The sequence below is a fragment of the Peromyscus leucopus genome, chromosome 3, assembly GCF_004664715.2.
Source record: "Peromyscus leucopus breed LL Stock chromosome 3, UCI_PerLeu_2.1, whole genome shotgun sequence".
Lineage (NCBI taxonomy): Eukaryota > Metazoa > Chordata > Mammalia > Rodentia > Cricetidae > Peromyscus > Peromyscus leucopus.
The window spans coordinates 140,873,978-140,946,066 of record NC_051065.1 but is presented as its reverse complement, the minus strand read 5'-3'; the positions used below and the strand labels follow the sequence as shown (position 1 = coordinate 140,946,066).

At 38.8% G+C, this 72,089-nt stretch overlaps 2 protein-coding genes across 4 annotated transcripts in view; one reads left to right on the top strand and one right to left on the bottom strand.

Moving 5' to 3' along the window:
- The window catches only part of LOC114685855 (T-cell surface glycoprotein YE1/48-like), a 24,600-nt gene extending 6,683 nt beyond the window's left edge, over positions 1-17,917 (bottom strand). The window contains exons 1-7 of one of the 2 annotated variants that reach the window (XM_037204067.1): positions 17,738-17,917; positions 15,357-15,523; positions 13,234-13,293; positions 12,121-12,342; positions 10,038-10,180; positions 8,235-8,338; positions 5,625-5,696 (exon numbers count right to left, since the gene is read on the bottom strand). In XM_037204067.1, coding sequence (XP_037059962.1) covers positions 5,633-5,696; positions 8,235-8,338; positions 10,038-10,180; positions 12,121-12,342; positions 13,234-13,293; positions 15,357-15,471 — 708 coding nt within the window. In that variant the 5' untranslated portion in view covers positions 15,472-15,523; positions 17,738-17,917 and the 3' untranslated portion in view covers positions 5,625-5,632. The remainder of the gene's footprint in view (positions 1-5,624; positions 5,697-8,234; positions 8,339-10,037; positions 10,181-12,120; positions 12,343-13,233; positions 13,294-15,356; positions 15,524-17,737) is intronic. The other variant, XM_037204066.1, reaches the window with a different exon arrangement.
- Positions 17,918-39,748: 21,831 nt separating this feature from the next.
- On the top strand, positions 39,749-63,254 carry LOC114685856 (killer cell lectin-like receptor 2). Of its 2 annotated transcripts, none has more exons than XM_037204060.1 (7): positions 39,749-39,866; positions 41,507-41,670; positions 43,293-43,382; positions 44,866-45,090; positions 47,700-47,848; positions 49,373-49,476; positions 62,921-63,254. In XM_037204060.1, exons 2-7 carry the CDS (start codon positions 41,559-41,561, stop codon positions 63,078-63,080), a joined length of 840 nt encoding a protein of 279 aa, XP_037059955.1. In that variant the 5' UTR covers positions 39,749-39,866; positions 41,507-41,558; the 3' UTR covers positions 63,081-63,254. The 2 variants fall into 2 exon arrangements, with proteins under 2 accessions (XP_037059955.1, XP_037059956.1); XM_037204061.1 differs by lacking the exon at positions 39,749-39,866 and adding an exon at positions 39,883-40,159.
- Positions 63,255-72,089: the final 8,835 nt, after the last annotated feature.

Here is a 72,089-nt window from a genome sequence, read left to right as displayed (position 1 = left end):
CCATATGCTGTGAATATATGTTGTTCCCATTGGATGATAAATCAATAGTCAGGCAGAATACAGCTAGGCTAGAAATACAAACTGAATACAGGGAGAAAGGAGGGTAGAGCTGAAGCAGATGCCAGCCAGCCACTGGAGGAGCAAGATGTGCTAGAACACACGAAATAGTAAATATTTGCCATGAGACACGTGGCGAAATATAGATCAATAGAAATAGGTTAATTTAAGTTGTAAGAGCTAGTTAAAAATAAGCCTGAGCAATAGGCCAAACAGTTTGTAATTAATATTAAGCCTCTGACTAGTTATTCAGGAACAGGCAGGCAGGAGAAAGATGTCCATCTACAGTAACCACATTGTAATTTTTATATTGCCTGGAAGATTTTGTTGGGGTATATAAGCTGTAGAGGAAATATAAAATCATAGAATACAGAACAGAGAACCCAGAATAAAGAAAAAAGAAGATGAAAACTATCAAGAGAGTGTGTGAATGTCTTTCTCTTTACCCCTCAGATTAAAAAAAAAAAGTTGAATTTTGCCTACTCTGTGGATTTCTTTGAATATCTACACTGCTGGAAGTTGAACCCCAGGTAGTGGTAGATGTATATATCACAGAGGAATGCATCTTACTGGCCTGCTACCCCAAATTTGCTTAGCCTACATTCTTATAGTCCCCAAGACTACCAGCCTAGCAGTGATATCACCTTCAATGGCCTGGGACCTCCCATATCAGTCACTTATTAAGAAAATGACATACAGGTTTGCCTACAACCAGATGTTTGTTATTGAGGCACTTTTATCACTTGAGGTTCCCTCTTCTCAGAGGAATCTAGCTTTTGTCAACTTGACATAAAACTAATTTGAAGAATGGTGCTTGCAAAGGTATACAAATTTGTGAAAACTCATTTATCATGACTTACAGTGGGTGCATTTTATCACATGCGCACTCTAACTTCAAGGCTTGATTTTTTTAAAATATAATTGTCAACAGATTGAACGAAAGAAAGAGAGAAGGAAAGAAACAAAGAAAGAAAAAAGTTAGGAAGAAAGAAGAAATGAAGGAGGAAAGGAAAGAAGGAAGGAATGAAGAAAGGAAAGGAAAAGAAAGAATGAAATAAAGAGAGAAAGAAAGAAAGAAAGAAAGAAAGAAAGAAAGAAAGAAAGAAAGAAAGAAAGAAAGAAAGAAAGAAAGAAAGAAAGAAAAAAAGGAAGAAAACAATCACCAGTCAAATCATTTCAGAACTAAGGACATTACACGTGAATGCACTGCATGATACTGAATACAAAGAAATATCAACAGTGACATGATCCAGAAAACTGACAAAGGTGACTAATAAGACTATGGATTATTGATTAAAACATATTAATAAATCATCGACGTTTATTTAGTTTAATTGTTTCAGTATGATGTAAAAGAATTTGCTTGTCCTTACAAAATATTTGTGGATGGCTTATTATTATTATTATTGTTATTATTATTATTATTATTATTGTTGTTGTTATTATTATCAATACCATTATTGCTATTGGCTTCATGAGACAGAATCTTACTCTGTAGCACACAATGACCTCAAACATACTATGTAGCCTAAGGCCACCCTCAAACTCATTTACCTATGAGATTATAAGTCTTAACCAAACCAAACTAGTGGGAACTCATGAGCTATGGACCCATAACTGTGGAGCCTCTATGAGACTGGACTAGGCCCTCTGCATAGGCAAGACAGTTGTATAACTTGATCTGCTTAAGAGGCCCCCTGGCAGTGGGATCAGGATCCATCCCTAGGGCATAAGTGGGTTTTTGGAGCCCACTCCCTATGGTGAGAGAGCTTACACAGCCTTGGACCAGGGGAACAGGCTTGGACCTGCCTCAACTGAGTGTATCAGGCTCTGCTGACTCTCCATGGGAGGCCTTGCCTTGGATGACCTGGGAATGGGGGTTGAAATGGGGGGAAAACAGGGGTGGGAGAAGGGAGGGGAGGAGATATGTGGTTGGTATGAAAAATGAATAGAAATTTCTTAATAAAAAAGAAAAGAAAAGATGATTATAAGTTTTGAACTTTCACATTCATCTGGCCTCACTGAATATTACTGTATCTACAGTTTCAACTCATCATCAAATGAATCAAAGAGAGAGAGAGAATGAGAATACATATGAATTGTGGAAGTTTGTATGAGTGTCTTAAATTAGTCTGGAAATTATTCACTAAGTCTGAAATTATTATTATTATTTTTTTGGTTTTTTTTGAGACAGGGTTTCTCTGTGTAGCTTTGTGCCTTGCCTGGAACTCGCTTTGGAGACCAGGCTGGCCTCGAACTCACAGAGATCCTCCTGGCTTTGCCTCCCGAGTGAAATTATTTTTTGCAGCAAATAAATGCATTCTAAAGATGATAAATTCTTCTACATATAAAAAGTGTCAACCAGTAGCTAATCAACTAACAAACAAACAAAAATCCACAACTGCACCCTAGTGCTTAACTGTGCTGTCAACGCCATGGATGTTGGAACGGTTTCTTCTAGTGATGAAGAAATATGTGTGTTATTTTTTAGAGTTCTGTATTAAGTTCCATGTGTCATTCAGGTAAAAAAGAGAGTGATTCCTTAGGGCCCTGGACCAAAGGCATCCATTCTACAGACACAAGCTGCTGTGTTGTGCAAGGAAGGAAAATGGCTTCTGCTCTGTTAAGTCAGATTTCAGAAGAATGTTTCTTCCCTTTCCAGCTCATCACCCTATTTGCACAGCAGACTGAGACCTGTGGTTAAAACATTTGGTTGTTACGTAGTCACAAATCACCACAGGAAACCAACAAAGATGACCACATTCCATTTTTAACTTTCCTATGCACTGCACACTGAATGAGATAATTTATCCACTTTCTGTTCTCAGATACAGGAGTGAGTTCTAACACAGTCATCATCATCTACACCTGTTGAACTGACACATGCACTGTCTCCTGTCTTACGTGGTGATCCCATTACTGTCAAATCACTATTAAGTGAAAAATATAATGGGAAATTATTTAAATTCAAACCTTATATTGATTCAGACCAAAGTATCCAAAACAAGATTTATTTACCAAAATGTACAGAATATGGCATTAATCATAAGAATATCAATAAAAGATTTCCATTTCTCTAAATGCATACAGTTTGTCTTGGGCCAATGACATGGCTCAGTGGGTGAAGGCCATTGGCACCAGACCAGGCAACCAGAGTTCAGACCTCAAATCTCACACAATAGGAGAGAAGTGATGCTTTCAACGCTCCTCTCACTGTACCTGTGCTGTGACCTGTGTGTCACAGTACATGTGAATACATGCACAAAAATAAATGGAATAAAATGAAAAATAAAAATGGTCTTTTGATCACAACTCAGGTTCTTATCTACTTCACACTGTTAACTTTTTTTTGTGAGCAAGTTAAATTAATTTTGAGTATTTCCATGGAACAATTTTACACTAAAATGTTTTCCTCTGATATTTTTTTTTACAATAAGACAGTTTAAAAAGAAGAAATAAATGCATGTGGCATACAGGACAAGGTCTTATATGCACACATTTTGAGAAGAAAGAGACATTTGTAGAATAGTCATAGAAGAGCGTTATTAAATGTTGTTTTGGTTGATTTTTCTCTTTCCTCCCCCTCCTCAGAGCTATTGGGACTTCCTTGAAACATGGTGATCATCTGACTTCCCTGTGTGCAACACAACTACCATCTCTGATGGATGATGAATACTAAATCCTCAACTAACTTCCTGTGAAAGATAATTCAAAATGTTAAATAAAAACTAGAACACAATACCGGGAGGTGGGGGCACATGCCTTTAATCCCAGCCCTTGGGCGGCAGAGGCAGGTGGATCTCGGTGAGTTCAAGGCCAACCTGGTTTACAGAGAGAGTTCCAGGACAGCCAAGACTACACAGAGAAACCCTATTGAAAAATCCAAAGGGAAAAAAAAAAAAAAGAAAGATGATACATGACTGTAACCTAGCACTGGGGAGGCTGATTTAGAGGACTATAAACCAGAATAGAGTGGCTATGGAGCAAGACCCTGATCAACTAAAACTGAATTCAGTTCATTTATGAACAGGCAGAAAGTAGATTCCTATACAGTCTGAGGCTTCAGTAAATCTAAGACTCCCAAAACATCATTAAACATGACAGCCAATCTTTCTACCCATAGGCAGGGTAAAATAATTAGTGACTCTTCAGAAAATGATCATTCAAACACCAAATAATGAATCCAGGTGTATAAGGATTTCAAGGCCAGTTAGGGAAATACAGTGAGTTTGACCCAAACTAGCCTAATGAGACTCTTTGTCAAAGAATACCAGACAGAGAATGAAATCCACCCAACTCCATGGGACTAAAACGGCAAAGGAATAAAACTTTAACAAAAGATCGCCTTCATTTAACATTGAATTTAAGCCTGGTAGAAATAGCGGATTTAGATTTACAATAGGAAGATAAATGAAGCTAAGTGGCCCATGGATCATATAAAAAACAGGTAAGGTACAGCAGGAATGATTATATCCATTAGTCAGCCATAAGATATGATTATGGTACAATCAGTAAAACATGTGTGTTGAACATGGGCAAAGAGGAAAAGACACGGGATACAGTAACTATTCACAAGATACACATGGAGCACATATTCTGCATCATGAGCTCTTGACTTTCCCTCCATGGTGATGCCTTCCTGGACTTCTACCAAGAAACACAAGCTTACAGTTTCTCACTAGGTTCATTAGAAGCTGACATTATAAGCAGATGTACAAGCTTCTGTGTCTTCCCACTGGAGAAAATACTTGTGGTGGCCACAGAAACCTTCTGACCACTGGACTTCCTGACAGAAGCCTCATGTTTAGGTCCAGTAGTCATACCATAATCAGGGAACAGTTCTGTAACATAGACAAGGTCTACAAAGATCACTTAATCTGGATGCAGACATGCTTTCACTGCTAGAACCTGACTCTAAATATTACCACATGCTCATATCACTCTGTTTGGTGCTGTAAGATACAAACAAATTCATTAACTCTGTGGTCTTCACAATGGCAAACACCAAAAATTCTAGTGCTTGGGAGGTAGATGCAAAGGAGCAGAGCTAGCCTGTATGAAATGATACTTCCTTTAGAAAAAAACAAATTAATAACAATAGTGATAATCTGTATGATTTGTACATATTAATACATTATGTAAGGTCTTCTGTCATCTGGACACCTCTGTGACAGTCCAGCTACCTCTGTGACAGTCGAGCCATCTCTGTGACAGCCTACTTGAGAATTCCCTTGGATAAAAGAGAAATTTATCTTTCTGCAGATTTGGAACCTAACTGTCCACACTGGCAGGACCACGTTTAAATAGAAGTGAGCCAGACCTGCCATGTTCTCAGGCACCAAATGAAAGGTTCCTGAGAAAGTTACCACTGTTGATGCCTCAGATAGTTTTTATATCGGCTGAAGAAGAAATTCACAGAATACCACAAAGAAAATGTCATAATGAACAAAATCCAGCAGGAACAGTACATTAAGCCCACAAAAGTACAGACAATAGGATTACCAACTAACACATGTAAAATAAGTACGGTTGATACTTTTAATGGAATAAAAGATAGTCACACCTACCTGTAGTCTCAGCACTTGAGAGATGGAAATACAAGGATCAAGAGTACAAGACCAGCCTGGGGACACAAATCTCTTTCAAAACAACAACAAAACAATAAAAATTAAATTTATTTTTAAATAATTATAAAAGTCAACTTGAAATGTAACTAGCTAAAAAAGTTTTTAAAGGACAAACACAGAATTATTAGGGGATTTTTTTAAAATTTGTATTTCTAAAAAAATCAATAATCAGGAAAAATGATGAATATGTGATATGAAGGCAGAAAAGGGGTTCTGAGGATTAAAGGATAAAGTTGGATGAGTACTGGAAAATAATGGACAGGAGAGAATAAAGGAAGGATCAACCAAAACTAAGGATGTATAAAAGGCCTATGGAGACCCACTAGCTGACCTACACAAAACAGACTCTTTGTGTGTGTGTGTATGTGGTTTGGGAACTTTTGTGTGTTGCTTTTTTCTTTATTTTAGGCAATTTTTGTCTTGCTGGATTTTTTTTTTAGTTTGATTTTATTTTCCTTTTTTGTTTTGGGGGGAGAGAGAGAAAAATAACACAAATATGAGTGCATAGGAAGGGAGGAGGGGAGGAACTGGGTATTAAGGAGGAGAGGAAAACCTGATCAAAATATATTCTATGGAAACATAATTTAAAAATATCAAAATATAATTTAAAAAAGAGTTAGATCCACAGAAAATATTAGCTATTAAGTGAAAATCAAAGTGCAAGGCAAAGGATACCTCCAAAGGAATTACTGGTCAGTGAGGCCACAGATGCCTCCCAACAACCTGGCTGCTGCTGTGCCCTTGGTTTTCCACCATAACTACATGGAAACACCCTATTTCTGAAGACACCACACATTTGGTGTCAGAACACAGAGAAATCAATCTCAAACCAATGAGGAAATATCTTCCCTTAGGCTATCTTTCAATTGGTCAGAAGGTCCTGTGCAGGTTACTAGGGGAGTGCCTTAGCTACGGTTTTTACTGCTGTGAAAAGACACTATGACCTCAGCAACTCTTGTAGAGAAAACATCTAATTGGGGTGCCTCCCTTACAGTTTCAGAGCTTCAGTCCATTATCATCATGGTGGGGAACATGGCAGTGTGCAGGCAGACTTGGTGCTGGCTACCTCTTGGTATGCAGGCTACAGGAATTCTGCTGACACACTCAGCGGTCTCCATAGCATAGGAAACCTCAAAGCCCACTCCCACAGTGACATGTTTCTTCTAGTACACTCCCACAGTGACATATTTCCTCCAATAAGACCTCACCCACTCCAACAAAGCCACACCTACTAATAGTTCCACTCCCTATGAGACTATGTGGGCCAATTACATTCACAGTTCCAAAGGGAGAAAAGATTTGAATGGTCTTACTCAGCACTGGACCCAGCATGCCACAATACTGACCTACTGGGCAATATGTCATGTTTGATATTCTCATCCAAATCAAAAGCCCACAATTGCAGAGGTCATGGGCTCTAGTATGGAACCTACTACTATCATTTTGCAAAGTGGTCACATGATCAAGTTTCATTTTTAATATTTATGTTTATGGCCCGGACCTGCATTGCTCCCAACCTCCATCAGAGAAGTTTCTTTGGCAGTGGTCAGTGGTCATTGCAGAGAAGCAGAACTGGTCAAAGTGCTTAGGAGAAGAGAGTACGTGCTCAGCCATACAGGGGTCGTCTTCATAAACCTCTTTCCCCAAAAACTACCACTACCATGCAGGAAATAGGAAGGAAGAGGAAACAGAAAGGATGTAAGAACCAGAGAAGGAAAAAGTACTGTGAAAAGCATGTTCTGGACATGACAAAATTCCTGCACAGATGAGGAGGCATATACTACCACGTAAGGAAGGACTATTGTTAGGTGATGGCAGCTGGAAAAGGGAGATTCACTCTTTTGGGGGGGGGGTGGCCACCGGTATGTATCCTTGCTCCAGTGGATGCCCTACCATGCACCTAGGGACAGCAGCAAATAAGGAAACAAGAGTTAGAGAGGCACATGTTAAACAGAAGCAGAGGAAGCTTGGGGGTTTAGGGAAGGATATGATCATATTTTATTTTATGTTTATGAGATATATTCAAGAAAAAGGAATATTTTAATAAAGATAATCAATGAATAGTTTTCTACCAGAGTATAAATTAACATAAAACTTGGAGTCTACAATATGACATCTTGAAATGGAAGGTAGATATACATATATACATATAGATATGCAAAAATATTCTTATATTTATAAATAAGAAGCAATTTATATAAATTAACTCCTGAAACAAATGAAATGAATGTTTCAAATATTCATACTTATACTACCTATCAGGATGATCTAGTCACTTTCAAATGATCTTAAGCTGTTGATTTGCTTGTGTTCTCTGCATCTTAGAACACACAATCCTTAGCTGTGTTCATTATTTCATCACTAGCAGTCAGTTTCTAAACTGTTCCTCTTCCCTGTCTAATGCTTGCTCAAACACTGTCTGATGCATCTTATCCTTAGCTGTTAGTTCCATTGACAAAGAGAAAAGCATTGTGAAATGAGAGAAAAGCCTTTGCACACAATCCTCCCAATTCTGCACCAAGTTAGAGTGTGAGAACTTGGGAAACTCACAGTTTAGATGGGCCACCGTCACTCCATTGCCATTTCCTTGTTCTTGTGTCATATGATAACCCAATCCAATAACTGTTTGGCTTAATTTGGAGCTGAAGGAACTTCTGTAAGAGAAAAAAAAAAGAACTCATCTGATGATAAAATTTCCCTGTGGCTGGTAAAAAAAGAACATAACAGGTCCCTGCTATCCTTTCCTTCAGTGCTTCCTTCCCTCCAAGATCTTTTTTTTTTTTTTTTGGTTTTTCGAGACAGGGTTTCTCTGTGTAGCTTTGCGCCTTTCCTGGGACTCACTTGGTAGCCCAGGCTGGCCTCGAACTCACAGAGATCCGCCTGCCTCTGCCTCCCGAGTGCTGGGATTAAAGGCATGTGCCACCACCGCCCGGCCCAAGCTCATTTTTAAAGTGATTTCCCACGAGTAGCTCATTTATGTCAAAACCAATGTCAGTTATGTAAGTTATTTAAAACCTCAGGTGTCTAGGGATACTAGGTTCATGAAATGATTTATGTCTTTACACCAAGTCTCACTATATAACCAAGGTTGACCCTGAATTCACAATATTACTGCTGTGACTCCTATAAACCAGCACACTGCATACATGGCTCATTAAATAATATCTGACACTCTATGAAATTATTCAAATGTGCATTCCCAAAGACCACAGAGGCATGTGGGAAGTGTTCATATGGTAAGTAACACACTGTCTTAATAGCAAATTCATTAAGATGAAAAGTACTGTGTGAAAAGCTGTGCATTAAGTTCCATGCTCCAGAGAGGAAGCCATTCTGAAGTTCAGACCTGGAAGTGACAGAAATTGAGGAGGAAAGGGACAGATATTTGGAAAACCTTAATGCCTTACATGAGACATGCCAGTGGCATGATGTCTACTTAAATTTTTGAACATATCTTAAAATATGGGTTTAAATTTAATTATAAATTTAATTATGATTAATATATCAAATGGCAAATCACATTATTTGACATTAAAAATTATTTGTTGTAATTTTTATACATGTATTAAATTGGTGTACAAATTTTGTAAAATGTTCTAAATGACAAAGTTTTCAAGCTGATCCTGCAAGCATTTCTCTAGAAAAATATTGTCTTCATATTGGAAGAGATTTTGTTAGGAATAATTTAAATAGAAAATGTCCACATCTTGGCACCTTTTTTTCATTTAATTACTCATTTCTAAAAATAGACATCTTTAAAAAAAACAAAAAAATAGTATGAAGTAAAGTTTATGGAGAGTTTCGCTGACAATCACATTGGAGCTACCTGGTAAAACTACTTGGTTCCATGGTTCTCATATAATTTCCATTTTGAAACTTGCCCCAGATGTGAGTTACTTTCTCTATTGTCATCCAATTACTCATCTCAGGCATTCTTACATGTGGGTTCCAAAGAGCAAGCCCTAGACCAAGATGTCACTGGGTGTAGCTATGGAGATACATAACTGTCACTCACAGGATGTACTGTACCAAAGGTTTAGCTTATTTTGGGAAAACATGCTCCTCTGAGGGACTCTCTTGCAGACTCCTGAGAAAGAGAGGAGATTACAAAGACATGGCTGTTTCTTTAATGAGTCTTCTCATAACAGACCCTGTGTCCTGACACTAAGCCAGGAGCAGGAAGGAGTAGCCTAGGATACTCTTACTGCAGTTTTTGCTCACATTACAGGCAAACCATGTATAACACTTAGAGGTCTCTCTTTCAATAGACCTGCCTGGGCTCAGTATCTCACTATCCAAGGGTTAGAGACAGAGTCTAAGAGAAGAAATTGACATGTTAATAGTCTACTGTACCAGTTCATCATCATCATCTATCTTCAAAAGGGATAAGCTGCAGTCCCGGCAGGTCTTTGCACATCCACTCCAGCGTTTATTGTCCATGATGAAATAATAACATTTTATGCCACAGCAGAACCAGTGTCCTTCAACACGTTTGCCTATAACAGAGAAGGTAGGTGGTGAAAATTCTTAATTTCTAATATTCTGTTATTAGATCACTGTTTTAATTAAACATCAATAACTAAGTAAAATTTTAGAGCTCTAAGAAATTTAAATTCCAGAATGTTAAGAGACCCCTTTACACCCATGGGTGTTTTTTATAGCAGTAGATATATAGAAACAAATGATGTGTCCACTGTGGATAAATCAGTAGAAAAAATGGGGCACATGCATACAAAGAAATACTATTTATCCTTTAAATTGGGCTGGGCAAGAAGACTTATGCCTATAACCTGAGCACTACACAGAGTGAGACAGGAGGATCACCACCAGTTTGAGGCCAGCCTAGGCTAAGTAGTGACTTCCATGTCAACCTTGGCTATAAAGTAGATTCTAAGACAGCCTGGGCTACAGATTGAAACCATGTCTCACACCTAAACACCTTAAAAGAGAGATGCTCAACCAAATGACGTACATGGATGAACTAGAGGATGGAGTGCAAAGTGAAAAAGTCAGGCCCAGGAGCATAGTTTATGGCTCAACTCAGATGAGGTTTTAACACAGCCCAACTCTAAGAAGGAGAGGCTTGTGAGAGCTGGAGTATGGGGAACAAACACTTGCTGCACAGAGGCAGTTACAAGGATGACTGAATTCTAGACCTGCAGTAATGCACTGTGGTCCCAGTTCATCCTTACATACTGTGCACTTAAGGTTGTGCTGTGGTCCGTGTTAGATGTTCTTGCCTTAAGAGCAATAAGAGACACATGAGAGAGCTTTTGAAGGTGTTAGTCTACTCTCCTGATTATGTCGATGCCTTCAGTGATATGCCCACATACCCAAACATGTCAAGTTAAATACATTAAAATGTGTGCTATTTGTGTAGCAATAATACCTCAATATGATTATTTTGTTTAGTGAAGGACTGAGGATGGCCATGCTCTAATATCAAACTTTATCTACAACCTTTGTTTTCCTGTGAAGAGGTATCATTGTGTAGCTCAGGCTACCCTGGAATTTGCTGAACTGTCCAGATTGTCATTAAAATTATAATCCTCTTGTCTCAGCCTCCTAAGGACAGGGACTACAGCAATATGTTACTATTAACAGCAGATAAAGTTATTTTTAAAAATGCGATATAATATTTTTCATGGGTCTGAAATATTTCAAAAATTTTTGGCACTTTTTTCTATCATATTTTATAACATAGCAATTTGAAAGATATTATTATTCCTTACATAGTAATGATTTTTAATCCCTACCATGGTGTAGCGAGATCATATGCAAAAGCTCTTCGTAAACTCTAAATTCTGAAAGTAATATTTAATAATGAATGATAAACTGGGTCAATTAAAGTTAACCAGTCACAATACAAGGTAAGAAAGATTCCTTGTAAAGCTTGATATTTTCATCTTTCTGGCCTCATTCACTATGTCACTGACAGTTACACAAGTGTGGACACCGTTTTGAAGTTCCATAATGTGCTGCAGTGAGCTTCACTGTGGTCACAAACAGGCCAACTCTCTCATACCAAGGCAGAAGGAAAATGCACACACACACACACACACACATACACACACACACACACAATCATTTTATGACTGCATCCATATAAATTCTCTGAGTCCATTTCAGCCTGTCAGCAGCAAAGCTGGAGATTCAACCTTGCCCACGGAAAAAAAGAACCTGAATTGTGAGCTATGCTGACTTACAATTACATCCTCTTAGAGCAGTAGAAGCCAGAACAGCCACTGAGTTTCTAGAGGCTATAAGATTCTCCAAATTCAAACACGGATATCTGGAGTTCCATGCCCCTCCATGAGATAACAAAACCCCAAGCCATTAACTCCAAGCATTTTAAGCTGCTAATTGGACTTCAAATCTTCTGGGGAGGAAACATTAGAGAATAAAGCATTTTTTTTATTCAAGATCCTCTCCTTACCTCTGTGCTGTTTGGAATCTAAAACAAATTTACTTTCCTGGTAGCATCTGTTCAGTGTTCTGTTGAGTGTGTCCAGATCATGTTTGAGGGCATTGTAATCTATAGACTTTTTTTTCAACATTTCTTCCATTAAGTAGTTGTCATTTTGCATGGTGTTGTTCTCTTGATGGGGATTTTTTAGAGTTCTCTGCAATTTATATATTTCTTGACTACACTGAAAAACTAAAATTAGTAACATATATAACTCAAAAATGCTCATAAAGAGTAAATATTTAATTTAAAAGTAGAGAAAAAGCTTTATATTAACAACTAACACAGATCATTACTTTAATTGCTATTTTGGCACTTAAAAAGTAACACTTCAATTAACTCACTATAAGAATTAAAACATTAAATTCTCTCTATTGGCAACTTCAGTGTAAAGTCTATGATATAGTTAAATGATATTTTGATGGAAACACCATATGATCTGATTAATTCATTGTTTTCAAAGCACAACACTAACAAATAAATACTTAAGTAAAATATTCAGAAAAACCTAACACAACATGAAAATCTGAACCAAGAAACATGAAATAACAGTACAGTTAACATTGGAGAATATGAACTACCCAAAGGAGGAAGATAATAATATGCAGACATGCAGCTGTGTTACAGCCCAGTGGTTTTCTGTAAGGATGTTTATTAAAGATAAAACTGAAGCTCCAGAACTATTTCTGTGTACAGATTCAGTCTTTCCACTTAATCATGTCCTCAATATGAGCTGGGGATAAATCCACAAAATGACATAATTCATTTTGTACAGCTGTTTCTTACAGCATGTATATGTCAGATTCATAATCACCTGAGCTCCAAAAACCGGAATATCAACAACATATCTATTATCAGATGGAACATGATCATGAGTAAGACAGAAATAGACAGTCAAAGGCAGCCCCAGTCACTGTAATGTCCAAGAGTTCAAGGGTCCAGGGGGAAACACAAAACTTAGAAATTACAGCCCACCCGGAATGTCACCTGGTGACAGACAAAATAATGGACAAATATGATCTTTGTGGCATAACTAGTGTCTATTGGCATTATCTAGGCAAATAATGTATTTGAATTACTCACTGTATATCAGCCAAATTGAGATTGCCATCATCAGAAGTAAGCAGAGGATCCCGAGACCCACTGCAACGAAATGTGAGGAGATTGAGCATTCCTAAAGATATCAAAATCATCACCAGGAACATCCCATGGTCCACCACCACCCATAACCTGGGGTATCATATGAAACAAAGGGATGATACCTCTAATGTTTCAAATAAACTTCCAGAATACAAACCAATTCCTACACCTAAGGCTTGGGGAACATCTCTGAAGAGAAGAAAAGATTGTAGAATACATAGACTCAGGACATCTGCAAGACAGGGAAGCTGAACGCAGGCAATCTCAAGAATCTCATAGCCTAAGCAAGATACACCCAAACCACAACACCAGAGGACATGCCAATATGGACATGGAAAATCTCCACATGACCTGACTCCTAGATGAAGAACTATAGGCAACTGATGGCAGGTGAGAGAGAAAAAAAATCTCTCCTAAGAATGAGCCCATAAGTGAATATCTAATACCAAGTGGTCAGTTCTAAAACATACTCATGTGAACAACACTAAATGGAATCACAGATTGCATATATACACACATACAAACATGTAACTAATAATGAAATAGAGAGGAAACAACACAAATCATACATTAAAGTAGGAGGGTTAAGAGGTACTGGAAGGGTAACAGAGTTAAGGGGGAACAGAATAGGATAATAATGGATTTAAAATTATATACAATACAAAAGTCTTAATAAAGTCCATTATTTTATATAATTAATAAAGTATAATAAATTGTAAAATGAAAACTTTATGTTTTAGATTTCTGGATGACATACACCCATCTGTTTATAGCCTATGTATGGAAGCAGTTCTTTAGGACTTCACAAAATTTCTGCCCATTCAGCCTTGAACTCTCAGCCTCACAGATAGCTGAAATAACAGTCTTGAGATGCCTCATCCAGGTTCACTGAGTTTCAAAAGTTCATCTTACAAAGCACTGAAGGGATAAGCAAGATGCAGATAGGAAACTCCAAATTGCAATTAGCAGCCCACCAAGAGATCTCAATTCAGCATGAGGAGGAAGGAAAGATCAAGCAATGGGCTTGAGAGACTGGGAGCCACTAGGAATATTCTGAACTCTATAAGGCTCCATCCTTGAAGACTTCCTAGGAGTCAGCTCTTTTCTTGTCCATCAATTCTGTTTTTCTCAGGAAAATAAGATATTTATCCTTGTGCATTTGAGGTCTTGAGTTCTAGAGTACCACATCTGATTATCACCATACTAATGTAGCAAAAGTGTTCAGTTTAGAGTTTAAATGTGACAATATTTGAAGGGCAAGAGAAGTAGAGAGCAAAAAATTTCCATTCCCCTCTGACCTGGCTGTTGTTGCTGATGGTTGGCATTGAAGTTTGAAGAAATACTTGGAATATCCTATTTTAGTAAGAGCTTCTTTTTTTGTTTGCTTGTTTTTTGTTTTTCTTTCTTTCGTTTGGTTTTTCGAGATAGGGTGTTTCTATGTAGTTTTGGTACCTGTCCTGGATCTCCCTCTGTAGACCAGGCTGGCCTGGAACTCACAGAGATCTGCCTAACTCTGCTGGGATTAAAAGTGTGCTCCACTGATGCATGGTCGAGAGCTTTGTTTTTAACACATACTTTGCATGTTTTTAACATTTTATTCCATTAGAAAATTCAGTGTTTCTTCAGACTATGGCTTCTTCTTTCTAAAGGCCAGATATTTTAAACCATATTTTGTTAAAAATAACTGAAACCTGATGGTTTCTCAAATTTATACAAAAAGTATTCAAGTCAGGCAAGGTGGCTCACAACTGTAATCCTATAACTTGAGAGGATGTGCTAGAGGAATCAAGGATTCTCGATTTGCTACATAACACGGTCAGGACTGGTCCTGGCTACTGGAGACCCTGGCTCAAACAAACAACAACAATAATAATAAAAAACTAACACACAGCAAAAGGATAAACAAATTAAATTGTTGATTTTTCCTGTCTCAAAGGTTATTTTTAAAAAAGGTTTTAAGCCTTTACTTCTCACTGTGATCACCTATTACCAGCTGACCATCAATAGTAAAGCTAGGACCATCTTCAATGACTGGTGTGTACAGCAAGTCGGAGGAGAGCATTCACCTTTGTGGCCAACCTCTCTGGAACCTTGAGTCTCATTAGGCTTGATTGGATTCTGTGACTCTGAAGAAGACTCAAAAGCTCTTGAGTTCAAATAAATCACCTCCTGATTGCTCATCTTGACAGGAAGCAATGAAGGTTTGAATTAAAACCTTGTCATGGGATGATGTCTAGGTAAAGAAAAAATTAAAATGTCCAAGTTTAGAACATTCTAGAATTTGATGCTGGGGCAGGGTAGAAGTTTATTAACTTCTTTAAAGATCTGAATTCTTTAAAGAGGGTGGATGATGGCTGACTTCCACAAGATGTAAAAATCCTTTTTTTTTTCCATTTTCATGTATGTGTACTTTTATTTCTTTTTTTCTTTATTAAGAAATTTTCTACTCACTGTAGCAAGAATCTTAAAGAATCTTATCAATAAAATCAAACCCGGAGCCAAGTATTGGGGTGAAATGCTGGAAGATCAGAGAGACAGAACAAGCCACAACTACCTCACCTCACCGGATGCTCAGCTGGTTTTGTTTCCTCAGACTGGAGGCCTCTGAGTCCTCATCCAGAATGTCTCAGCTGAATTGCTGCTCAAAAGCCTGAATGCTTAACCAGCCAAATCCTTCTAGTTTCTGGTCCTCACGCCTTATATACCTTTCTGCTTTCTGCCATCACTCCCTGGGATTAAAGTCACCATGCTTGTCTGTATCCTTGAACGAATGGATTTCTGCCTCTGGAATGCTAGGATTAAAGGCATGTGCTACCACTGCCTATCCTCATGTTTAATATTGTGGCTGCTCTGTCTCTCACCCCAGATAAGTTTATTAGGGTGCACAATATTTTGGGAAACACAATACCACCACAACTCACTCCACATACTATCCAAAGATCCCCCCTCCTCCTTCCTCCCATCCCCAGCCCTCTTTCCCAAGCTACCTGGCATCCCCACCTCCCCCAAATCTAGGTCTCCCATGGGGAGTCAGCAGAGCCCAGTACACCAAGATCATGATGGGAGGATGTTCAGAGATGACTGGCCATACTAGTGGAAGCCCATGAACTGTGGACTGGTGGCTGTGGAGCCCCCATGGGACTGGACTAGGCCATCTGGATACAGAAGATGGTTGTTTGGCTTGAACTCTTTGGGGGCCACCCAGGCAGGGGGATCAGAATTTGTCCTTGGTCTATGGGCAGACTGCCTAGGCTCAGTGAAAAACCGTTTTAACTAGTGGTCACAGCAATGATTGTTGGGATGTATGGGAAACCGCCTTGAATTGTCAAATAAAGGACTGGGTAGTGACATGCTTCACAAAACTGTTGCCACCTAAGTAACTGACATAATTTAAAACTATTATTAACATACCAAAAATTAAAAGCTTGGTTAAAACCAAGTCTCTTTGCTTTTAAAGCTTTTGTAAATGTGATACACGCATGAATATAAAATGATCTTGTCATTTTTTGACCACATTTACAAAGTGTATGCCAGAAACAATGTCCAAAGGATTATATGAAAGGAATACTACAGGAAATTAAAATTTCAGGGTCTAGATGTGATAATAAAAGTCTCCTGAGTAAAAACCAAAACACCTGTATTCATAATCACAAATGATCCCATGGACATGAACATTCCACAAGGAACAGTATAGTGCATGATCTTACTCTTGGACCCTATATAAAAGTAAAATTTTTCTACAGTGGTACATGTCTTTTTTTCCCCCTGCACTTGGGAGTCAGAGGCAGGAGGATCTCTAAGGCCAGAACATCTAGATATTGATTTTCCAAATAACCAGGACTACAGAAAGGGATTTTGTCTCAAAATTTAGAACGAATGAAAATTTGTCAGTAGGCATCATAAATACTCAAATTATTCATTCTTAGGGTAACAATGAACCCACAAATTATTAAATCATAACTACTTATGATTTACTTTGCTTCTTCCATTAAATATTATTTGAAGGGACAACCAATAAATACGTAATATTAAAAAAACTTGATGTACTCAATTCATTTCTAGTATATCTTAACACATCATAATTAATGAAAATTTCAAAATTCATTTACAATTTCCCCAATTCTCTAAAAATAAAATGGTTTCCTATTATAAAATTGTACATCATGCATAAAAAACTATGCAAACCACTTGAACTAATTACAAAGTAAAGAATTCTACTAGTCACTCTTTAGAACACAGACAACAAAAATTGTAGCACAATAAGAGAAAATACCTTTCCTGAAGTTAACTCCAATGGTCACAGAACAACTTAAAACAGTTCTAATATGACCAACTGTATTTCCTATGTATGTGACTGTCGTGCAGGCCATTTTAACTGAATGGCATTTCTCTCAAATAAGTAAGATTATATGGTAGAGATATCTGAAGGAATCAAAGTAGCTGTTACCTATTCCCCAGTCAGGTGGTGATGCAGGTGGAGGGAACTGAGGATGAAGAACAAATTGTCCTTTGCAGCTCTGTATCCCCTCAGAGGCTCCAAATAAAACACGGAAGAGTGAGTCTTCTGCATGGTACTTCAGCTCTTAAAGTTCTGCCCCTTTGCTTTACCAAAGTGAGAAGAGGAAATTGTATGTTGAGAGCTGATACTGAAAGATAGGAAATGTGAGCTATGCATTCCTGCATATGAAATGATCCCACTTCACACGCAGCAGAATCATGTCTGTAATCAGTATTTGATGACTCAAAGGATGAAGGAAAATACATTTTGAGAAAACCCTGCCAGGATCTTCAGCTAAAATGTAATCTAATTAGAAGAAGCCATTGGTTAGAAGAGATGACTGGAACAGCTCTGTATAAGAGGAGGGTGTATGGAACAAATGGGATGACGAAGTTCTTCAGTTCCAAATTTTAATAAGTTTCAGAAATTTGTCTTACATTACTATTTCAGAGGAAATACTACTTTTTGTTTTTGAATTGTGTCTATTGAAAGTAAATGTATATTAGGAATGCTGTAAGACAATAATATTTCCATAACTGAAAACTGATGGTTTCTCAAATTTATATAAAAGTATTCAAGGCAGGCAAGGTGGCTCACAACTGCAATCCTAGAACTTGAGAGGCTGAGATAGGAGAATCAAGGATTCTTGGTCACCTTTTGCTACATGACAAAGTCAGGACTGGTCCTGGCTACTTGAGACCCTGGCTCAAACAAACAAAAAACAATCAATAACAACAATTTAAAAAATAATGCAAAGCAAGACAAAAAGCATGTTGTATAACTAGTAGTGGCCTGAAACTCACAATGTAGCCCAGGCTGGACTCAAACTCACTGTTCTTCTGCCGCATCCTCCTTAGTTCTGTGTTACTATGTTACAGATACACATTACTGAAACAATTTTCACTGTGTGTATGTGTGTGTGTGTGTGTGTGTGTGTGTGATGTTTATGATGCATATGATGGCTTTAACATGGCTTATATAAACAAAAACTTACATGCAGCAAGGCATGGCAACACACTGCTGCAATCCCAGGAAGCAGAGGCAGGAGAATACTCAGAAGTTCAAGGACAGCTTGGTATACTGCATTTTGAGTTCCAGGCCACCAAAAGCTATTAAGTGAGACCTTGTCTATAAAACACTCTTCCTCTCTGACAGCAGGTGTCAAAAAAGCAAGTCCGTCCATCCCGTTCATTGTTCCACATGTGCCTATCTGCACTATCCTCTTTCACTTTGTGTCATGAGTTGGCAAATGTTAGGCTTCACCCCAAATGATGACACCTGACCATGAGATTTCCAACCTTAAGAAATCTGAACCCAAACAAGCCTCTTTTTGTTATAAGTTACTCAGCTTATTGCTCTGTTATATCAACTAAAATGAACCAGCATACACAATGAGCTAGGTTCTATATCCCACCATGTCACTGAGTGTGGTGGTTGATGTTATTGACTTGACAGGAACAAGCAGAGGTAAGCCTTGGGCATACCTGTCAGAGATTATCTAGGTTAGATTTTCCTCTGAACACAACTATGAGGGATTTTCTTTGCTAGGTAAATTGAGATGAGAAGATCCATCTATTGTAGCTGGTGCCATTTTCCTAAGCTGGGATCCCAGAGTGTATAAATGAAGAGAACAAGTTGAGTACAAATGCTCATCAATCACTCTGTTTCTTGCTACTGATGAAATGTGACCAGCTACCTCAAGTTCCAGCTATAGTGACTTCCCTACCATTAAGGACTATGAGCTAAAATAAACACTTCATTCACTATGCTGGTTTGTCCATGTTTTGTCATAACAGAAATAATTTAAGACACTGGGAGGGCAGAAGTTTTGTTTTGTTTTAGAACAGAGACTATAAGTGAAACTGAGGTCCTGGGAAATCCACAGCAGTGAGAAACTGCTGTTTTAGAAAACACCACTGATGACCTCTGGTCTGGGAGTCACATCAAACTGTTCACAGGAGGGTTAATGCTATTGAGACATTTTTCTGATTTCCATCCTTGATGGGAGGCTGTCGTTCTCACACTGAGCAAGTGCAGAGCACATGCGCATGTCTGAGTGTTGTTTGTCTCCTCTCTCTCAAAGTCTTAGTACATGCTCCAAATCCTTTCCTTCCTGTCTGGGACAGCAGAGTGGACCACAGATGTGGTACCAACAGTGTGCATGACAGACAAGGACAATGAAGTGAACAGAAACTAAGTACAAGGTGGAGACAGAACTGTAACAATTTTTCAGCTTTAGAAAGAGAATCTTAGCAGTAACTGGAGCGCCAAATAAAGCAGCAGCTGCAGGTTCTGTCTTCTGTTTATTACATAGCTCTGAGCTTTGGATGAAGAGAAGTCTTCAAATGAAAATAAATACATTAGAAGATGATTCTCTTCATAACTAATTGATTGACCCTCACATTACAGTTCTTTGAGCAAAGTGCAGTGTAAAAAAAGGGAAGTATGGAATTACATCACAACCAGCTAAAAAACCAGAAAGTTGGGAAATTTGAAAAATGTTTTTAACTTTCTTTAATCTTTTCTTCTAATTTCACTTTTGTGCAAAAACGCACACAGATAAACATAAATATATATTCCAATATATATTGAAGTCCCTGGCTCCTTACTGCATGAGCCGCTCTTATTTGGGAAACCACATCATGTGCCCGCTCACTTCCGGTGAGACAGCTACCAGGAAGCTGTGTACATCAGTGCAGTCACACCTCCAGACCTCTGGTCACACCCTCAGTCCTCAGCAGAGGCTTTATCATTTCACATCTGCAAGCTGCTCCACCTGCCCAACGTGAGGAAGAGCTAACAGCCCATGGAGAAGCTTGATTTGAACCACTTTGCTGGGAGGAACTGCCAGTCTTGAGCAGCCTCTGGTCTCATGGTAATTCTCCTCAAATGTCAAACATTGACAACACTAAACTTCACAGTTCTTAAAGCAAGAAAAAAACAACCCTACCATTTTCAGATTTCCTGTGCCCATAAGCACCCCATGTTTCCTGGTATTTACAGTCACAGTTGTCTAATACTCGGCATTATCATGACTATCCACATACTACTTGTGGGGCCAGAAGTAATGAGAGCAAAAAAAAAAAAAAAATGAGAAAGATGTTTTGGGAACTCAAAAAGAGTAATAAAAGGGCCCCAAAAGGTTTCAGATGAATATCTGGGCTCTTCCGTATTGAAGAAGGAAATCCATAACTAAGCTTATTGCCTCTTCAGTCCCTGTCCACTCACTTTATCATAGTTCAGATAAGAGACCCTAAGTAGCTCTCCAACTCCATCACATCCTCTGTGGAGTCTGCAGGCTGAGATTGTTGGAGTCCAGCTCCAACCTGCTCCCACCTTTCAATTGGTTCTTGGGTGTAGGAGAGAGGAATGAGGAAATGACAGATAGAAAGATAGAAAGAGACAATAAGAAAGACGGGGACACCAATGGCTTCCAGAAGGCCCTGGGTTAATACCCAGTCACCTAGAGCTTTATTCAAAGAGGATTTTTTTATAATATGCCAAGGGGAGAGAAAAAAGTTCTCCCCGTTGCAAAATCAAAGAACACTGTACAGCCAGTGTAGACCCTTCCCAACACTTAGTAAGCCTGGCCCAGTCATCCTATTATGCAGCCCTGCATGGTAGAACAAGCTCAGATTCTCTGACCTTGAGTAAGGTTTCACTAAGAAGCCTCTGTGGGCCCCCATATCAGATCATCCTTCTCAAAGCATCCTTTCTTTTAAATTTGATTTTTTTCCTGATATGTGGTCTGATATTGTACAGGATGGCACAACTGACAATTTAGCTGAGGCAGACCTGAACTCCTAATCCTTCTCCTTCCAATTTGTGAATTTTGGGATTACAGTGTAAGCCACTGGTTCCAGCCCTCACATCATGCTGTTACTTTGTGTACTTTTTTATTTTGTTGAGATGTTTTATCCTAGCTTGTTATCCAGTAAGCCTAGGAATTCAGCTATTGAAACAATCGAAAGAATCTATGGTTCAACTTAAACCTTAGCTCTTTATAACAGCTCTCATATATTTTAAGTAAAGACATAGGTTTCTAATAGCTGATATGCAAATAATGTTAGCTATTGTTCATATTCCTGATAAAAATGTTCACATAGTAGACTAGAGAATTGCCTATGCAGGTAAGAGCACTGGCTGCTCTTCTCAAGGACCCAGCTTTGATTCCCAGCACCCACACAGGGCCTAAGAACTATCTGTATATCCAGTTCCAGGGTTTCTGACCTCCTCTCTGGCTTCCAGCCTCATATCTGGTACACAGACATACATGCAGGTAAAACATAAATACATATAAAACAAAAAAATTTAAAACTGTTCACATACAGCCCAGCTTGACACTGATGAAATACTTCCCTGCCCTCTTCACTGAATACAGAGGCCAGAACCTGGAACGTTAGAAGAAAACCAAGTGAGTCAGAGATTATGGGAGAGCCTGGTGAACACACCATTTCCACCAGTCTTTCTCGCTGTTCTCTGGTTGCACTGGGTGCACAGTGGTAATGTGCTCAAGACTATATGTGAGAAGATGTGCTTGGGAGCACAGTGAAGAAACATCCTAAGGGATCTACTGAAAATCCAAACAAACATCCTGAAAATAATGAGTAATTTGCCAAGGTGGAACCATAGGAGGCAGGTTGAAAAGAACATTAATTTTAGTTTTATAAATTACCAGATAACGTCAAAAATTAAATGATAAAGTATTATTAAAATTATCAATGTGTGTAATTCATATGTCAAAATACTGGGAGAAATGAAGATCTCACCAAACGGTGAATGAAAACACAGGATACTAGCTACCATGCTATCAATACAGTACATTCCCACGAGGCATTATTGAAGCGATTTTGAGAGAGTGAAGGGAGGTGGAATAGCCAAGAGAGATCGACAAACATTGAACATGGAGCATAGGTGCATTTCCCAGTAAGGGTGTTAGAAATGTAAAGGCCCATGTCATTCCACATGTGGACAATTCCACGGAGACAAAACAGAGAATTCCCACAGAAGACCCCAAAGAGTAACTGTCACATTAAACTCTACTCAAAAATAATAACTTGGGGAACCTGAAGAGATGTCTAAGCAGTTAAGGATACAGAAACTACATTTTTCATTCAATTTTATTGTGAAACAAAACTGTCTCTGTCCATTCATCTGTTGGTGGACATGTAGTCTGTTCTTATTGCTGGAGATTATGAATAGACCAGCAATGACTAAGGTTGAGCAAGTGTCTGTACTGTAGGATTTACAATCCTTTAGGTATGTGCCCAGGAGTGGTACAGCTAGATATTGAGGTAAATTGATTCCCATCTTCCTGAGGAACTGCCACAAGGATTTCCACAGTGACTGAACAAGTTTGTAATTCTCCAGCAGTGGAGAAGAGTTCCTCTTATACCACATCCTCACCACCATAAGCTGTTGTTTTATTGACCTTGGCAATTCTGACTGGTGTAAGATAAAAATCTCTAAGTAGTTTTTATTTCCATTGTTTTGGTATTGGGATTTTGTTTTTTTGTGTTTGTTTTTTGTTTTTTTTTTTTTTGGAAGAACTTAAAGCTGGGTGGGTAGGAGTGGGAGAAGCTCTGGAAGGACATGAGGGAGAAGAATATGATCAAAATATATTTAAATTTAAAAATTGTTTTGAAGGACAAAAATACAATATAATGACATTAAAACAAAATGATATTTTACTTTTAGAAAGATGTTTAACATTTCAAGAGCTTCCCAGCCATTTGCTTCCTCTTTGGGGAATTCTTTGTTTAGAACTGAACTCCATTTTAATTCAATTGGTTTCTTTCTTTCTTTTTTAATATTTATTTATTTATTTTACACCCTGAACTCAGGCCCCCCTCCCTTCTCTCCTCCCAGTCCCTTCCCCCACTTCTCCTTTGAGCCCCCCACACACACATCCTCCATTTCTATTCAGAAAAGGGCAGGCCTCCCAAGTATATCAACAAAACATGGCTTATCAAGTTACAGTAAGACTAAGCACTTCCCCTTTTATTAAGGTTGGGCAAGGCAGGCCTGTGTGAAAGGGTCCCAAAAGCCAGTATAAAAGTCAGAGACAGCCCCTGCTCCCACTGTTAGGAGTCCCACAAAAACACCAAGCTACATAACTGTCACATATATGCGAAGGTCCTAGGTCAGTCCCAGGCAGTCTTCCTGGTTGTCAGTTCAGACTCTGTGAACTCCTATGACCCCGGGTTAGTTGATTATGGGGGTTTTCTTGTGATGTCCTTGACCCCTCTGGCTCCTATAATCCTTCTTCTCTCTTTCCAACAGGATTCCCCAGGCTCAACCTAATGTTTAGCTAAGGGTCTCTGCATCTTTTTCTACAAGTTGTTGTATGAAACTTCTCTGGTGACAATTGGCATAAGCACCAGTTCCAGCATATCTAATAGACAGGACAGACTGTAGGTCAAAGGCTTTGTGGCTGGGTTGGTGTCCCAATCCCTCCATTGGAAGTCTTGTCTAGTCACAGGAGATGGCCAGTTCAGGTACATATTCCCTGTTGCTAGGAGTCTTGGCTGGGGTCATTCTTGTAGATTCCTGGGAGTTTTTCTTGGACCAGGTTTCTATCTGACCCTGAAATGCCCTCCCCCTTCCAGTTATCTCTTTCAGTACTTTTCCTCTCACTCCCACCTGATCCCTTATGTTTCCATCCCCACCCAACCCCAGGCTACCTCTGAAATCTCCTCTAATTCCCCTTCCCAGGGAGATCCCAAAAACCCCCTAGAGCCCTCATTAGTCTCTCTGGGTCTGTGGATTGTAGTATAGTTATCCTTTACTTTATATCTAATATCCACTTTTAAGTGAGTAGATATCATTTTGTCTCTCATAAGTTCCTGTGCTGAAGTCTTGCTCTTCAGGTGCACAGTGCCAATGTAGTCAAATCTACAGGAATTTCTGCCGACTCTCAGTTACTAGATCTTTGTAAATTCTGCCCTAGGAATGAATTAATGGTGCTCCTGAGGAATGACTGTGTTCTCCAGAGTTGGCTGTTATGAAAACAATGGAGGGTCCTTCTCCTCTTCTGGTTTCCCCTCTTCACCATGTGATTTGTCCCTTTTCCGTTTATTTCCATGCGGTTCCTCCGTAGTGCCACCTGCCATGTTGATGAGCAGATAGGGCTGCCAAGTCTTGTACCTACATCCTCCCAGACTGTGAGCTTAGTGCACCCCTTTTCTTCATAAATCACCCAGCCTTAGGTATTTTATTACAAGAGAAAACTGATATATTAATTTAAATTGGTAAATTGCATTGTTTGATTTGTTTCTCTTTTAATATCTTAAAACTAAATTTATTTTTCTATTTCCTATCTGTGTAGAATGCTTTTCAAGACATTCACCCTCACTCCTTTATCTCCTTCCCATCCCCTACCATCACCCTTTTCTTTCTACATGTCTCCTCCCCATATTGATGTCTTTTTGTTTAGTTTTGTGCTGCTTGCTTGTTTTCTGAGACAGGGTTTTTCTGTGTAGTTGTGACTGTACTGGAACTCACTCTGTCGATGGAGCTGGCCTCGAACTCACAGAGATCCACCTGCCTTTGCCTACTGAGTGTTTGGACTAAAAGTGTGAACCACTATCTCCCTGCTGTGTCTCACTGAAGTTTACCAGTGATATCCAAGTGACTATGTGAGTATAGGGAGGGAATAAAGTCCTAAGAGAATATTATTTGACTTGGGAAAGGTCATGTCAAGGTCCAATCCCCAGCGCATTGGGAGTGGCAAAGCTTTCCCCAGGTAAAGTTCAGAGGGATGGCAAAGCCTTCTTCAGGTCTGAGTGTGTATGTTGACAGCATGTGCAATATCCACTGTAGCTTTTTCCCTAAGATGTTTACCGGGATGAAGACTGCTCCCCTACAGAGATTGCTCCTACTGAGACAAGCTAAACTTGACTCCTTGTTTCACTGTACACCATAAGCTCTGCCTACTTGTTCAGGCACATACAATAACTTTGTCTCTCTGTTTAACATTATATAATAGATATGTAGTGCTTTCGGGTTGCTGCATTTTGTCAATTAGAGACCCCACTCAGTCAACCCCTCACAGCTTTTCTATGCCCATCCATGTGTCTGTGTTTCCTTCATTTGCTCGCTGCTCAGGTTAGATCAATCTCTGGAGCCATGCAGAGTGCAAATGAAGAACTATATCCATTCAGTCTGGTGTGCTCCCCGGTAGGGACGCAAATGAAGACAGCAATTACCCTTCCCCCGCATTTATCAGTAGCCAATGGGCTCTGAGAAAGAGGCTAATGTTTCATGAATCAATTCACTACACAAGACTGATGTTAACAGACTGAAACTTTTAATAAGGCCAGTACTGTCAACTTCAGCTGAATGGAGGTACCCCATGATGGTTCATAATGACAATTCCGGAAAGAAAATTCTCAGTGCCAGAAGTTCAGTATGTCCCAGTGAGGTTTTGGTCAGGAAGGTCTCAGAAGCCTCCAAAACAACATGGGATACTTCTATTGATTCTGGTTGCTCATCAAACTATATTATAAGACTCTGCTGTTCTTTGCCACTTTTAATATTCTTTCTTTGTTCTATATGTTTAATGTTTTGATTATTATGTGGCAAGGGGACTTTTTTTTTCTAGTCCACTCCATTCAGGGCTCTTTTTGTTTTGTTTTGTTTTGTTTTGTTTTGTTGGTGTTGTTTTTCAAGACAAGGTGCCTCTGTGTAGTGTTGTGCCATTCTTGGAACTCACTCTGTAGCCTAGGCTGGCATTGAACTCACAGAGATCCACTTGCCTCTGCCTCCTGAGTGCTGGGATTAAAGGCGTGCATCACCACCGTCTGGCTCTATTCGGTTCTCTTTATGCTTCTTGAACCATTATAGGATCCTCCTTAATTAGGTTGAGAACATTTTCTTCTATGATTTTGTTAAATATATTCTCTGGATTTTTGAGCTCAGTTTCTTCTTATTCCATTCCTATGATTCTTATGTTTAAACTTTTCATAGTGTCCTAGATTTCCTGGCTGTTCTGTGTTAGGAATTTTTTAGATTCAACATTTTATTTGATTGATGAATCTATTTCCTCTACTGTGTCTTCAAGGTCTGAAATTCTCTTTTCCACCTCTTGTATTCTGTTGGTGATGCTTGCATCTGTAGTTCCTGTTCACTTACCCAGAGTTTCCACTTCCAGGATTCCTTTCATTTGTGTTTTCTTTATTGCTTCTATTTCCATTTTCAAGTCTTGAACGGTTTCTTTCACCTGTTTCTTTGTTTCCTTTTGGCTTTCTTGGCATTCTTTTAGGGATTCATTAATTTCTTCCATTTTTTGTTTTTCTTTTCCTCAATTTCTTTAAGGGATTTTTTCATTTCCTCTTTAAGAACCTCTATCATCTTCATAAAATCCTTTTTAAGGTTGTTTCTTGTGTTTCCACTGTGCTGGATTGTTCGGGTCTTTCTGTCTTAGGATTGCTAGGATCTGATCGTGCCATGTTACCCTTTCTGTTATTGGTTGTGTTCTTACAGTGATATTTAGGCATCTGAATTTGGGATGATTGTAATTCTACGTGTTGATTCCTGTGTTTGTCTTTGTTGAATGGGTGTTTTTTCCCTTTATTTCTCTTTCCTCTCTGGTCTTCTGACCTAAATGACCAAGGGTTCTGGCGACTAGTGAGTCTTCAGGTCCAGTAGGGTGTCCCCTCTAGGGTTTGGGGGAGTTGGGGTCCCTAGATATAGCCTGGACTCTGGTAAAGCCAAAGTCTTCTTCCAAAGTTGTAGGCCAGGATATGGAGCCCAAAGAAGGGGGTGCAGTCTAGTGTTGTTGGACAAGATTAAAAGAGTTTATTGGGCAGTGGGCAATATCTTACCTGGGGTCCCTAGGACCACTCTGGCCTCTGAAAAGGCTGTCAGGACTGTGGGCCCTAGTGTGGAGCCCAGGGGAGGAAATGCATTTTCAGGCCTGTTAGGCTGGTTTTAAAGAATGTTAGTGGGTGGTGGGCAGTGTCTTACCTGGGGTTCCTAGATCCTGCCTAGCCTCTGATAAAGCCTAAAACTTCTTCTAAAGTAATAGGCTGGGATATGGAGCCCAGATGTAGGGGTGCAGTTGGGGTTATTGTGCAGGCTTAAGGAAATTAAAGTGGGAGGTGGTCAGTGTCCTACCTGGGGTCCCTAGGACCAGCCTGGCCTCCAATAAACTGCCTGGGCTGGAGTCCCTATATCTACCCTGTGCTCAGGTAAAACCTAAGTCTGCTTTTGAAGTTGTAGGCCCGGATATGGGAGTGCAAACTTGTACAGCCACTTTGGAAATCACTACAGTTCCTTAGAAAAACTAATAATCAACCTACCACAAAACCTAACTATACCTCTCTGGGGCATATTGAGAGCTGCTAGTAGCAAAAGTCCATGGGAGTATACAACAGTGGCAACTAGAGTTCAGAAGGTCAATCTATCAGAACTAAGGATGCTGTTAGAGGAAAACATCACACAAGGTGTTATGGAATTACTGCCTTTTGAATCAACCTGCTCTTTCTTGTTGTAAACTTCTTGTGCAGTAATAGCTATGTTATCCCTCCATTTACTGTGCATTCTCATGTTATGTGTGCATGTAATGTTATGATTACATCTCAATCTTATGGGCACATGTAATTGTGGATAGTCTAGAATATGGTTTCTTATTTGTACATTTTTTATGAATAGAAACATACTAAATATGCTTCATGCTAGATCTATTGTTCCATGTGGACTGTAGACACTTAGAGATCTGGTTCTCCATCCTTAGCCACTGACAAGGTAAATACTAGCCAGACAAAGTGTCTGCGTAGAACTTTCACAGAGAGGAATTGCAGGTGCCTGGCCTTGTTAGATCAAAACTCTTCAGAAGAATTATAGTGAACCAGAAGTGATAGTGCAGGTGTCTGGCCTTGGTATATCTTAGTCCTTCAAGAGATCAATAGCACCTATGTTGTCCTAAGCTTCCTCCACTAGCACCTCCCTACTTGGATTCAAATAACAATTAACACTTTGTATTTATTTCTACACCAGTTTTTAATGCAAGATTTTAGGCTCAGTAGACTAATTACATATAGGTCCTGAGATTCAGGTGACTAACAGATAAGGCTGTTAACTGAATAATCATGTCTGGATATTATTAATCATGTTAAATAGTACACATATTCTTTGCTTTTTCCTTAAATCTCTCATTGGTTTAATTCCTTCCCTTGTAACCTTTGTAGCTATCCCTTTAAGAGATAGCCAGAACATTTTACAACCTACATCTATTGCCAGTCATCAGTCAAGCTGATCAGGTCTTTGTCAAGTGTGACTCTTATTAGAATACTTGTCCCTGAGAGCTTACTTTGTAGTTTTTACTAGCAAGTTGTTAATGAATGGATATATATATATATATATATATATATATATATATATATATATATGGATGAGGACAGAGATGGAAAGAACTAGGTGAAATGTTGAGAGAACAGCAGAAGGGACTGAGAGCAGGAGGGACTGAAAGGAGCTAAGTGTGAGAACAGAAAAGAAGTTGTATAGATAGAATTGACTTAGAAGAACAAAGCGAATGGACTAAGGAGCTCAGTGTGCTTAGAATCATTTGATATCCCTCAGATTAGAAATCTTCAGCTGGTTGTTAGACTCTTCACAGACCCTAGGAGACAACAATAAATGCTGGACCTTTTATTGTTTTTGGTACCAGCATATATCCAAATGATGCTCAATCATACCACAAGGACACTTTCTCAACTATGTTCATAGCATTTCTATTTGTAATAGCCAGAATGTGTAAACAATCTAGATGTCCGTCAACTGAGGAATGGATAAAGAAAAATGTGGTACATTTTTACAATGAAATATTACTCAGATTTTAAAAACAATGACATCAGGAAATTTGAAGGCAAATGGATAGAACTAGGAAAAAAATTATCCTGACTGAGATAAGCCAGACTAGGAAAGATAAACAAGATATATAATCACTCATAAATGGATATTAGCTGAAAGGTAAAAGATGACTATGCTACAATCCAAAGACCCTGAAAGTTTAGGTAACAAGGAGAATTCAAAAGGGGACACCAAGATCTCGGAAGGGGAAATAGAAAAGATATCATGTGTGGACTGTAGACAGGTGGAGATGTGAACATGAACAACCAGGTTGGGGGGGTTGGAGGAGGAGAATACTGAAAGAGACTACTGGAAAGAGGGGGTATTTTGGGATCAGGTAAAAACCTGGTGCAAGGGAAACTCCCAGGAATCTATAAGGATGACCCCAGCTAAGTTTCCTAGAAATAGGGGATATGTAGCCTGAACTGGTCCTCTCTTGTGACCAGGCAAGACTGCAAGTAGAGGGAGTGGGAAACCAACCCAACCACATAAACTTTGGCCTGTAAGGGTGGCCTAGAGATCAATGGAGTGGCCAACCAATGATCGGTCTACCCTAAATCCCATTCCGGGATAATAAGCCCACCACTGACACTGTCTGAAGCACCAGGACTCACAGACTGGGTGATCCCAAGTCCTAGGATTGAACCAAACATGTCTGGAGGGGAGAAAATGTCAGTGTGGAGATGCCTTACAATATCTGGTTATACTTATAGATTGGTGATGCCTAGCCCAATAGTCATCAGAGAGGCATCATCCAGCAACTGATGAAAACAGATGCAGAGACCCACAACCAAATTTTAGGCAGAGCTCAGAAATCCTGCAGAAGAGAGAAAGGATTTTAGGAGCCAGAGGTGTCAAGGATATCACAAGAAAACACAGAATCAACTAATCTTGGCTCTTAAGAGCTCACAGATATCAAACCAACAACCAGGGAGTCTGCCTGGGAATGACCTAGGCACTATGCCCACATGTTATAGTTGTGTAGCTTGGTCCTCTTGTGGGTCACCTAACAGTTGGAACAGAGGCTGTCTCCAACTCTTCTACTGGCTTTTGGGACCCTATTTCTCATACTGGGTCACCTTGTCCATCCTTAGTACATAGGGAGGTGCTTAGTCTTACTGCAACTTGATATGTCATGTTTTATTGATATTCATGGGAGAACTACTTTTTCCTAAACATAAAGGGAGGATGAGTGGATTAGGGGTGGGAAGAGAGGGATTGGGAGGAGGTGCAGGGAGGAGAGTTGGGAGGGGAAAATATGACCAGGATGTAAAATAAACAAATAAATACTTTTAAAAAAAAAAAGACACTATTGTTGAATATTTTGGTTATAGCACATAGAGAAATCAAGTTGGAACATATCTGGAAGCTTCCAATCTACTGGCTAGTATACACAGAGCCAGAAGGTGACTTATAAGCTATGGAGGGTAAAAAGCCACCAACATTATTATGAAACTGATAATCTGAGTAAGGGAATACCAGCATCCCAGGATAGATGTGCCCACTGGAGGCAAACTATTACTCTTTGGTTGGATTTGAGGCCCACTAAAAAGAGGTTTCATAGCTGGCACTAAGAATCTGGTCAAAACCCATGGATACACAGGTCATGTTCTCAAGGGAGAGGGAATTAAATACTATTATTTAGATCAATTGAAATAGTACTAATCTATCTTTTCAATATTTATGTTTATGCCCATAGACAAATGCATTCGTTCTTATTTGAGTGTTAAATGATCTTGTGAAGATATCACATTTGGTATTTTCATATTTATTATCCACTATATATATAGCTTTGCCTGCTTGGAATATGTGTGTTTATACAACTTAATTTAGTCTTTGACAATTCATATATGAATTTAACACATTCTGGCCACACTTAGTTATTGGTGAAATCATTAAGGCCACTCTACATAGTTAAAAGGAAAATTTATTTAGTAGATAACTTACAAATGAAGGGATAGGTAGGTCACGGGGTCTGGGGAAGGTGTATCGCAGTCCAGCAGTGTTCTCTGGAGCTCTGCGCTGTCACCCTCCACCTTCTAGTGTCCAGGAACAGAGAGAGCACTGGCCCATCCAGATCTTGGGTCTCTTGGCGCCTCCCTTGGCCCCGCCTTGTAGGCATGACAGTTGCCAAAGCCTAAGTGGGGGTTGGAACTTCCAGATCAAAGCTGGAATGGCTACCCACTACACTTAGTCCCCCTGGCCTTTTATTCATCCCCATCACCAACAATTCTATTCCTGTGATGTCTTCATCCCACTTTCATGTAGCATGAATCTTAAAGGTACTTATTAATAAAATTGAACCTGAAGCCAGTTATTGGGGTGAATGCTGGAAGATCAGGGAAACAAAACAAGCCACAGCTACCTCACCTCACTAGTTCCACAGTTGATCCTGTTTCCTCAGACTGAAAGCCTCTGAGTCCTCATCCAGAATGAATCTCAGCTGACCTGTGCTGCTCAAAGGCCTGAAGCTTAACCAGCCAAATGCTTCTAGTTTCTGGTCTTCATGCCTTATATACCTTTCTGCTTTCTGCCATCACTCCCTGGGATTAAAGGCTTGCTTTCTGGGATTAAAGGTGTGAGTCACCATGCTTGGCTGTATCCTTGAACACATGGATTTCTGCCTCTGGAATGCTAGGATTAAAGGCATGCACTACCCCTGCCTATATTCTATGTTTAATTGTGGCTGTTCTGTCTCTGACCCCAGATAAGTTTATTAGCGTGCACAATATTTTGGGGAACACAATACCACCACATTTCCCCTTTTTGTCTAAAATTTTAAAAAGTTTATAACTAATACAAGAAAAAATATATCCAATAAGTATATACAATATACACAGTCAAGATTATATTAACAATGTCCAGTCCATTATTAGCATTTGACATATTCAGGTAAAAACTCCATTATGTATATTAAAAATGTCCAGTCCAATAACATTTGATAAACTCAGACAAAAAAATGGATTACTTATCCTATTTAAAACAAGTAGTTCCTTTTTAAAAGTAGATTCCAATTCTCCCTTTTTATCTTATCATATCCATATTCTCTCTTTTTTCTTTTCATAATAGATTCAATAATCTACCTTTTGTCATATTTATATCTTCCCCTTTTCCTTTTTAGAGTAAATTCAATATCTACCAATTTATCCTATTATTTCTTTATCTTTTTTCTCAGAGTAGAGTCAATGTTCTACCTCACTTTCATGTCTTTTTTGTGGTTACGTATTTGTTTTGCAACACACAGAATTTAAACTGGGACATTCACAGGCACATGGATGTGAAAGTAGCCACTGGAGACAGTTACTCACCAGTGGCTACATCACTGAAGGCAATGACTTCCTCTCCTCCAAAAGCCATAGAGACCCCATAGTTCCCTTTGGAAGATTGGGCCTCATGAGCCCCTTCCAATCTATGATTGATTGTTCATGGGCTCAATCGTGTACATATACTAAGCAAGCAACCAAATATGCTGTGACTTTATGAGTGCCATAGCCATGTGATACCCTTAAGTCTATCATGGCATCCTCCCCATTGTCTATCTCTTTGGATAATATTTTAAACAAGTGCTTGTGTTTATATTTGTAACAGATGAGCCTGCAGCTTTCACTCATTTTCTTTCTTCTCCCATTTCATTTGTTTTATTTTCTGAGATAGGGTCTCCCACTGTTTCTTTCACTGGCCTAGAACTCAGTATGTAGCTCAGGCTGGCCTTGATCTCTTCACAATACTCCTGTCTCTTAAGTGTTACAATTCTGAATGTGAGTGATATAATTCTCTTTAAAAACATAATTAATTGTTTGTTTGCTTGCTCTTTTGTTTCAAATAGGTTTTTACTCTGGAGCCTTGCCTAGCCTTGAATTCAGTATATTGAACAGACTGATATTGAACTCACAGAAGTCTGCCTGCCTCTGCCTCCCGAATGATAGGATTAAAGGTGTGTGCCATCACACCTAGCCCTTTTCTATTTAGGATATAGAGAAAACACTGGCCTTAAATGTCTATTTGGAGTTTTTTGAAGTCATTGTTGTATATTTGAAAGTTTACTTTTTAGAAGGATTTGTATTTCCTTTTCTTAAATATTTGATTATCAAGAGATAATCTTGGCCTGAAGTTATCTTTGGGGTAAGGTATTTACTAGATTAGGAACAACATTTATTTAATGGATGTAACACAATTTAGGCATTTCTACCTGTTAATTTTGGTAAATTCATGTTTAAATATATTTGTGACTTTTGTTAAAATTATTAAATTTCTATTATTTTTCTAACTGTGTTAGTGTCTTAGGGCTGTTTTCTGAAGAGCACACACTTGTGGCTTAAGGAAAAACAATTCTCATACTGTGTGGAGTCCAGATTTTGGTTTGCTCATTTATTGTTGATTTTGTGGGGTTAGGATTTCATATCCCAGCCTAGCTTCAAACTCACTCTACAGAGGAGGATAGCTTTGAGTTTTTGATCCTCCTTCCTTGACTTCCTCAGTGTTAATATTACAGGTGCAACCAAGCTCCACCTGGTAATCCAGATGTGTACCATTTGGTTTGGGCATGACCATTGCCATCACTTGAATCAGAGAAGCTGTGATCACCCACAGAAGACTCTCATGAGTCTTGCCCATTAGCTTTCCTTTGTGGAGAGATATTAAGGATGCTCAAGAATGCTCATAGGACTCAGGAGCCCCAAAGAAAAGAAACCTTTTAGAGACTCCCCTTCTCCAGTAATAAGTAAACAACAGGCTTTGCAAAAGTCTCCTGGGTGACCTGCCTATGAGTTACCTGTGGTACAGGTTTTTTTGTTGTTGTTGTTTTGTTTTGTTTTCTAAATGGTTCATGCAGCTTAAAATTATTTTTTCCCATTTGTTTACTTATTTTGGTTTTGGAGACAGGGTATCACTGTATGGCACTGCCTGGCTTGATACTTGCTATGCAGAGATATAGAGAAGTGTTAAGCCCAGGCCGTCTGAAGCCACAAGATCATGAGTAAATTTCAGCAACCATACAGAGCTGTAGAACATGGATTGACATAACTGAATTTTGATTTTTCTTAGATCTATTTTTTTGCTTTCATGCATCTTCATTTCTTCAATAAGAAGCTGTGTAACACAGTTTTTGCTAAATATCTGCCACAAGTAAGAACTTTGAATTTTTTAAAAACACTTGGACTTTTAAATCATTGGAAATATTTGTATAGACTGTTAACTCTTAAAAGTGGTAAAGTGTGTTCTATTATAGTAACCTGAAGTGTTGGGGAAAAGAAAGGAAAGGCTGTGGTTCAGCAGTGATTTCCCAAGTTGTAAATGTGTGGCACTTGTAATGGCTAATCTTGGTTGTCAGCTTGACACACCTAGAAGAAGTTATTCTATCACATTGGCCTGTGCACGTGTCTGTGGGGGCAGGTTCTTAATTGCTAATTGATGTAGGAGACCCAGCCAGTTGTGGATGGTACCAACCCTGGGTAGCAGTTTGTGGGCTAAATAAGAAAAATAGCTAAACCTGAGATGTGGATCAAGCCAATGAGAGAGTTGATCTGTGGTTTCTGATCTGAGACCTCACCTAAATTTTTGTATTGTATTCCTCCAATACTGAGTAGTAACATGTAAAATGAAATAAACCCCTCCCTCTCAACTTTATTTGGTTCAGTGTTTTATGACAGTATCAGAAATCAGACTAGTGCAGTACCTACACATATTTTTTTACTTCTAATGAAAACAAGTCCTACGCGTGTTTCCCAGTTTTTTGAATTTCGTTCCTCTTGAATTCATCTTTCATTATTATTATTAATTCTGTTGTTGGTGTCCCGTTTAAGTCTCTCTCTGAATTCACAGTACAAGCTTATGCTGTTTTGGTAGTTATAATCTACTTGTTGAAGCAATCAGTTAGCACTGACTTCAGGATGGAAGTTTAGAAGGCTAAGACCTTTGGTAAGCAGATAGAAGCAAAGTAGCTCTGTTCATTAAATATTTTGCAATAACAGAATAGTTCTATATAGGTGCAGGCACATGGGGAGCCACTGCCATCTGTGTGATAGCTACTGATCACTTCATCTGTATCTAGTGTAACTGAATTTATAATGCTATTACAGTTATTTTTCCTTGCATTTTAATTGAGAAACTGAAAATTCAAAACAATTGTGGGCATTGATATCCAATCCATCCAATAATTCTGTGCTGCTGATTTTTCACTTATCTGGTATTAGTAGAGTTTGTTTATTTATTTATTTATTTATTCATTTATTTGTTTGTTTGTTTATTGTATTGTTTAATGTTGATTAATTTAGCTATACAGATGGTTTATGGCTTTATTCAGTATACTTGTAGGTCCTGGCTTGGTAGTCTGTTTGTCGTAACTACTAACTGATTCCTTATGCTGTTCACAAATGAGTTTTAGAAAAGCTGTGATTATAAATGCCAGTACACATGGGGTGGTTATGGTCACAAGAAACCTCAAAATAGAGTTCTTTTCAGTTTTCGTAAGAGCTGTAAAGTTTACCATATTTCAGTTTTGTGAAAGCTTCACCTTAAGACAGAAGAACCAAGAGGTGTGAAGCTGGCCAGGACCAGTCAGTCTTCCCAGTGAAAACAATGAGTCAACCCATCCTTCCCTGAGGGCTGGTGGCTACTAAAGGTGTCCCTCACCTCAGCCTCAGACAGGAAGACCAATTTGCACTGTGAAGTGATAATGCCACCAAGGTCTGAAGGTCCCACTGGAAGGTTTGAATGTGTGACCAGACATATGTGTCTCAACATAAAGGAACAGGAAGTTGTGGTTTCACAAACACAGGCTTTTAGAGCAAAGAAGTCAGAGAAATAAATATACATTTGGGTGTGTATATGTGGGATTTTGCCACAAAAACAATAAATTTACAAGACAAAATTCAAGAAAACAGAAACTTTCTTCAAGCTTCTAACATTCCTGTTTCATTAGTAGGTTGAAATGAATTTTAGTATTTTCTGTTTTGTGTTGCACTTTGGTCAAAGAATCACAGTGGAATTGTCAGTCAATTTGATCTGAACTGGCTCTATTTTCTCATGCTATTTATGTTCATTAATAATTTACATTTTTCTAGAATTCAGAGCTTGGTTGCACAGAACTCAGAGGAAGCTGCTGCTTTTTGGCTTTAAAGTTATTGACATCCTCCGTCTCTGTCCAAAACCAAAAAATTGCCCAATGTGTGGTCAGTTTTTGTTAGCTATTCCCCTTCTTCATCAAGTGAACTGGTAGGCACCTCATCTCCTGTTCATGCTTTGGTCACAATAATGAACAAAACAGGTCTGGAGTTCTTGCTCACAAACTTTGCATGATGTTAGAGGAAGCAAACAGTATGTAGAAATCACAAAAAAAGCGTGTCCTGTGCTTGCTTAGCTCCCACAGTAAAGATGACTTCCTCTCAGCAGAGATAAGGATGTAAAAAGAACCATTCGTGTTTCCATGAGCAGTGTGATACAACCCCCAACTCTCATCTAGGGCGACTGTGAATTTTCAGGAGCAGCACTGGCTCACTGCTGAAGTTCTCTCAGTTCTTCATTTTGGTTCATGGACCATCCCTATTCTGTCTTCCAAACATCTGCACTCTTTGACAAGGTCAGGTAGAAAACTTAGTGCATCCTGTGGCTGAGAGAAGCTTCTGCATTCTAGAAAGCTCAAATAAATAGTTATTTTGAAATCTAAGAACTTCTCTCTATTTTCCTGATTGCAATTATTCCAACCCTAGGGAGTATTTGACACACTTAATGATGATGTGGGGAAAAAAACAGTTTGAAGATTCAGTGTTTTGCTCAAATTTATGTAGTAAGGAAAGATTGGAGTCATGGGCTACAAATAATAATGTTTAATGTTGAATGCATGTTTACCATCCTATTGGCCAGTTATGATTAAAAACTTTGTGAAACTTGGACTCACACTTTAATCCAATCACTTGTGAGGCCAGGCAGAGCAATGTAGTGAGACCTGTCTTAAACAAACAAACAAGGAAAGCATAAAACAAAACAAAAAGCTATTTGTGTGTCTGTATATCTTGTTAAAATTTCACAGCAATCCTGGAGGGAAAGTGCAATTCTGTTTTGCTGTGCTCAAAGACTTTGTGAATGATCTGACTTACCTAAAGTCACAGGAGCTTGTAGGCTTTTCCACTCAAATCTCTCTAGCTCCCAGATCCATACTTTGTGGCAAGCTAAAACCCAGGCTATATTTATTTAGTCTTAAGGCGTGTGTGTGTGTGTGTGTGTGTGTGTGTGTGTGTGTGTGTGTGTGTAGACAAGAGATAGAAGGATGCCCCAGGATGTCGGAATGGAGGAAAAAATGACCAACTAGAGTTATTCTGGAAGCATCCACATTGAACCCAATAAACTTGTCTCACACTGTTGAGATGAAATAATGTCTGTGAACTGTTTCAAGAGACACCTGGTATACAACAATGGTAGAATTGAGTGGTGACTCAGAGATATCAGGGTTTAAGAACCATGAAGTGGACCTGTGAGATGTCTCCATTGGTAAAAGCCCTGGCCACAAGCCTGATGACCTCCCCAAATTTGATCCATGGAACCCAAAGTGGAAGAAAAGAACTAACTATTTCCCAAAGTTGTCCTCTTATCCCCACTTGCAACTCATGGCAAGCCTGCATTCAATCTCACACACACTCATTAGACACAATAATAATAAATTTACAAGTTTTTTAAGTCTACAGAAGGAATAATGTAAAAAAAAAAAACTAAAAAAAAAAAAAAAAAAAAAAGACACTGGCCATGTAAGACAGAGGCAGCATAAACTAGTGGTGAGGAGAGGGGCAAATTGTGAAACAGTTAGGAGGAAATATTGGAGGTGGGAGCTAAGGAATGGCTGTTAAGGGGGCTAAAGCTATCACATAGCAAAGTAATTAGCATCTGGATCTACAACATTCCAACATTTCCACTTCAATGTAGTTTTCAATCAGTGATCAGTAAATCACTCTTTGCTGACAAAAGCTTCTTTGCAGGAATTCCCATCACAAATCCATGGGCAAAACTCTTGGAAGAAAAATTCACCTTATCTTAGCTTCAAAACATAAACAGTTGTGATTTTTTTCACATACAACTGGTAGACTAAAATGAATTAGAGGGTGTATGGTAATCAATATTAGAGTTCCTTAATGTCTATCTCATTTGATCACATGACTCCATGCATAAAATGTCTAAGTATGTTCTAAAGTATAGCCCATATAGTTTTTAAATTAACAATGAAATAGTGTAAATAGTTTAAATATTCAACAGTAAGATATTATCTAATTACTTAATTTGAACTGTATAGAATTGATTAATAATTATATATCTTTAAAAATCTTATAGATCAATATTTATGAAAAGAAAAATGCTTATTATTTATCAGAAAAGTTGAAGTAGAAACATGGTGTTAAATTGGTGTGGTGGTATACAGCTAAACTCCCAGCACTGAAGAGACTGAGTCAAGGGGACTCAGAGTTTGAGGCCAGTCTGGGCTACATAATAGGTATGATATAACAATCGCTATATCAAACAAAAGAAAAAACACCAAAAACTCAAAACAAAACAACCAAAAGTCTGAGTCTGTTACTCAGTGGTAGAGTATTTGCTGAGCATGCATAATATCTTAGGTATGACATCTGAGCACCATGAAAACATCAGCCAGAAGACCACTCCGAATGGAAAGACATTAACATCCACTTTAAACATTCTCTATGATAAAAAGCTAGAAGAGCATACAGTAAGACTTTTATAGCAGACATGTGAGTGCTTAAAAGTAATTCCTAAAACACATTTAACTCTAATAAACATAATTCAAAAACAGAAAGTAATTTTAATTTTTTTTCAAATAGTAATGCAAGAAAATATTCAATCAACCTAATACAAAATTAGGATTGGAAAACCTTCAGTCATCTCCTTTTACTAGTGTTTTTGAAAAAGACACTTACTGGTTTTTCTTTCTAGCTGACACATTTATCTTCTCGGTCTTCAAATATCAATTATGGACATGATTTGCAGCATCTGACATGGTAGCTTGGTTCTTTCCTATCCGTCAGCACCAGCTTTCATCGTGCAATTTCCTCTTTTCTCTTTGGTCAAGAGGAGGGGCAGAAAATCATGAGCTTGAACATCACCCAAAGGTGATTCAGCTCTGCCTTTTCTCTTGGAACCTTGAGAGGATACAGAACAGAAAACACCAACCTGTCCCCCAATTGGGGATCAATTCCTTCAGCAATAATCATTTCGGGTTGAAACACAGGTAATAGCTGCTTTTATTGTTTTTCTATCACATGATCTTATGTTCTCTATGGAATTTCAGATGGTGTGACCTGAGAGCAGGATAAACGGGGATGCCTTGTTGGTTGTGTGTGATCTGGTTGACTCTGGCAGCTTGTGAAAACTGGAGTTACGCACTGGTTTTCTTTCTGAGTGTTCTGTGACTTCTGCTGTGTGCTGGAAAATGAAGTAAAGGGTTCTATGGAGTTCATTACTCTTTCACTGGATCAAATGTTTATATATTATCCATCTTGAAGAAGTCATAATTGGAGCCAGGTAAGGTGGCTCAATGTACTTGCTACACAAGCCCAATTGACCACCTGAGTTAAATCCATGGGACCCTCATAAAGTAGAATGAGAGGACTCACTCGGTAAAGTTATCCTCTGGACACATGCACCATAGCTCAAGTACCCTCACCCTCAACAGCAATAATAATAAGTAATGATTTTGAAAAAGAATTCTGTAACAGAAAGATTCCCTTTTCTCAAGAAATAAGGCAAAATATAAGTAATTTCAGAAAACTTCATGAATTAAAAAAATAGAAAATGCTGTCTCATGTGAAGCTTGTTTTCCATATAATCTGCTGGCTATCATCTCAGTTACTAATGTCAGGGATAAGGTAAGTTACAAATATTTACTATTCAGTAAAACATTGATATCTATTATCAGATTGGATCCCTTATAGGTATTAACTGATGATTGCTGCATAGTGACAGAATTTATTTTCATATAGGTGTCTCTGGCAACATCATATAATAGAATATAATATGTGAGGTAATCATGTACATGGAATGATTTGAAATTAAAACTTCAGGTTGTACCCTGCTATGTCCCTCTATTACTCCCACACCTCACCCCTGCAATACCCCTTTCTACTTTCCTGGTTGCTGCAGTCACTCCAGGTTCTGTAGCATGTCTGAAGCCTTAAAGCAAGGAGCATCAGATGTGAGAAAACATGCAATATTTGTCTTTTTGAGTCAAGGTTACCCCCACTCAGTAGGGTATTCTCTAGTTTCATGCATTTATCAGGCTTGACTCTGGAGAATAATGTGTAGGATGTGACTGAGTAGAGAGGTTGGACATCTCAGGAGAGATATTTTTGTATTTTCAGCCCAAAATGTTAATCAGCAGCAGTATTAAATTTCATATATTGTTTCAAGGCTTTGTCTAGGAAACTGATTGACATGCATGATGGATAAGAACATTTTTGCATTCATGTGTTTATCAAAACATGTAAATAATTATAAGCAAAATTTTTATTTATTCAGAAAACTGATTTTTTTATTTCAATTGATAGTTTAAAAGTATTTCAATGGTTTGTTGTAGTACCAATTTTGGCTAACATTTTATATATGTGTTCTGTCAATATTACAATGACTTATTAGTAAATTTTTAATCCTTTCTGTATCTCCTAATAATAAGTTCTGAGGCCATTAGATGTATAAATGGAAAAAAAAAAATCTTCAAAGATTTCTCACCTCCAGCAGAAAACATGGTCAGTCCATGTGATTGAGGGTGTTTGGATCATTAGGGGAATGAATCAGACTCTACTCCTTCCCACCGCACTGCAGCATCAGATCCAGGTACCTTCCTAAATGTGGACATTTTAACGTTTTCTTTAGAAATCACTCAAGGGCAGATTTTAACACAGACCATACTTCATTTACTCCCACGATGGGTGATGAAGAGATTACTTACACAACTGTGAGATTCCATAAGTCTTCAGGGTTGCAGAATCGAGGAAGGGCTGATGAGAAGCAAGGGCCCAGAGAAGCTGGCCACAGAGGTAAGTGTTTAAACATCTAAATTCACCTATTTTATGCATCATAAACTTCTAATTTTGAAAACAATATCCTATAGGCTGCCATTAGAAACAATATCTCTACTTTTGGAGGTTTTTTTTTTTTTTTTTTTTTTTTAAGACATTGTTTCTCCTTCTAATAGCCTTGGCTGTCCCAAAACTCCCTTTGTAGACTAGGCTGGCCTTAAACTCAAAGTGATTCTGCTGCCTCTGTTTCCCAAGTGCTTGGATTAAAGGCATGTACCATCATGCCTGGCTAAAATCTGTTTCATTTGCTTTTCTTTTCTTCTTTTTTCTTTTTTCTTTTTTTTGGGGGGGGGGGGCGGGAGAGTTGCCTGGGAAGTTCGAATCAAGGTTTCTCTGTGTAGCCTTGGCTGTCCTGAAACATACTCTGTAGAACAGGCTGGCTTCAAACTTAGAGATCTCCTGCCTTTGCCTGCCTAGCATGGTGATTAAAGGTGTGTGCCATCACCACTCAGCAATAATCCTATTTCTAGGTGTTAGCTAGAAACCAAAGAAAGCCGGATGGTCAGATCAGAATGATGGGAGCCTGTAAGAAAAAGTTATTGAGAATGGTGAAGTGAATATATTCTGTCAAATTTCAGAAACAATTAAGATTTTTTTTTTTAATTTCATGAAGAAGAATTCTGAAACTTTTAAAAGTAACACACTAGAATCTGAAGAAACACCAAGTGTGTTTAGAGAAATAAAATCTTAAGGAAATGAAAAGTATTCCTTATAAACAAAACATTTATTCTAACAAAAGGTGTTTTTATTGTCTTAAGTATTTCTCAACATCTACTGCATGACAGAGTCTCTTCCTGGGAAGAAGCTGCAGAGGAAGAGAGGGGACGACAGATGGTAGTGGGGATGGGGGTCACTAAACCACATTATGCTTTTGCAGAATAATTAAGATTACTAATGAAAACTTTCTATTCTTTTTCTGCTCACTCTTCCTATAATGTCACAAATGAACCCTAAACTTAACTTCTTTGACATACTGATAGTCAGAAGCTTGACTTTCAGATTCCCAACACCTCAGATACATAAAGATGTTTTGTATTAACGAGAGGAAAATATAACTTATATAAATAAAAAATCAAGAGTTCACTTCTAAGCTCCTTTATGTATGGCCCTGTATACAAGTCAGCTCCAGAAGTGCCATGGTTCCCTACAGTTCTCAAGAACATCCATCCCTCTTCCCTTCCTCCTCATCCTCAGTTATGCTCCCTTGGTGGACTGCTCGCTCCAGTTTGGGATCATCTACCCCAACTGTCTGTGCCTCCAGTGCTTTCTGAAGGATGCACTTTTGATCCTGTAGAACTGGGTGAGGGATATGTGCCTGTCATACAGCTATTTCTAGACTGAGTCAGGAGGATTAAAAATACAAGACCAAAGGTGAAAAAAGTTTGATATCCTGTGAAAATATGCACATATAAGATTTCAAAAATGGGTGCAATATAATTTTGAAGGCAATGTTCATTAAGTTTGTATGACAGAATTCTGTAAAATTTTAGAGACTAATACCCCATCATCTCCATGCTATACAAAATTATAATTAGTATTGGGACTTGCTTTTTTAATGGTGATTATTTTCTTAATTTGAGAATCTTCAGTCCCTTGGTGCTTCATTGTGATACCTCTGGGAGTCCTTTGTTCCATTCTGCTGGTGACAATTGCCGTGTTGGTGACATACAGTGAGTAACTGGTATACATCTTCTTTGCCTTTCTGCCTAAGTAATAACTTCAGTCACTTATTATGCAGTTATCACACTCTGCCCATTGTCCTGCCTATAATCAGGGGTTGTGCCACATAGCTCTGCACTTAGACCACACACACACACACACACACACACACACACACACACACACACATATGTTTTTCAAGAGCCAGAGTTTCTCTGTGTAGTTTTAGTGCCTGTCCTGGATCTTGCTGTGAAGACCAGGCTGGCCTGGAACTCACAGATATCTGCCTGCCTCTGCCTCCTGAGTGTTGGAATCAAAGGCTTGAGCCACCACCGCCCAGCTGTTAGGGTGTTTTTAATCCTGGCACACTACAGTGTCCCTTCCTCTTACATACCTATTTCATTAACTTTGGGGCTGTTGAGAGCTTTTGTGGTTTCTCATTCGTGGTCATGTACATTCTGAGAACTTGGTGATAGTCTGCCTTCTGAGCTGAAGAGATTGTGAATCATAGGTAAACATTCTGTGAGAAACAGCTGTGCAAAAGAAATGATGACCAGCCGGGCGGTGGTGGCGCACGCCTTTAATCCCAGCACTCGGGAGGCAGAGCCAGGCGGATCTCTGTGAGTTCGAGGCCAGCCTGGGCTACCAAGTGAGTTCCAGGAAAGGCGCAAAGCTACACAGAGAAACCCTGTCTCGAAAAACCAAAAAAAAAAAAAAAAAAAAAAAAAAAAAAAAAAAAAAAAAAAAAAAGAAATGATGACCTTCTTTTCATTTTCCTCAGTCTGTAATGAGGACATGGTTGTGTTAAAAGACTCGATATGTACAGAGACCTTAACACTTCAGCCTTATTAGATTCCTTTACCTCTTTAGAAGAAATCACTCCCAGAATGTGCTAAAATATAGCTATGTATCAGGATATTACGCTTTCCATCTAGTATTTGAGAATTGTGCCATTTCTTTATGTTTCTTAATTCACATTTTCAGTGGATGTTATAGGTTGACTGAATTCTTTAATTAGATATTTATTTGTAAGATTTTTGCTGAGAAAAATCAAAGGAATTGGAAGGCAATGTGCTTCCACCATAATTTAATTCTGCTTTATCATTTACTTTATACAGAAGTTTCTGGTAGAGGGAAATTAATATTTCCATTTCTTTAATGAGTTAATTGAGGTGTTATTTTCTTTTTTTTCTTTTTTTTTTTTTTTTGGTTTTTCGAGACAGGGTTTCTCTGTGTAGCTTTGCGCCTTTCCTGGAACTCACTTGGTAGCCCAGGCTGGCCTCGAACTCACAGAGATCCGCCTGCCTCTGCCTCCCGAGTGCTGGGATTAAAGGCGTGCGCCACCACCACCCGGCTGAGGTGTTATTTTCTAAATGGCAAAATAGCAATTGAAGTAATAATATATGTTGTCAACATGCGGGCATTTCTTATACATTAAATTTCAATATTTAGTATTTGTAACCATTTTTGAGGTATATCTTTTGTTAATTTTAGTTTTTCAATATAGTCAAGAAAACCATGAACTACAGAAAAATCTAAACAACCCCAGTCAAAGGAATACCACCATGCAAAATAACAGCTGCTTAAATGAAACTTTGAGAAATAAGTCTACATGGTGTGATGACTTCAAACATCAGAAGGAACCAGGCACTCTCAATAGAAAACAGAACAGATGCTGTGGGAAAACTAAGGTTGTTTTAGAATGTGTACAGCACACAGGTAAGAAGGGGATATTGAATAGAGAATTGCATTGTTCTGTATTGATTCCTCTCCAGAAGATTTGAAGTTCAGTTAGTAGCTAACAATGCTGGTGATCCCTGAGCTAATGGATAGGGTTTCTTTGTCTCATGGAGGATCCGGGAACCCTGGAAATCCCTGTGTGGATTAGGAAAATATTAGTTTCTAGAGCCATCCCGTCTCCACTGCTTCTAGGGGATGGGAGCTCAGTCAGCACAGCTGAGAACTCAGGACGTTTTCATGAGAGGTCAAATCTGAGTCCCAATTTCTTTTGTTGACAGAATGTGGAAGTTTCCAGTAAGAGAGTTTTTACCAAATTCTTAGGGTGAAATGGACTTAAAGCATTTACATGGATGCAGTCATAAAAATAAGTGTGTGTGTGTGATTTCCTTCTGCCTTGGTATCAAAGAGCTGGCCCGTTTGTGACCATAGTGAAGCTCACTGCAGCACACATGGGAGCTTCACCATGGTGCCCACACTGGTGAATCTCTGTCACTGAATGACACAGAGATGAAAATATCAAGTGTTACAAGGAACCTTTCTTTCCTTGCATCGTGACTGCTTAACATTAATTGACAGAGTTTATCATTCATTATTAAGAATTTTTTTTAAAGTTAATGTTCACAAAGAACTCTTGAATATGATCTCACTGTAAATGAGAGCAAGGATTGACAATTTTCATTATTCAAGGACTAATAATATCTTTAAAAATGGTAAATTTTAGAATGTGTGACAGAGAAAAAGTGGAAGTCCCCAAATAGTCACTGAGGCATCTCAGACTCATCAAAAATGTTTTATATTATTATTTTATAATAAAATAACTACCATCTCTAAGTGGCAGCATGATTCTGCAATGCTTGTGATTAAAACACTGAGACAGGAGGACTGCAAATTTGAGGACAGTCTAGGTGTCCAGCAAATTCCAAGCCACATTGAACTACAGAGTGATGATACCTCTTCTCAGAAAAACAAGGGTTGGACATAAAGGTTTGTTAATAAAGAATGGTGGTCCCCAGCACAGACCAAACAAATAAAACTTATTGAGATGTGGTAGCTATATAAACTACACATGTTTTAATGTATTCAAATTTGATACTTTGGTCATGTGGGTGTACCCTTGAAGGCAAGAGAACAGGAAATCACCATCAAAAGCTTCCTTGTTTGTCTCTTATATCTATTAAGGTAAGAGCATCTAACATAGAGCACAGCACTGCTGCATGTGTACAGTAGCATGTGGGTCACTGTGGACAGAGTGCATCACTGCAGACCTAGCATTGCATCATCCATGTAACTGCCTCTGAGCAGCAAGTGCTCATTTCCCCTCCCTCCAGCCCCTGGGATCTTACAAACCTCTGATTCTTAGAACTGGGCTGTGCTGTAAGCCTCATCTGAGTGAAATCAAAAAGTATGGTCCTGGCCCTAGTTTGTCACACTTTGCATTCTATCTTCAAGTTCATCTACGCTTCTCTGAAAGTCTTTCTTGTAGACTTCTGAGAAAGGGAAGTTATTGCAAAGGCTCTGCTGTCTCATTAGTAATGAATCAGTTCATAACAGGACACTTAGTCCTGACAATTAGTGAGCAGCAGTCAGGAGTCATCTGGAAGACTCTTACTATACAGTTGGTCACTTAGGTCAAGATTTCTCTTTAGAGGGTTAGATGTGAAAATGGTTTCATTCTGCAGCCCAGGCTGCCTTGGAACTCACCATATATAGCCAAGGCTGGCCTGGAATTCACTGCTTAACCTAGGCTGACCTCAAACTAGAGGTGAACCTCATGCCTCAGCCTCTGGAGTGCTGGGCTTGTAGGCAGGCAGAGGTCATCATGCCCGGTTGGATTTCTTCCCTGTCAAGGATAAATAGTAATCCTTTGTGTGTATATGATACATTTTCTCTATTGATCATCCATAATGAAGACTTAAATTTTATCCACAGCTCTATTATGAATAGTGCTGCATAGAACATGGGTGTGCAGGGGTCTCAGCATTCTAATGTCTCAATTTTTGACAGCCATGAGGTTTCACTTAGTTATAGATGTGTGATAAATACATTCTTCTATAGCACAAATCCTAATAGGTCTTATAATAGAAACCCGGAGACAGATATCAAGGTAAATGCTGAAAGATCAGAGGAAACAAGCCACAGCCACTTCTCACCTCACCAACTCCTCAGCCAAAAGGGGAAGAAGAACTTGTCTCCTCAGACAGAATGCCCCTGAGTCTTATCGCCACTTGCCTTATATTCTTTTCTCTGCCCAGCCATATCTCTTCGTGTCTCAACCTTCCTAGTGCTGGGATTAAAGGCATGTGACTCCCAGGTACTGGGATTAAGGGTGTGAGCCATCACTGCCTGGCTCTGTTTCTCTTTTAGACTGGATTGATCTCTGTAGTCCAGGGTGGCCTTGAACTCACAGACATCCATCTGCCTCTGCCTATAGAGCTAGGATTAAAGGTGTGTGCCACCCCTGCCTGGCCTCTATGGCTAACTCTATGACTAGCTCTTCCCTAGATCTTCAGACAAGCATATACAAAATATCACCATAGTCCTAATAATAGAATAATAGAAAAAAATCACCATTGTCTTATCTGTTGTAGAGAAGCATGTTGAAGGACACTTGTTCTGCTGTGGCATAAAATGTTATTATTTCATCATGGACATGGACCATAAACACTGGAGTGGATGTAAACAGACCTGCCAGGACTGCAGCTTATCCCTTTTGAAGATAGATGATGATGATGAACCGGTACCATAGATTCTTACATGCTTCTTTATTCTTAGACTCCTTCTCTAACCCTTGATAGTGAAATAGTGAGCCCAGATATTAAAAAAAAAAGTGTCCTTCAGCAGTTGTATGTGTTTTTCCTGTAATTCAAGGAAAAATCATACAGTAAGAATTTTCTAGTCCACTACTTCCTACTTCCTATTTAGTGTCAGGACACAGGGTGTTATGAGGAGACTCATTACTAAGGAAGACAGTCCTGTCTTTTCAATCTCCTCCCTTTGCCAGGAATCTGCAAAAGAATCCTGCAGAGAAGCATATTTTACCTGAATAAGTTTAGCCCTTTGGTATAGCACATCTTGTGACTGACAGTTATGTATCTTCATAGAGTGTCAACTGCACCAAGAGAGGCCACGGTCTAGGGTTTGCTCTTCTGAACCCAGAAGTGAGATTGTCTGAGATGAGTAACTGGCTGACAATAGAGAAAGTAACTGAGCTCTGGGCCAATCTGCAAAAAGGAAATTATATGAGAACCGGGAATTAAACAGTTTTTCCTGTTAGTTGATTTTCACTGAATCTGCCCATAATATTTACTTCCTAATATTCTTATATTTCATAAAAAATCTATCTTTGGAAATGAACATTTAAAAAGAAGCAAGTGGCCAGGATCCTGACATTAACTGTTTAGTATTGTTACTAAAAAGTTTCTTCAAATACATAGAGGGTATTTTTCTAGAGAAATGGTTAAATAATCAGCTTGAAAACTTTGTCATTTAGAATATGATGCACAATTTCTTCACCAATTTAATACATGTCTGAATAATTACAACATAAAATAAATTTTAATGTCAAGTAATGATATAATTTTTCATTTGATACAGTAAACATGGGTAAATTTAAACTTATATCATAAAATATATTCAGTAATTTTATTAGGTATCGTTCCACTCATGTGTCACATGTAAGACACACTCTTTACTTCCAAGTATCTCACACTTCCTCAAGTTCTGTCACTTTTGATCTAAGTAACAGCATTGGCTTCATTGCTGGAACATGGAGAATAGCACACAGCTTTTCACAGTGGACTTGGACTTATCATCTGGATTAATTAGTTTTTTTAGACAGGGGGGTCACTTAAGTTGAACACTTCCCACATGCTTCTGTGGTCTTCTAAAATGTGTATTTGAATAATTTCATAAAGTGTTAGGCTTACTTAAGGAGCCAGGGTATGAAGCTGGGAGACTGAGTTCAATGTCTACATTGGCTACACATTAATACTTTCTCTGAGAAACACGGTCACAAATCATTTCATGAATCCAGTATCTCTGGCCACCTGAAGTTTTCATTTTAAATAACTTATGTAGCTGTCATCAGCTTTTACATAAATGAGCTACTAGTGGGAAACCACTTTAAAAATGAACTTGGGTGGACTAAAGGGCTGGAGGACAGGACAGCAGAGACCTGACATAAGAATAGCTGGGAGCTGTTACCCTGTTCTTTTCTTACCAGACAGACATTTTATCACAATATGTGTTATTTCCCTTACAGAAGTTCTTACAGTCCCAGGTTACTGCAAACAGATACTGGATTGGATTAAAATACAGTGGAAGCAAAGGGGAATGGCAATGGATTGGCGATGTCCCATCTGAACTGTGAGTTTCCTGAACCCTCACACTCTAACACTGGTGCACAGTTGGGAGGAAGGTTGCAAAGGCTTTTCTCTCATTTCACATGGCTTTCCTCATTTTCTATGGAGCTCATGGGTCAGGACAAGATGCATAAGACGGTGTTTGAGCAAGTGTTAGACAGGGAAGAGGAATGGTTTAGAAACTGACTGCTAGTGACATAATACTGAACAGAGCTCAGGGTTGTATGTTCTAAGATGCAGAGGACACAAAATAACAAAGATTAAGATCATGTGAAGTAACTTGATCATCATGAAAGATATTATGAGTGTATCTTAAACATACACTTGACTTGTTTCTGTAGTTACCTTATGTAATTATTAATTTATAAATATAGGGGGGCTGGAGAGATGGCTTAGAGGTTAAGAGAACTGACTGCTCTTCCAGAGATCCTGAGTTCAATTCCCAGCAAACACATATAGATGAGATCTGGTGCCCTCTTCTGGCATGCAGGGATACATGCAGGCAGAATACTGTATACATAATAAATAAATCTTTTAAAAGAGAGAACTTAATTTATAAATATAAAAAAAATATATGCAATGCACATCTACTTTTCATTTCAAGGTTGCTGTAGTCTATAAACTCTAAGTTCGTTCTGATAGAAAACTCTTCGTTGGTTTTCTTTATTAATACCATTTCTTAAAAATCTCATACATATACAGAATGAAATATGAACATATCATCCCCTACTTGCCCTCTCAACCTTCCCCTGACTGTACCTAAGGTGTTCCCATCTAACTCATGTTTTCTTAGTTGATGCTGTCCACTGGTGCATGTTTGTAGGCCATTCACTGGAACAAGGATACCTCCCAGTGGCCACAACCTTAATAAAGAATGTGTCTCTCATTTCCAGCAGCAGTCACCTAATACTAGCACATTAAGAAATAGAGGGCCCCTCCCCAACTATGCTGGAATTTTGGCTGGCTTGATCTGGTTCAGGTCTCATATAGGTGACCACAGCTGTTGTGAGTTTGTGAGTAGGAAAGCCTTGTCATGTCCAGATTGCAGGATTTCACAGAGCTTTTCCTGTCATCAGGCTCTTACATTTTTTCCATTTTTCTCTTCCCTGTTGTTCCCTGAGTCTTGGGATGGTGTTGAAGGGGAGGGAGTTGAAGATGTCCCCGTAGGGCTAAACACATTTTCTCTTCCCTTCTGAACTTTGACTAGTTCTGCTGCTCTGTACCGATTACTGCCTCCTGCAAAAGAAGCTTCTCTGATCAAGGTCGAGAGCAGCCCAGATCTAGACCGTAAACACATGTACTAAGAGTACAGTTTGACTACATGCCCACTTATCAAAGTGATTGAGTGATTGTAGCAGTGTCCACCCTAGGGCCCTGAACTCCACATTCATGGGCTTTTCATTTGGATTACAATAGCAAAGATGATATCACTTATGTAGTAAAGATCTCAATTCTAATAAGAAAACACTTAATTATACTATAACCACTGGGCACATCTTGCCTGTCAGGTCAGTATTGAACCATGCAGTCCCCAGTGCTGGGTAAGACCATTCATATCTCTTCTCCCCCAGTGGCCTACAAATCACCTTCTTGTCCTTTGAAAAATAGCTCAAGGAAAGAAGTTTCCTGGTTGATTTGAAATTGATTTCTCTATGTTCTGACAATACAGTGTGTAGTGTCTTCAGCAATCAGGTCTTACCATGTAACCATGTAGTTATGGTTGGTAACCAAAGGTAATGGCAATATGCTGTGCTGCTGTGGAGACCTATGTAGTCTTGCTAACCAATAATTCCTCTGGATGTATCCCCTGCTTTATACTTTGATTTTCATTTAGTAATTCATATTTTCTGTGGTTCTAACTCTTTTATGATTATATTTTCCTTTTCAATTTCATTTTTCAATTGAATATATTTTGATCAGCTTTCCCACCCTCTGACACCTCCCACATCCTCCTCACCTCCCTACCCACTAAAGTCAAGTTCTTTCCTTCTCTTTCCTCAAAAAAAAGTGAAAATAAAATAAAAAAGCACCCAAACAGTTAAAAATTATTTAAACACACACACACACACACACACACACACACACACACACACACACACACACCATACCACACCACCAAAGGAACAAAGAGTCTACTTTGTGTTGGTCATATGCAAGCCTATTAACTAGTGGGTGTCCATAAGGCCTTTGATAAACCCTTAGTTTTGGTTAACCCACTGTTGTTCTTTATCCCCAGTACTATCGACATTTGATGTTTTAAGTCTCAGAATTGCTCCCTCTATTTTCATAACATACATTACCATTCTTCCTGCTTGTTGATGGTTTTAGAAATACTAATATTGAAATTTCTATCACAGGAATTCTGTATTTGTCCAAAAATAACGTTGGTCCGCACACGCGCGAGCGTGTGTGTGTGTGTGTGTGTGTGTGTGTGTGTGTGTGTGTGTGCATTTAAAAATGTTTATTATCTAACTCCTAGAACATGACCATTCAAAAACAAATAAAAACCGAAAAATACAGGGTTTTTTTGGGGGGGGTTGTCTTTTATTTTCTATTTTAAAAATTTATTGCTGGGGGATAGGGGTACAGGCCTTTAGTCCCAGCACTTGGTGGTAGAAGTAGGCAGCTCTCTGTGAGTTCAAAGCCAACGTTGTTTACAAAGGAGTTCCAGGAAAGACAGAGCTGTTACACAGAGAAACCTGTCTTGAAAAACCAAAAATAAATAATTAATTTTTTACAGTTTAGCCACAGTCTTCTCTCCTTTCTTCCTCTCCTTCCTTTCAGCTCTTCAGTTGAGCTTTCATAATTGATAATAAGTCTCATGACAATGATAATGTGTCATTGTTGGGGAGCTGATTGCCCAAAACAAAAGTCCATCTACTAGTGCCAAAAGTCATCACCAGTATCAGAGAAAGCCCCTGCTATCACTGTTAGGAGATCCACAAGAAAACTAAGCCACACAACTGTCACATATATGCAGTGGGCTTAGGTCACTCCCCGAAGGCTCCCTGGTTTTTGGTTCAGTCTCTGTGAGTCCCTGTGAGCTTGGGTTAATTGACTCTGTGGTTTTCTTGTGCCATTCTGACTCTCACAATCATTCCTCCCCCATTCTACAGGATTCCCCAGGGTCTTCCTGAGGTTTGACTGTGTGTCTCTTCATGTTTCCATCTGTTGCTGAGCGATCCGTCTTTGGTGGCAATTAGGCTAGACAACAGCCCATGAGTATAGCAGGATATCATTATGAATCATTGGACTGACTTTTTCCCCAGTAATGTTCAGTCTGTCCTGGGTCTCTGTACTGTCTAGCCTCAGGGTCCTCATGTAAAACCCTCATTCTAAGAAAAAACTCCGCCCCCTTCCTCTCTCTCTTCCATCTTTTTCCTCCAAGGGATATGCACCCTTGATCTCCCCCCTCTCTTTCTACTTCTTCTTCTTCGTCTTCGTCTTCATCTTCGTCTTCCTCTTCCTCTTCTTCTTTTTCTTCTTCTCTCTTTTATTCTCTCTCTCCTATCTTTCTCTTCATCTCTTTATTATAATAAACTCTCCACATGGATGCAGTGTCTGGGATGTGAATTATTTGCCAGCACCGCTGCCACATCCACCAGGCTCACATGGCATTCATCTGCCCAGTCCACCACTTCATCTGCCCAGTATGTTTCCCTGTACTCTTGGGATACTCTTGGGGGTCTCCCAGATGCAATGATTCATAACAGTGTCTATTATAAATAACGCTGCTATGAACACAGTTGAACAAATGTCCTTGTGGTAGGATGGAGCATCCTTTAGATACATGCCCAAGAGTTGCATAGCTGGTCTTGAGGTAGGTTGATTACCATTTTCTGAGAAACAACCATGTCACTTTCCAAAGTGGCTGCATAATTTTTCACTCTCACCAGAAATGGAAAAGTTAATTATAATTTTAATTACGTTTTATATCATTTAAAAATCATTTTAATTTTTATTTTGTTGTTTATAGATAGCGATTCATGTGTCCCAGAATGGCTTTAAACACCTGATCCTTGTGTGTCCAACTTGCAGGTGCTGGGACTACTGGCAAGTGTGACTGTGCCTGTCCTGTTCTTTGTCTCTTGAAAGATATCAACTATTCTTATTTTACAACTGTTAGATCGTAATCCTAATGTCTGAAGTTTTATGCAACTGAATGTACTGTTTCTGCTGGATTTTTTAAATGTGGTTTTCTTTGAGGCATTTATTAAATGTATTCTTCAGTGGCTACAGAAACTGTCTGAAGCATGGTATTCACAGTGGTTCAGGAATCTTTTATTCAGTACCTGGGAACATGGTAGGTCTGGTCACTTCTGTTTGAATGTGGTCCAGCCAGTGTGGATAGCTAGGTTCCAAATCTGCAGGAAAATAATTTCCTCTCTCTCCTCTAATGACACTCTCAAGAAGGTTGTCACAGAGGTGGCCAGAGGACAGACAGCTCTACAAGATGGTTTGATATATTCAAAGCACATGAATTATTATTGATGGTATATTAGTTTTGTTTTTTCTACTTGAAATATCATTTCATACAGGCTAGCCCCACTTCTGCATCTACCTCCCAAGCACCAGGATGGATGATGTTTTACACCATGACTGACCACAGAGCTAGTGAATTTCTTTACAGCCTACAGCACCATACAGAGTCAGAGATGGGCAAGTGGTAACATTTGGAGTGAGGTGCCAGTGGCTGAGAGGAAGCCTACGGCCAGGTTAAAATATCTTTGTAGACCTTATCTATGCTACAGAACTGCCCCCTGATGATGGTATGATGACCAGGGTCGGAACTGAGGATTCAGTATACAAGACTGGTGTTGAGAAGATTTCTTTCACCACCAGAAGCATTTTCTCTAGTGGGAAGAGGCAGTATCTTGGACATCTCTTTCAATGTCAGGTTTTAATGGACCTAGTGAGCAACTGTGAGACTAGCTTGTCTTGTGTAGAACTCCAAATAGACATCACCATGGAGGCAAAGAGTTCATGATGCAGAATGTGTGCTCCATGTGGATCTTGTGAATAGTTAAGTGTCTATTGGATCTTTTCCTCTTTGTTCGTGTTCAACACATATGCTTTATTGATTGTGGGAGCCCGTTCTGGGGTTCCTCGTGGCTTTACCCAGCAGGTCCGAATAGAAGATGATCAGGACCACGGGCCTGAGTGCAGGTGTCTGAGATGGCCTGCACTTGGCTGTGCTGGGGGAGGAGGTCTTTTGCTCCACCCCTTGGCGTCTCTATAAAAACCCTGGACCAGAGACAGTCCGGGCCCGTTGGAATAGGTTCCAGGCCCTCTCGAGGCTATCCTTTATTTTCTATCTGTTTATCTCCACAAGATTCTCCGCTATAAATCCTTCTATCTAATATTTCCTGCTGCTCGCACTCAAGAAAACTCTGGGAAGCTGTGGGGGTGGTGGGTAAACGCCCCACAGAATGGCGCCATGAACAGGGACTAAAGAAAAAAAGGGACTAAAGAAAAAAAGGGACTAAAGAAAAAAGGGACTAAAGAAAAAAAGGGACTAAAGAAAAAAAGGGACTAAAGAAAAAAAGGGACTAAAGAAAAAAAGGGACTAAAGAAAAAAAGAGACTAAAGAAAAAAGGGACTAAAGAAAGGGGAAAAAAGGGACTAAAGAAAAAGGACAAAAAAAAGGGGGGACTAAAGACAAATGAACAGGGACTAAAGACAAAGTAATAGGGACTAAAGATAAAGGAAAATAATAGTTTTAATACAGAGTTTTTGGTGAAAGTGCTGAGTCAGCCCTGCCAGTGGAAAGGCATGCCGGTGTTATGAAAAAAATATATATATTTATATATTTTTTGGTGAGGCAGGGGTTTTATCCTCGAGAGAAAAGGAAAGCGGACTGGAAGGATGTCCGATGCTGCAGCGAAATTCTCTTCTGTCAAAATTTTCTATCTTCTATCCCTTTCTCAAATTCTATCTGTGAAAAATAAGTAAGGTATAGGGTAGTAATATAGTTTAGGAAAAACTTAGAAGTGTAAGATTGTGTAGGAAAAAATAAGTAAGGCAACTAGACAGAAAAACTCTTCAATTTTCTAACTTTGGGGGCTTTGAAAGCAAACTGGGAAAAAAAAATCTTTCTTTGGGCTTTTCGGGTAGTAAAAAAGCTCTTCTTTGAGCTTATGGGGAAGAAAAAGTTTCCTATGGAAGCTTTTGACCTGGGGACAGCTGAAATGCCAAATCCAAGCGGCAGGAGAAAGTAATTTCTCCCTGAGGCAAAAATGGGGGTGTAAGAAGTCAAAGTTTAAAGTTGGGAAGTTTTGGGAAAAGTTGGTCTTTCTCCTGGGGGGAAAAATCTTTCTCTTAAACTATAAAACTTTTCTTGGAAAAATTGGGGGGCAAAATCTCTCTAAAAAGCCTTAATCTTTCTCAAAAGCTCTTAAACTTAACTAAATTTGTCCTTCTGAGAGAGGACAAAAATTAGAATCACCTAAAGATATTAGTATGGGGACCACCTGTGATTAGCTCTAAGGGAAAACAACAAACTTAAGACAGTAAAACCTCGAAGTTCTCTTTCAAGCTTTAACAATCCTCCCTGCAATGCAGGAGGCAGGAACAAGTTTCTAAAAACCTCTAATAAGCTCTCTTCAAGCTAGTATAAGACAGTGGGTCAGAATATCCTGAGGGAAACGCTTGGGGACAGCAAGGGTGAACAGCTACAGAGAGCCCAAAAGGGCAGCAAACTTTACCTGAGAAAAGCAAAAAGCCAAGCTTTTCAGTTACAGCCGAGCTGAGGCAGCAAAGGTTCTGAGTGAGCGTTTCAGAATGAAAAGGTGCTCCTAATCACCCTAATGCAAAGATCCCCTGAAGCAATGAAAACTGTTAGCATTGTATCCTCACTTGTGACCAAAAACCCAGAGGTGACTGGCCAGCATCTCTGAGTTGGAGTGCATTTCGGGGATACTAGGGTTCCTGCAGTGGTAAACTTCCTGGAGCACAGAGCTGAGGCAGGAAGGTGCAGGACCCAGGGGAAGATTGCTAATGAACAAACAAAGCTAAAGCCGGTGGGAACAGTACAGTTGCACACTTTCCTACAAGTCCCGGGTTGATAGGTCCACAGCTGCAAAAAGAAATCTGAGAAAAAGCTTTCCTATCAGAGTAAGGACCTTTCTGGGAAAACAGTAAAGCTGAACTGTCTGAAGCAGTCGTGCTGCTGAGTCAGAACGCTGTCTGGGGAAAGAGCCCAGGCAGGGCAGAACAGAAACTATCCAAGAGTAAAGCTTTCTTTTCTGTCAGAGAAAGCATCTCTTTGAGAAAAGCTTTGTTTCAACTGACTTCCTGAGATGAGGGAGTGTAGCCCTGAGGGGTGATTGCCTCTGGCATAAGCTCTGTCCTTGAGCACCCAGACAAGCAAACCCAACCCACTGGGGGACTGGGCCAGGTGAAGGTCTGATGAGGCAAAACACCTGTCCTAATGGGAGTTTAGAGATGGCAAAAACCTCCCTTGTTAGATTTTCAGTCTGTATGCAAACCACACAGACCCTGAAAACAGAAACGGACAAAAAACCCCTACCTTCAGTAGCAGGGAAAGCCGCCGCTGTAGTGTTGGAAACTGTTTCTAGGGTAGAGGGGATAAACTGAGACCAAACTGGATACTGTCAGGGAGAAAGACTCTGAAGAAACAGAGGGGACAGATTTCTCCCCAGAAAATGCATGACCTGGCAAAGCTGCTAGAGTTTGAGGCAGAATCGGGGGGAGAAAAAGAAGCGCCCCCTACCTCCAAAAGCAGAGGTACAGAGCCGCAGACAGATACCTGAAGCTCTGCATCTGGAGAAGGAAGGAGCAAGCAAAATGAGATAGATCAGTGGGAGAAAATCTCTCTGAAGGAGCTATGGAAAAGCTGTTGTAAATGATCTTGTTTTTTCACTGACTGGCTAAAACCAACACAAGCCCCGAGGAAACTTGCTATCAGAAATGCTAGCCTCAATGCCGGTTAACGAGGCAGGTGTGGTTCTGATTCGGGGACCAGTGTCTAATGAAGGAGAGACACCTGTTGAAGCCAGCTGAGGAGAATAGAAACCTTCCAATGTGCCATAGCTAAAAATGTAAAATGCTTGTTCAAATCTCCCGTTGCAAAAGCAAAAAACTTTGTTCAAACCTCCCGGGCAAGAATTTGTAAGCAAGTCTGGTAAAAGAGAACCAGTTGACTCTCAAACCCGAAAAAAAAATATGGGAAATGATATAAGGGACTGATATCATTATGGACTGATATAAGGGAAATGCATTCTGGGAAAGGTAGTTTTTCCGCTAAAGATGGTGACATTGCCCTGAAACACTTTTGTCAGCTCAAAAATACGTTCATGGTAAACTTAAAATACAGCCTTTAAAAAGAATAAGGAGGAAAATCATCTAAGAGTTTAAGTGTCAGTTCCAATGAAAAATTGAAAGGATACGGAACTAGGTGCTTCATGTTGGTAAAATGCCTTATTTACCCTAATAGCTGTGCAAAGTTTTTACGGTAGTTGGATGACAAAAAACTACCTATAAGAGCAAACAAGTCACCTTAAAATCCTTAAAACAAGGGAAAGCAGTTTATACACTGAACGTTGTCTTAGATATGAAGAAACTTATGTTGAAATTAAAAGTTCTTTGCCTTTTGAACAAACTGCCTGCAATAAGTAATTCCTTTGCAAATAAATAAGGAGACAAGGAAAACAGGCATTCAGAAAAGAAATGACTGCTTTATAGATGGGAAACAAACTTCAGAAAATTTAGCTGTCTTACAGAATAGTTGCTTTACCTGAAAGTTCCTTATAAGAAATCAATGCTAAATATCACCGCTGCTAATAACATCAGGAGTTAAAGCTAATGAAGTGAAAATACTAAATCCTGAAACTCAAGTGAAATGGAAAGATCCCTGCTCGGGATTATGGAAGGGTCCTGATCCTGTGTTAATATGGGGTCGAGGACATGTCTGTGTTTTTTCACAAGAGGAGAATGAAGCTCGGTGGTTACCAGAGCGTTTGGTAAGGAGCGTAGAACTAAGAAAAGTCAGCTCCAATGACATTTCCTATAAAGGAACCAGAATGAAAGTGGCTCGATTAGTGCTTCTGAGGTTTTGTCACTGGTTTAAAGCAGTGAGGAAATAAGAGTTCGGAGCTGTGCTGCTTTTGGCTTTAGCTCCTTTAGAAAAATACCTTATATCACCTAATAGCTGTGAAGTATTGGCAAATAGCTTTACAGAAGCTAAATATGATAATTTCACCCTCAGCGTAAAGTTTTTCAGTAGAACGAACCAAAAATACTGCTGTGATAGAAACGTTTGTCTGAATTGAGGCATTTAGGGGAACTATTATGAATTTGGGTGAAGGGACAGCCTCTAGTTAAAAACCATTTACCGCTGACAGTGCATCTCTGCCAGTCCGGAACGGCTGAGAGAACTGGCAACTTTGGAGTGTGGCTTCGTCCTGAGAATGCTACAATCCCCTAGCAATAAGTATCACAATTCTATAATGACAACACTCACTAAAGCCCAGTGCTTTATAACAAAACTGACAATGAACTCTAAACTTTAGAAATGATGTACGCACTTCCTGTCTAGTTAAGAAAATCTTTATAATAGAGATAGTAATAATAATTAAGAGTAAGAAGTAGAAAGATGAAAATAAGATGTGAGTTTGTAGAAATTCTGTCTTGTTATATCTGTGTTAAGAAATCTTTAGGTGTTTGCTAAGTTAGATATATGCTAATAGTAGCCTATATAAGTTTGTAAAATAGATCTATAGAGTTCCTTTAAGAATATAAGCTTGTAAGAAGTATCTAAGGTAGTCTTTTTTTTTTTTTTTTTTTTTTTTTTTTTTTTGGTTTTTCGAGACAGGGTTTCTCTGTGTAGCTTTGCGCCTTTCCTGGAGCTCACTTGGTAGCCCAGGCTGGCCTCGAACTCACAAAGATCCGCCTGGCTCTGCCTCCCGAGTGCTGGGATTAAAGGCATGCGCCACCACGCCCGGCTATAAGGTAGTCTTAAGACATGTAGTAATAAGCTTGTAAGATGCTAGTTGTAAATGTAAGTTTAAATAAGAAATAAGATGGAATGAATATAAATATATGAGAATTAATAAGAAATATATTTGCTAAAGTAGTTCTATAGTTTCCTTAAAGTATAAATAAGTAGATGTTAATATGTGAGTTTGTAAAAATGTAAATGTTGAGTTAAGCACATGTTATGTGGGTTTGTAAAGTGTAAATGTTAAGTGAGTCTATTAATGTATATGGTGAAAACACCTGAGACACAGGAGATAGTGTCCTAGTAGACTGCAAAGTAGGCAGTCTGAATGGTTTCAAAAGCTCCAGAAGCCGCTAAGAAGCTAAGAATGGCGGATGCCAGAACCAGCACAAAGCATCCGCAGCTGAGATCCGTGGAATATCAACGCAGCACAGAAAAACCTGAGCTAACAGCAAAAACGGTGCGGTTTAAAATATTACTATAACTAAAAAGTTCTGTCTGTGAGAACAAAAGTTACAGAGACACTTGTTTGAACAAAAATTAACTACAAAAAGTTTTGGTTGAAAAACGTCTCTTCATATTTGGAAGTGAAAGCCTGATATCAGAATTTTTCTTGTTTGAACTTTTTGAACTTAAAATGAGATAAAATTACAGAAAGATTTTGGTTATGGATTTCTCATATTTGGAAGGCTAGTACCAGAATTTATCATTTGAATTTTAAGACTTAAATGAAAAGAACAATAGATTTCATTGCAATGGGACAATTTTGAGCTCACTTATAGTAATGACTTAGGAACGGTTTTCTGGAATTAAGTTAAAAATGGAACTGTTTAAATGAAGAAATTGTTTCTACCTTGACTCAAGATGCAGTTTTGTGTATGCATATATGCTTTATTAACTGGCGATTTATGAATTGTTTTGTGGAACTGTTTATGTAAAATTGGAATTACTTATGGAACTGGTTTTGTGTTACAAATGGAACTGTTTAAACAGAAAAGTTTGGGTTTTCTAACTAGGCTTGAGATTTTGCTTAAAATTATAAAGAAAAGGGAGAGTTAATATTCCTTAGTCTATTTAATTTTAATTGTTGTTTGAGTGGATGAAGGTCATGTTTTGTTAGTAAGAAATGCAAGTGGGGTATACTAAGAGACTACTTTTAAAGTGTGTAAAGAGTTTTATTAAGAAACTGCTTTTGGATGTTTTGCTAAAAGTTTTCAAAGTGTTAATGGTTAGATTGAAAATATTGCTTTTCAATATGGGTTTGTAGGAATTGTATAAGTTTGGGTTCCTCTAACTAGGTTTGAGTTTTTGTTTAAAAATTATAAAGAAAAGGAGGAGTTATGAGGTTGAATTATGTTTGCAGAAATTATGTTTAACCTATTGATATTAGTGCACCATGGTTTTGTGGAATTAAGGAAATATTTAAGTCTGACGTGAATACATCAAAGTTTTTCCTATGTTCTGTTAACAAGAAAATTCAAATGATTGAGTTAAAGTTGTAAGACGGAGAAAATTGTTAACTATATATAGCACCATATATGCTAATTCAAATGGTTCTGTTAAGAGTTTGCTTTGAGTTGTAAGATTGAGAGAATTGTGACTATGTATAGCAATATTTATGTTAACCTGTTAATGGTAATGATGAAGCTAAGGGATTCTTTACGTTTGTAGTTGCCTTAAGAGTTTTGGTTTAGAAAGGGCTTGAGGCAGCTAAGACTGCTGTAGTCACCTTGGACCTAATTCAAAAGAGAAATGCCATCTATATCATCCTCTACTCCCATACTGGGAGGTGTAACAGCTATGGATATTGCTGTAAGCCATTAATAGTTAATTTTATATATTAAGAAGGGGGGACCTGTGGAAGCCCGTTCTGGGGTTCCTTGTGGCTTTACCCAGCAGGTCCGAATAGAAGATGATCAGGACCACGGGCCTGAGTGCAGGTGTCTGAGATGGCCTGCACTTGGCTGTGCTGGGGGAGGAGGTCTTTTGCTCCACCCCTTGGCGTCTCTATAAAAACCCTGGACCAGAGACAGTCCGGGCCCGTTGGAATAGGTTCCAGGCCCTCTCGAGGCTATCCTTTATTTTCTATCTGTTTATCTCCACAAGATTCTCCGCTATAAATCCTTCTATCTAATATTTCCTGCTGCTCGCACTCAAGAAAACTCTGGGAAGCTGTGGGGGTGGTGGGTAAACACCCCACAATTGATTGTACCCATAATCATGTCTCATGGCTCTCTAATGTGTATACTCATTCCTACTGTACCTTACTAGATCTGTCTATACCCCAAAAGGCCAATTAGTTTCATTTATCTTCTCTTGCTGTTCCTATGGTAAACACACCATTTCTACCTGGCTTGAATCTAGGGCTCAACAAATGATGATCTTTTGTTGAAGCTTTATCCCTTTGACATCAAATGGAGTTTGGTGGACTTCATTCCCTATTTTATCTCCTTTTATACAGATTCTCAACAGCCTATCCTGTTTAAATCTCACTGTGTTGCCCAAACCATGAGACCCTGTCCTGTGTGCCACATACATTTATTTTTTCTTGTTTTTAAAATGTCTTTATTCCAAAAAGCATCATAGAAAATAAACCTTAGTGTAAAATGATCTTATGGTGATACTGAAAATTAAATTTACTTGTAGATGAAAAATTAACAATGTAGAATACATACAGATTTGAATTGTGATCAAGAGAACATTTTTACTTTTATTACATTTATTTATTTTTGTGTGAATGTATGCATGTGTGTTCCCATGTCACAGCACATCTGTAGTTAGAGGGTAGTTGAAGGAGTCACTTTTCTTCTTCTACTCTGTGTATCCGAAGTCTGAACTCAGGTTGTCAGGTTTGGTGGCAATGGCTTCTATCCACTGATCTGTGTCACTGGCCCAATGCAGATGTAACCAACCGTCTTATTAAATAAGAAACACAGAAACAATGTAAAAGAGAAAGCCAAGAGGTCAGAACTCAGAGCTAAAATCTCACCCTTCCTCCTGCTGTGTCCCAGCTTCCCGAAAGAGAGCTATTTCCTGTGTGTAAGTCGTTTTTCTAGTCATTCTGCCTTCTCCTTGGTTGTAAACCCAAACACGTGACTGCCTCATCACTGTCTGAATGTACAGCCCCCTAGGTCTTAAAGGCATATGTCTCCAATGCTGGCTGTATCCCTGAACACACAGAGATCTATGGGATTAAAGGCGTGTGCCACCACCGCCATGCTCTTTCTATGGCTCTAATAGCTCTGACCCCCGGGCAACTTTATTTATTAACATACAATCAAAATCACATTTCAGTACAATTAGAATACTACCACAGCCCAAGACCTTTTTTTAAATGAGTTTAGAGAAAACAAAAAAACTTTTAGTAAAACAAAACTAATTCTATAGTCTGTTTAATTTGGTCAATAAAAATTGTTTTTAAAACCATGGCCTACATCACATCAATATGTTTCAAATTTTAATAACTGCCCATTGTGTGTTTTGTTTACAGTAATTTGACAACAGTGAAATTATTAAAGGAAAGTGGAGGCTGTGCATTTCTCAGTTTTGGAGGTATACGTGAAGATGACTGTGGTAGAAAATACCCCTGTATCTGTGAAAAGAGAATGGATAAATTCCCTGGTTCCATGTACAGTATGAAGGAAAAGTAAAAATGGAACGTTTTATCATATTTTCTGGAATCCTGTGATGATTTGTGACTACTTGATAACTGAATGTCTTAACCAAAGGACTCAGTCAGCTGAGCAAACATACCAATGAGCTGGAAAGAGAAGAGATGTGCTGTGGGATGTTCTGTATGTCCTGTGGGAGCCCTTCTTGGGTTCTTTGTGGTGTTACCCAGCAGGTCCGCATAGAGGATGATTAGGACCATGGGCCTGAGTGCAGGTGTTTGAGATGGTCTGCACTTGGCTGTGCTGGGGGATGGTCTGTATGTCAAGTTGTTCTGATTGATCAATAAATAAAACCTGATCGGCTGTGGCTAGGCAGGAAGGATAGGCGGGACTAACAGAGAGGAGAAAAGAAAGAACAGGAAGGCAGAAGGACTGACTGCCAGATGCCGCCAGCACAAGAAGCATGTGAAGATGCTGGTAAGCCATGAGCCACCTGGCAAGGTATAGATTTCTAGAAATGGGTTACTTTAAGATATAAGAACAGTTAGCAAGAAGCCTGCCACGGCCATACAGTTTGTAAGCAATATAAGTCTCTGTGTTTACTTGGTTGGGTCTGAGCGGCTGTGGAACTGGCGGGTGACAGGGATTTGTCCTGACTGTGGGCAAGGCAGGAAAACTGTAGCTACAGAGATGTTCTACAGAAATCTAACAACACACCAGAAGCTTTCTCCCTGCCTACTAAACATAGCAGCTCACATCTAGAGAATGGATGCCCTTTGTTCCAAGCCCTGAGGAATCATCCTTTGTTTCATGAATGACCCATGGAACCAAATCCAGAATGCTGATAATTAGCACACATAACTAACTCATCATCCCTAGGACAAACCATTTCAATATTCTATTGCTTTGACATCACAATTAAGAACTATGACGCAGTTTTGAGGTTGTATTTGTCAGTTGGTTGGTTAGTGGATTTGTGTGTGTGTGTGTGTGTGTGTATAGAAGAATTTATGTTTATAAAGAATTTATTTTCTATAAAACACAATTTCAGATTTGATGAGTAGTTGCTAGGCTAGGTCAAGAAACTCATAACAATGATTCATAGTCCATATGTGCTCTCATCTCTCTCTCTCTCTCTCTCTCTCTCTCTCTCTCTCTCTCTCTCTCTCTCTCTCTCCCTCTCTCTCCTCTGTCTGTCTGTCTGACCTATTTTCTGGCTAATTGAAATTCCACTGATAGAGTAACATTCACTGAGGCCATCTGGATGTCATGACTCAGATTTATAATCTTATAAGTACTTGAGTTTGAATGCAGTCTAGGCTGTATAGTATGTTTGAGGCCATCATGGGCTACAGAAAGGGACTCTGTCTCATGAAGCATTATAATAATCATGGTCATAATAATAATAGTAAACTGTCCATAAATATTTTCTAAGCAATCTCTATTATAGCGTCATACTAAAATGGTAAGACACAAGAAATTTAGTATTGATCTACTAATATGATCTATTCCATAATTCATATTAATAATTGTCAGTTTTCTGAGTTATATCACTGTTGATATTTCTTCAAATTCACTATCAGTGCTTTCCCTTGTAATTTCCTTTAGTTTTAACATGGTTATAGACTTATGATGTCCTTAGTTTTTTGAATCTGACATTAAAAATATCAAATTTGACCTTGGAGTGTGTATGTAATTAAAATGTCCCCAATGTAAATCATGATAAATATGAGTTAAAATATATACATCTCTTCAAGAACCATTGTTCAGGCTAGTTTTATGTCAACTTGACACAAATTGGTACATCTGAGGGGTAGGAACCTCAATTCAGAATGTGCCTCAATAAGGTTTGTGTGCATGGAAGCCTATAGGTCATTTTCTTAACTAGTGATTGATTAGGACAGCTCAGCACTTTGTAGGTGGTGAAACACTTGGGCTGATGGTCCTGGGTTCTATAAGAAAACAGACTGAGCAAGCCATGGGAATCTTCCAGTAAGCATCACTCCTCCATGTCCTGTGCATCAGCTTCTGCCTCCTGATTCCTGCCAGATTTGAGTTCCTGTCCTGACTTCTGATGATTGACAGAAATGCTAAAGTGTAAGTCAAATATACCTTTTTCTCCTCAACTTGCTTTTTGGTCATAGTGTTTCCTCATAACAATAGAAACCCCAACTAATAGAATAATCAAACCCTAACAGGGCATTTTTTTGCCACTCAAATTTCATTTCTACTCCTTACCCTACCTGGGCCCTGGAAAGCAGACATATGCTCTCTTGTACTGTAAATTAGTAAGACATAGTCAAATGTGTCATATACTAGGCACAGATTTGTATTTGGCTCCATTTTCCTCTGCATCTTTTACTATTATTATTATCGTTATTATTTTTTAGGAAACTCAAGCATTTTTCACAGATAAGTGTTTCATTTCTCTTGTTACAAGTACTTTTGTATTACATAAATATACCATGCTATTTCTGCATTCACTCATAAACATAGGATATGTTTCAAGTTTTAACAATTTTAAATAAAGTTCTCATGTCATTTTGTGTGTAAGTCACTGTGTGAAATACATTTTATTTTATTTTTATTTTGGTAAACATCTAGATCTTTGATCTCTGTGTTCCAGTATTAAGTGCAGTTTCACTTCACAAGAAAGTTATAGCATGTTTTGAATAGTTTATGTCATCTTATTTTCTCTGCAACATGGGAGAGCTTCCTTTGCCCTTCATCTTTGCCAACACTTGATACAATTCAATGCTTGAAATTTTACCATCTTGATTAACTGAGGAATTATCATTTCTCCAAGAACTAATAATACCAACCATCTTTTTCAAGTACTTATTGGTCAGTCATGTTTTCCTTTGTCAGATATCTATTCTTATCTGCTTATCTCCTAGTTGCAACATTGTAAGAGGGATATATATATAAAATTTGGATACAAAACTTTTGATATAATTGTGTGATGTAATATTTTCTTACTAGCTAGTCTGCATGTTCTGAAGTAAATCATTCAACAATATAAAATTTAAGACTTCATTGTAATTTGACATATCACTTTTTCATGCTATCAAAATAAGTTTTTGTTTATATAAAATTGCAGAGGTTTTAACAGTGTCATTTTTCCTAGATATTATATAGTTTCAACTTATACATTTACCTCAAGGTAATTCTTTTTATTTTGATTCTGTGTGTGTGTGTGTGTGTGTGTGTGTGTGTGTGTGTGTGTGTGTGTGAGTGTGTGTGTGTTTCTCTCTGTGTGTGATTGTATGGTCACATGCCTTGTGCCTTGGTACTTTAGAGGCCAGAAGAGGGCATTGGATCCCCTTGAGCTGGAGTTTCAGGAGATGGTGAGCCACTCAGGTGCTGGGAACTGAATCAGGTCCTCTGATGAGTAGTATGCTCCCTCCTCTCTTTTAAAAATCATAACAGACACTTATTTGATACTTCCGGTGTGTTCTTCAATGTACTGTGCATTTAAAACAGACTTTGCTTTTCAGAGCAGTTTTATTTTATTTTGAATATATTTTAATTGAAAATAGAAGTTTAATACTGTACATTATTATTATGATATCCCATCAACATTTTCGTAAGATCCCTCCCACTTCTCTCTTCCACACAAATCCACTCCTTTCTTTTTCTCTCTAATTAGGATACAAACAGACATTTTAAAATATAAAATGAAATGAAATTAGATAGAATTTTAAAAAATCAAAATTTCACAAAACAAACAGAAGAAAAAACAAATAAATAAAAAGCTTGAGATACATAAATATACAAAGAGACAGACACAATCGCACACACAGAAGCCCCATAAGCACAAAACTGGAAATCATAATACATAACCAAAGGACCTGAAGGAAACTAAAAATCCTGACAAAGTATTAGGAGACAAAGAGCCTCCAAAAATACCATTGAATGCATTTTGCTTTGGCCTTCTACTGAAGGGCAGGGGGGCTGGCCTTGAGAGTGGTTTGTATACCCAGTGAGATTCTAGAGCATTCATTTTTTATTTTCAAGTGGTTATCAATTTCGAGAGCCTCTGGTTAGGGCTGTGTGCTGTGTCCACTTTCTTTCTTGACAATGGGACCACATCAGGCCCAGACATGTGCAGGCCTTGTGCATGAGGCCATATTTCTGTGAGTTCATATGTGTGTCAGACATGTTGTATCTAGAAGACCTTGTTTTTTTTTTTTTTTTTTTTTTTTTTTGGTGTCCTCTATCCTCTCTGTTTCTTACACTCGTTCTGTTTCTTCTTCCGCAGAGTTGCATGAGCCTTGAGGGGAAGGAACTGATTTAGACATCCATTTAGACCTGAGCATTTCAAAGTCTCTCACTTTCTGTACAACATCTGCTTGTGGGTCTCTGTATTTGTTCCCATCTGCTGCAGGAAGAAGCTTCTCTGGTGATGAGGAGGCACAGATCTATGAGTAGAGCAGAATGTCATTAACAAAGTCGTTTTACTGTTATGTTCCTTTAGTAGAACAGTAGTATTTGGTTTTCCCTGGGTCCATGGCCTGTCTAGTCTCAGATGCTTGGCCACCCAAGCTGTGTTGAATATGGCTTCCACAAATAATATTTGTTGGTTACTGCTACAAGTTTTATGCCACTATTGAACCAGATGATCTGGCAGGAAGGTAAATATTGTCGAATGAAAGGTTTGTAGCTGGTTTTTAACTTTTCTTTTTTGGTAGCATGTGAAGTACCTTCCAGAAGTCTCCCACTCCACCAGAGGCCAGGCCAGCAACCTGAACCCCATGTAAGACTGCCCCCACACCTCACCTGTACCTACCCTACATAACCCCACCTGCCTATGCTTTCATTGTTGCTACATCCTGGCACACATCCTGGCAGAAGTCTCCTCTTCCACCAGCATCCTGAACCCCAGAGACCAGGCACAAGGCTATTGGCACACTTTCTTATATTAATGTTCCATCCTCTCAGATGACTTTAGTTGTATCATGTTGACATATAACTAGCCTGCATAGTGGTGCTTGAAGAGGTGCACATATTTGTTAAACTCATAATTCTCATGACTTTCTTTGGGTACATTATATTACATACACACTCCAATTTCAAAACTTGGTTTTTTTCTTTAATGTCAAGGCAAAAACAATCAAAGAAGACACAAAAATATACAATATGAAAGCAACATTAGGAAATATTAACAATGATATGATCCCCAAACTGACAAATGTGAAAACGGATTATGGATAGGATATATTCCTATATCAATACTAAATCTCCTGTGTTTTATCATTATGTATGAGGATATATATAAGAAATTGCTTGTCCCTAAAAATATTTATGGATGGATTATTATTATTATTATTATTATTACCAATCATTTTTATTATTAATGAGACAATATCTCACTCTCTAGCCCACAATGGTCAAAAACTTACTATGTAACATAGGTGGTCCTCAAACTCATCTGCCTATAAGATTATACGTCTGAGTCATCATATCCAGCTAGCCTCAATGAATACTACTGCATTTAATGTTGCCAACTTATCATCACAAGGATCAGGGAGGGGGAGAGGGAGAGAGAGAGAGAATGAGAACACATATGGGATGTGGATAACTGTATGAATTTCTTGAATTATACTGGCAAATATTCATCATGTATAAAATTATATTTTAAGCAAATAAATGTTTTTTAAAGATGACAAATTCTTCTGCCTGCAAAATATAAAAAACACTAAACAATCAACTAAAAAGAAACAATCCCACAACTATATCCTAGTTCTTTTTTTTTTTTTTTTTTTTTTTTGGTTTTTCGAGACAGGGTTTCTCTGTGTAGCTTTGCGCCTTTCCTGGAACTCACTTGGTAGACCAGGCTGGCCTCGAACTCACAGAGATCCACCTGGCTCTGCCTCCCGAATGCTGGGACTAAAGGCGTGTGCCACCACCGCCCGGCTGTATCCTAGTTCTTAATTGTGATGTCAGAGCAATGAGATATTGAAAATATTTATATTAATGATGATGAGGTTTGTTTGCTATTTATCAGGGTTCTGTATTTTGTTCTATGTGTTGTTTTTAAATAAAAAGAATGATTCCTCGAGGCCTGGGAGCAAGGGTCCCTTTACCTTAAACAAACTGCTCTTTTTACCAGGAAGGAAGATGGCTTCTGCTCTCTTAAGTCAGATACCAGAATATTTCTTCCCTTTCCAGCTCATCACACTTTTGCATAATCAACTGAGTCCTAGGGTTAAAAGGTTCAGTCACAAAATAATTATAAATCGTCACAGGAAACAAACAAAATTACCAGGTTCCATGTTTCCCTCTCCTTCCCACTGCGCACTGAATCGGGGAATTTATCCGTCCTCTTTTCACACACACAGCTGCAGTTTACCACAGCCATCGTTCTCTATGCCTGCTGAACTGGAAAGCGCACAGACTCATGTGTCATGCAGTGATTCCATCACTGCCAAATCACTACAAAACAAAAACATAATGAGCAGTTATTAAAATTTGAAGTTAATGTTCATGGAGGAAATGATTTCTTTTTTTTTTTTTTTTTTGGTTTTTCGAGACAGGGTTTCTCTGTGTAGCTTTGCGCCTTTCCTGGAACTCACTTGGTAGCCCAGGCTGGCCTCGAACTCACAAAGATCCACCTGCCTCTGCCTCCCGAGTGCTGGGATTAAAGGCGTGCGCCACCACTGCCCGGCCGGAAATGATTTCTTAAACAATGGTTTTTTCATCAAAATGTACAGATTATGAAATTAATCATTAGTGTAGCATTAAAAGATGGCTCAGTGGATAGAGTCTGTTGCCACAAAACTTAACAACCAAAATTCAGACCTCAGGTGTCACACACGAGAAAGAGAGAAGTGACTCCTTCAACTGTCCTCTGACTACTCATGTACTGTGACCTGTGCAGGCACATGCATATACATTTACACAAAAATAAATAAATGGAATAAAATAAAAAAATTAAAATGGTCTCTTGATTACAACATAACTTCTTATCTATGCCATACTGTTAAATTTTGGTCAGAAAGAACAATACATTTTCAGTATCACTTAAGGATAATTTTACACTAAAGTTGTTTTCTTGTGATACTTTTTGCAATGAAGAAAGACTAAAGCAAATAATAATAAATATAGGCTGCATACAGGAAAAGGTCACATGCAACAGGTTTTTTTCTGTCCCACCAGCCAGCCTTCAAATAATAAGACATCCCTAAAGTATATAGGCTGGTTTAATTTAGCAGTCCCTTCCACAATCCAATGTCTCTCAGCAGCTGTCTTTTTCTGTTCATTAGTATTCAAAAAATTCAAAATTAACAAAACACTATATAAGGTTCAAACACCCTGTGTTATAGTATTTCCCATCCCTACATGGCTTGTCCTTTTTATATTACTTTACTCTTTCTTTAAAGACTTCACTTTAGCTGGGCAGTGGTGGCTCACGCCTTTAATCACAACACCTCGAGAGGCAGAGTCAGGTGGATCTCTATGAGATCCAGGACATGCACCAAAACTACACAGAGAACTCTATCTCAAAACAAACAAACAAAAAAAGACTTCACTTTATTATTTTTAAACTATTTATAATTTTTCTATGACTGTTTATACCCATTTTCTTGTCATTCTTCAGCATTTAAGTACATTTTAAAGCATATTTTATTTTAAGCATATTTCTTAACATATATTTTAAGCACTTTTACCAGGTTCCATGTTTCCCTTTCCTTCCCACTGTGCACTGAATTGGGGAATTTATCCGTCCTCTTTTCACATACACAGCTGCAGATTTACCATATGTCTGTGTAGAGGTTTTCTTGGTCTGGACCTGACTTCTTGAGCACCTGCAGCGTTCTCTGACTGCGTGAGCCAAACCTTAAACTGCTAAGTGGCAGCTAGACCTTCTGCCATGTGGCTCTGTTTAGCATATGGCCTATCAGCTGGCTCTGCCCCCTTCGGGTAGGTGAGCACATAACCTCATGCCTACGGGCTCTGGAATGGAGCCTGTCTATTTGGCCAGCTCCAGTAGGCGCCTCTACCTAGTCTCCCGACATCAAGTAGTGTGCCACCCCATACTCATAAACCCCATTCAAGTGCTTTGTAGCAGGGCCTCTTAAGAGAGTTGTACCTGTGTATGCTGAAAACACTGAGCACACTCAGAACTTTTCTTTTTTTCAAATTCCTCAGACCCTATGGGGATTTCATGTGGTGCTTTGGGCACCAAAGGTAATAAGTCTTTTTTGGGACTACCAACTCCAAAATAATATGGTGACTTCTTATTAATTATAAAACCTTAGCCTATCACTAACTAGCTCTTTTGTTGTTGCTTTTGGTTTGTTTGGTTGGTTGGTTTTTGTTTGCATTTCAAGATGGAGTTTCTCTATGAAACGTTGGTGCCTTTACCGGAACTCACTCTGTAGCCCACACTGTCCTTGAAGTCACAGAGATCTGCCTGGCTCTGCCTCATGAGTGCTAGGATTAAAGGTGTGTGCCACCACCGCCTGGCCCAACTAGCTTTTATAACTTAAATTAACCCATTTATGCTAATCTATGTTCTATCGTGTGGTGTTACCTCTCTTCCATCTTGCACTTCCTATTTCCTCTTCATGTCTCCTGGTGTCTCCCATGCACCTAGATTTCTTCTCCACTTCCTTTCCTTCCCTGGGAATCCCATCTATACCTCCTCCCTAACTATCAGCTGTTCAGCTTTTATTACACCACACAGCATACACCTTCATACAACGTACAAATATCCGACAACAGTCTCATGTACCTGTGCTTGAGAAGGAAAAGGAGATTTGAAATCGTCAAAGAAGAGGGTTTATTACAGTTTTGTGGTGGTTTTTCTCATTCTGACCACAACTCATACCTAATGGGACTTCATCGAAACATGGTGATTGACTGACTTCCTTGAATGCAACACAATTGCAGCCTCTGAATGATGTTGTATTAAGTGCCACAACTACCTTCCTTGGAAAAAGAAATTTTAAAATGTTGAGTAAAAAATAAAACATTAAGAAAGTTGGTGTATGCCTTTAACTTCAGCATTTGGGTGGGTGAATTAGAAAGATTATAAACCAGGAC

Coding starts and splice junctions, on each gene's coding strand:
- LOC114685856 (XM_037204060.1), top strand. CDS start 41,559: ATGGGTGATGAAGAGATTACTTACACAACTGTGAGATTCCATAAGTCT. Junction 43,383..44,865: donor TGCCGTGTTGGTGACATACA/GTGAGTAACTGG, acceptor TGTTAATTTTAG/TTTTTCAATATAGTCAAGAA. Junction 45,091..47,699: donor AGAATGTGTACAGCACACAG/GTAAGAAGGGGA, acceptor TATCTGTTGTAG/AGAAGCATGTTGAAGGACAC.